This window comes from Lissotriton helveticus, chromosome 6 (genome assembly GCF_964261635.1).
Source record: "Lissotriton helveticus chromosome 6, aLisHel1.1, whole genome shotgun sequence".
NCBI classification, from domain to species: domain Eukaryota; kingdom Metazoa; phylum Chordata; class Amphibia; order Caudata; family Salamandridae; genus Lissotriton; species Lissotriton helveticus.
In genome coordinates this window covers 121,990,483-122,062,571 of record NC_136067.1, presented here as the reverse complement: position 1 = coordinate 122,062,571, position 72,089 = coordinate 121,990,483, and positions in this window count along the sequence as shown.

Sequence of the window (72,089 nt, the reverse complement as noted above, 5' to 3'; positions counted from 1 at the left end):
GGCATAGTTAAAGAAAGCCTTTGCCACTATTCTTAACTTAGGGCTCGTTAGGCCAGGTTTCAGTCTGTGCAATGGGGAAAAAAGGATGGAGTCAGGCTTCACATTAGCGAGCCGCAATTCAGCATCCGCCAGGCAGGCAGTGGACAGGGTGTCTTCTGGTCACCAACATTGCTGGACGCAGCGTCAGCTGGAATGGAGGAGTGCCGCTAATAAGAGGAATTGTTTGCTGCATGCACTGTACTTACCAAATTCAACAGGACAACTACAACAACATACAGATACAGTATCCATTGTTTTTTTCTCTGAGTGTGACTGCATTTCTTGGATCTCTCTCTGCTTCTAAATTGATCCCTACAGCCATTCTATAGGTTTTACTTCGGCTAATTTTTAAACCTCATTTAATGCAAGAAGTGTTTCTCTGAGTGCAGAGATAGGCAAGTAAAAACGCTGCAGCCCTGTACTGTCGCATTCTAATACTACTTACTTTTCAGTAACAATGCATGCAGTAGGGCATGCACTTCATTTATGTCACTTAAAAGATTTATAGTTAGCTTTGTACCCAAAGATTTCTTTATCTTCAATTCTTGTTTGTCAATGCTGTGCTTTTTTTTCTCTCAACAAAACCTACCCAAAAAGAAACCCCCATTCCCATCCATTTTCCAAACCCTAACCGTCTCCCCCCGGGCTGTGTGGTTTTGCTTGATGTGTGACTAAATGACATCAATAATTCTACACACTTGCTGGGGAGGATACGGTCATAGCAACAGGCTGGTGAAGGAATCCGAGGATATATTCTAGACTTACTCAGCTAGCTTCAGTACTATTTCTTGTAGTAATAGCCAATGTCAAAGAAATTCAACACAAGTACTAGTTATACTTTCTACTTTACCATTTGTTAGGCTCTGTGTGGCACTGTTCTAGTGAACTGTCACCTCCTATATTCTCTATCGTACCGTTGTAATGCTATAGTAAGGACAAACCAGGTTTCATTTTCTTTTTTTCCATATGCATGCAACTGCCACTGTGTCACACCACTAGTACCACCGCAATGAGGACATTTCATCCGCCCAGGATTGCCAACCTTAATCGCCATTTCCTGTGGAGCCAGCCCTGGGACTAGCCCTACTTTCAAACACAAATTACAGGTAAGATAAGCGTTTTGTGGGAGGTAGTATAATGGAGTATTAGGAATAGACGAGAGATTGACGGTAGTACTACTAAAGTCCTAGGACTCCTCAGGAAAACAAACTTACTGTTAAACCCCCACCCACTAGACTCAAAAGCAGTAAAAAACAGGTATGGTCAGATAAAGTTTCAAAAAGTATATTTTAGTAGCCCTAACAAAATAATCTCCCGCAAGACCCTCCCTAACCCCAACGATTGTCCTTCAAAAGTCCCACAACCCAACTCCCAATTCCCACCCCCCAAAAGTCTCTAAAAAAGGGGCAAGGGACACTACACTACGGGAGGGTGCTGTTGACTTTAGCGGCCAGGGCATCATACTCCTTGCGGAGGGTGGCATGGTCGAAGCGGAGGCCCTCCACCAAGTTCTTGTAGGTATGGACCTCCTGCTCCAGGTAGGACACTCTTAGGGATAAGCGGCGCTGGCGTGCCTTGCAACTCCTGTGGGGGGCAGCTGGTGTCTTTGCTGCTCGGCAGTGGCGGTTGGCTTTGGTAGCCCGGCTCCGTACCGCTGGAGCACTGCGCTGGCTGGCAGCCCGTGGGGGCACGGAGGAGGATACAGCTGTCCCAGTAGATGTTGTTGTTGTCGTACCGGTTGACTGCGTGTCCTCCTCCTCCAGGGCCACCAGCCGCCAATATTCGGCGACAATGGCATCCAGCCTCCGTTGCCGGGCCATTCGAGCCTGCTCCCTCCGTGATGGTCTAGTTGATTTGGAAGGAGCAACTATATGAAGAAAGAAAGACATAGTCTGTAACCAATGCTCCTTAAGATTAATAACACAAAGTGATTGAGCACAAAGTTGTGTCACAGTACAAGTAGCAAATTGAAAGCACAGTACATAACTATTGAGGACAGTATCTATCTAACCTCCCACTTCTTTATCCTTGCTCTAACATTAGTGGGAGTTTAAGGAACTAATTCTACGAGCACTATGGACTTCCATTACAGTCGACTATGACAGTCCACCAGTCTTATTCTTCTTCTTCTCTCTTGTTTAGGAAAATTGGTACATTATCTTATGCAAGCCTGCATAATGCCAGCGCAGTGAACTTGCACCCGAGAAAAACAGACGCACACCATGATGAGTGAGACAGACTTGCGTTACTGTACCGGTCCAGTACATGCAGGTGGTGAAGCTCTTCCTTTTCTATTACGGGTGGCACTGAGAATACTCTGTTACAAGGGCTACTGCTTAATTAATTTAGCTTTCACCCTACAGTGCAAATGAGTACTAGAAAAGGAAAATGAAGAAGCTAAATAATTTGATTATCTATCACTTCACATGGGATGTATTTGATGACATATGGGATGACTTTAGGTGCTTTGCTTATTATTGAGTGAACAGTGATACACCCACACATGAATGACGTACTACTACTAAACTAAAGTTATTAAGAGAGGTAGGGAGTGTCCACCGTAAGAACCGGATATATGCTGTGCTTGCAGTTGCAATACAAACTACTGCTACTATTCATGGTAGTATTTGGACAAAATTACAACTTCTTTTCCTTGCCTTTCCTACACTGGAACGGACGTCCGGGTGCGGTGTTACATGCTCTTCAAGGTAACACTTAGTTCATCCAGTGACCGTCTACTCTCTCTAGATACACATATGCTATCTAAGAGTCAGATAATACCATGATCCAGGCATCCATCCATTCAAAGTATATGCACACATACAGTTTCTGTTTCATCCACCCAGGCTGTTCTCCTTCCACCCATCCTTGCTTCATCATTCACCCAGCCATGCACCATACCATTTTCTTTCCTTCCCAGCCACCTCGGGGACCAAGCAAACACATATCATTCTTCTTTGCCAGCCATCATTAAATTTCTCGTCCTTCCACACTTACTTACACCCTTCTTTCGCTTTTCGTTCATCCCATCCATCAAGTTCATCTCAGATCTTATTGGGATTCTTCTCACCAAAAACTTCACAGCTAAGTCGAAGTACATTTAGAGGAGGCTACTACCTGGTTGATTTATAATACACCCGTGCAGAAAGCACACTATGCAGTCTTCAATCTCAATAAGTAAGGAATATATAGCTTACCTCTTCCCGCCACCACCGTGTGAACCCTCACAGGAACGTCCGGCACTTGCACCGCCTCCTCCCCAGAGTCCTCGTCCAACACCACCACCTCCGCGCTGGCCCCGCCACCAGATGTTCCACCTACAAAGTACATTTAAGAATGTTAGAATACACCACTCACTACTATATAATATTTGGTCTAGGAGGAATAAAGAAATGTGAAAAAAACTAAATACAATGTAATAATGTATTGCATTATTTCGTGTCCATAGTTCTGTTTGTGCAGATTTGTCCCTGCAACAGTAGTAGAATGGATTGTCCTAGTATCCAAACCAAAAGTAAAGTAGTATCTTATTCTTTCTTGGTGGTCATTCACCTTTTTATTGTTGGCAATTGTCAAAGCATAAACATTTCGAAGACTTGAAAAGACATTATGGACAATCCCAGAGGACTGCACTCAGTGCATAGAGCTATTGCTGACTAGAATGGGAGGCCAATGGAATTGCCAAATGTGCAATCTTAGTTAGCTACACAGACAGACTAATAAGAATAATCTAGTAATACCACAGGGAGTCATAGTCGAGGCAGGATAATAATTTAGATCCAGTCTACAAGAAGATCAAAGACGATTTAGAAAAAATCGAATGAGGAACGCTAGGAAAAAATAGGTACTCTATATTAAAATTAAAACTTACTGGGCCAGCAAAGGAGCCCTCGCCTGCCCGATCCTGGCCTGCATCCTGAACAGCACCCTCCTCCTCCTCCTGTGTCCTCTTGCCCCTGGGGGGAGCTGATGTACAGCATGAAAGAAAGAAAGACCAGAAAACATGGATGATATTTGTCAACCAAATCAAACATTTCAAAATAACAATACAAAATATTTTGGCGAAATAGCAAATAGATAGACAACTATTCCACTGGATATATTGACCGATCTCATGTGGTATACTACGTTATTAGTATTGCTTGATTTGCGGACCGTTGACTTTGAAAGTTCCTATGTAACTCACTAAACAGACTACTAAAAAGGTTTACCTTGGCCTGGCAGGCAGCAGTCCGCAGCACGCGAAGTGACAGACAAAGTCCATCGTGCTTGCAGATCAGTGAATACTCCAACTATAAATCCACCGACCACCGCCACTATTTCTTCTTATAGCCATGTGTCTAAAGGAAGGACTGGACTTGAGTCTGTAGGGGCTGATTTTGAAGCCCCTTGCGGCTCTTTTGCTCCATTGTTGCGTGACTTTTGTGACGCAGCGGCAGAACAAAAGAGGCGCCATGGTGCAGCGTATATTAACAAAGTGATGCATATGGGAGATGCATCACGTTGTAAAGCCCTGCGCCATCAGGGGGCGTTCTGGCGCAAGGGAGGGCGTTCCTGCGCAGGAACGAATCCTAAAAGTGGCTGAGGGAAATCTACAAGATGTCAATCAGTCACTTTTAGGACAATGATGCGTGACTCAAACCCTGCGCCTGCTTGAAGCCGACGTACGGCTTGATGCAGCATTGGGGAGATAGGGCACCCCAGAGCATTGCTGGAGCTGCGCCATCGTTGGCACGCAACTCCAGCAATGCGCCGCCTTTACGGCACAGATGCGTAAGGCTTCTGTGACGTTTTGGGCCCATGGGTGGTGGTGGCATGGCGCACAATTACTGGCGCATCCCGGCTACTTTGCAGGGATGCGCTGGTAATTGAAAATATGACCCTTAGTGTCTAGCATTACGCAGTTCTTTACACTACACTCATACATAATTTCTCAGGCCAATGAAATGAACACAAAATACAAAACAAATAAGCATAGTAGCAAGGCTACTGAGAAGGAGAGCAGTGCACCTGAAATGCATAGAAGATTTTGAAATATAATTTACCTACAATGCAATCGGCAGCATTATTGCTCTTGGTAAAAAACAAACATTTGCAAATAACAGAGCCGGATAAAACAGAGTAGTGATGAAATAGCTAGAAATAGCTACTACTACTCACCAAGCCCGGGGATCTCTACGCCAAGCACGTCCAGCAAGTCGCGTTCCCGGTCCATGACATCCGTCCAGCGGTGGGTGGCCTGGTTATAAGTGCGCCGGACCCCAGAGAGTTTAAACATGGCCCGGCACACCTTCTCCCACCGCTTCCGGCGCTCCGGGATGCCGTAGCCGGTTGCGATCTTGCCGCCTCCCATGATGGTCTTGGGGAGGCGGCGCTGGACGTGAAATATTAGTGCGGCCACCTCCTCCGCACTAAAAATCTCCTGAGCTATCACTGTCTCCCCCCTCAAACGCCCGCACGGGAGCCGGGCACGGGGTGCGGGACCCTTCCCCTTTGCGGGCTTCTTCCCTTTGCCATGGTCTGGGCAGAAAGGAAGCAAAATAAGAAAGAAGAAATAGAACAGGGAAGAAGAAAAGAAAAGCGTTTAAAAAAGTAGTTCAAAATTAACAAAAAGTAGCAGAAAACACAAAAATATAGAGCTAGAAAAATAGAGGGATAGATAATAAGTAAAATAGATCAAAAAAACTTCAAAAAAGCAAAGGATGGCAGAGATTAAGAAAGGATACAGAGAGCATGCCCAGAACCATAGCAATGAATGAGAAACAAGATGGCCGCGCCCGTTCACGACCGCGTGGGTAAGTTCGCGCGAGATTTTCCTCGCGATCACGCGCGAAATTGTACTAGCGAGCCGCACACTTTGCGAGATTACACATAGCGGCCGGAAACGGAATTACGTCACGCAAACAAGATGGCCGCGCCCATGTACGACCGCTAGGGTAACTTCGCAAATGTAGTGCTACAAGCGCCTTGCGAACACGCACAAAATCACGCGAACATACACGCCGCAAAAAAACAAAAAGTGTATTCGCACAAATTCGCGCCTTCCGAAATCGATCTCGCACGGATTCGCGCCCCGCAAATCGCGTGAAATTGCAGAAAAACGATTTTTGCAGAACTGAAAGCAATCAGCAGGTGCAAAAGTTCAATCTTAACATTAGTAACCATTCACTCTAGTGCTTCCTGAGGGGCCCCTCCAGAGTTCAGTTGCCTATTTGCAACTATTCTATGACCCTGCTCTGACCCAAACAGCAGGCTCATAGAATAGCTACAAGTAGGCCATAAAGGTCCTGTGAAAAAAAAAATTGCACTGCAACAGAAAGCAAATTACAGATAAGGAAGGAAGCAGGTGCCAGCCAGACTGGAAGTTTCAAAATCACCGACACATTAATCAACCCCAAATTAATTCATGGCAGTTGAAGCAGGGCAGGTGTGCTTGCTTTTTTTCACCCCCATAATTTACAGTGATAAACCAACCAGAGGGTGGCAGTGAGGATGTACCAGAGGGTGGCATGGGTGTACCAGAGGGTGGCAGTGGTGAAACAGAGGGTGCTGTGAACCTGTGATGATGAACCAGACGTAGAAACAACATAGTCGCGGCCGTTGCGAGCCAACAAGTAAGTTCGCAATTGCGAACTGGTACACAAATCCTCGCGAACCCTTGCGAACACAAAAAACACAAAAATCCGCGAATTCGCGCGAGTTCGTGGATTTTGCGGATTGCGAATCCGTAAATCCGCAAGTTCGCGTACGCCAGATTCGCTAAATCCGCCCATGCTTAGATGATATCATCAGTGATGTCATTTGAGATGTCATCAGTGATGTCACTGACTATGTCATGAGTGATGTAATGTGTGAGGTCATAAGCAGTATATTGGGGGCATATATTACAGTTAGCTCAGATAAATATACCTGCTGAATTTCTGTGGTTCTGTGCATGTATGATCTGAGCCTATTTATAACGGGCCTGATTCACAGATCTAACTTAAGACAAAATCCTAAATTACTACCATTTTGGTATTCACAGAAGGCACTTACTCATTTCGGTATTCACAGAAATTAGGAGTCCTAACTTTAGGACTCCTAAATGCTTTCTGTGAATACCGAAAGTCTAAACGTTAGGATTTTTCTCAGTTTAGGAGTAGTAAAGTTAGGACTCCTATATGCCTTCTGTGAATACCGAAAGTATTAAAGTTAGGATTTTTCTCAGTTTAGGAGTAGTAAAGTTAGGACTCCTAAATGCCTTCTGTGAATACCGAAAGTCTTAAAGTTAGGATTTTTCTCAGTTTAGGAGTAGTAAAGTTAGGACTCCTAGGGTCTGTAGGTGTGAGTGTCACAGTGGCTCTGTGAGTGGGTATCTGAGTATTTGTGTGGTTCTGTGAATGGGTCTGTGAGTGGGTATGTATATCTGTGTATGTCTTTGACTGGGTGTGTGAGGGCCTTTGTGAGTTTTTGAGTGGCTGTGTGAGTGCCTATGCGGATCTATGAGTGGGAGTGGGAGTAGGATTGTCTGTGTGAGTCTGTGAGTGGGTCTGTGTATAGGTCTGTAAATGTGTGTGTGTGTTCCTGTGTGGGTCTGTCACTGCATCTGTGAGTGTCTGAGTGCGTCTGTGAGTGGGTGTTTGAGTGCTGGCATTGGTAGGTGAATGAGTGTGTGAGTGTCTGAGTTGATCTGTGAGTGGATGTAAGTGTCAGAATAGATTTCAGAGGGGGTGTGAGAGACTTTGAGTGGGCCTGTGAGTTGGTGTGTGCATGTCTGAATGAGTCTGTGAGTGAGTGTCTGAATGTTTGTTGTTCTGTGAGTGGGTTTGTGAGTGCCTGCATGTGTATGTGAATGGGTGTATGAGTGTCTGAGCGGATCTATGAGTGGTTGTGAGTGTCTCAGTGGGTCTGTGAGTGGGTGTGTGCATGTCTGAATGAGTCTGTGAGTGAGTGTCTGAATGTTTGTGGTTCTGTGAGTGGGTTTGTGAGTGCCTGCATGTGTATGTGAATGGGTGTATGAGTGTCTGAGCGGATCTATGAGTGTCTCAGTGGGTCTGTGAGTGGGTGTCTGAGTGTGTGTGGTTGTGTGAGTGTGAGTGTGTGTGTGGGTCTGTGAGTGGGTGCATTTGCTGTGTAGGTCTGTGACTGGGTATGTGAGTGACTGTGGGATTACTTGAGTGGCTGTGTGAGTGCCTGTGTGGATCTGAGTAGGAGTGGAAATGTTTGAGTGAGTCTGTTAGTGGGTCTGAGTATAGGTCTGTGAGTGTGTATGTGTGCTCCTGTGTGAGTCTGTCACTGTATGTGTGAATATCTGAGTGGGTCTGTGAGTGGGAGTGTGAGTGCCTGCTTGGATATGTGAATGGGTGTAAAAGTGTCTAAGTGGAGCAGTGAGTGGTTGTGAGAGTCTGAGTGGGTCTGTGAGTAGCTGTATGACTGCCTGAGTAGATCTGTGAATGGGTGTAAGAGTGAGTGGGTCTGTGGGTATTAGTGTGAGTGTCTCAATGCATCTGTGAGTGGATGTCTGAGTGTGTGTGTGGTTCTGTGAGTGGGTCTGTTTGGATATGTGAGTGGGTAGGTATGTCTGTGTAGTTATTTGGCTGGATGTGTGAGTGCCTGTGTGAGTATTTGAGTGGCTGTGTGAGTGCCTGTGTGAAGCACTGAGTGAGAGTGTCTGTGTGAGTCTGTGAGTGGGTCTGTGAGTAGGTCTGTGAGTGGGTGCTCCTGTGTGGGTCTGTCACTGCATGTGTATGAGTGTCTCAGTTGGTCAGTTACTACATGTGTGAGTGTTTGATTGGGTCTGTGAGTGGGTGTGTGAGTTCCTGCATGAGTCTGTGAGTGGGTGTGTGAAGTGCATTCATGGGTATGTGAATGAGTGTATGAGTATCTGAGTTAATCTGTGAGTGGGTGTGAGTGTATGAGTAGATCTAATAGTGGGTGTGAGAGACTTTGAGTGGGCCTGCGAGTAGGTGTGGGTGCATGTCTGAGTGAGTTTGGGAGTGTCTCAATGTTCATAGTTCTGTGAATGGGTTTGTGAGTGCATGTGTGGGTCTGTTAGTGGGTGTGTGAGTTGCTGTGTGAGTCTGTGAATGTGTATGTGAGTGCCTGCATGGGTATGTGAAAGGGTGTATGAGTATCTTTGTGGATCTGTGAGTGGTTGTGAGTGAGTAAGTAGAACTGTGAAGGGGTGTGTGAGTGTCTGACTGTATCTGCGACAGGGTGTGAGAGTCTGAGTGGGTCTGTGCGTAGATATATGACTGTCTAAGTAGGTTTGTGAGTGGGTCTAAGAGTGAGTGGGTCTATGAGTGAGAGTGATGGTATCTCAGTGGGTCTCTGAGTGTTTATGTGGTTCTGTAAGTTGGTCTGTGTGGGTCTGTGAGTGGGTGTGTATGTCTGTGTCAGTCTTTGACTGGGTGTGTGAGTGCCTGTGTGAGTAGTTGAATGACTGTGTGAGTGCCTGTATGGATGTCTGAGTGGGAGTGTCTGTGTGAGTCTTTGAGTGGGTCTGTGAGTAGGTTTGTGAGTGGGTATGTGTGATCTTGTGTGGGTCTGACACTGTATGTGTGAGTATCTGAGCGGGTCTGTGAGTGGGTGAGTGAGTGCCTGAGTAAGTCTGTGAGTGGGTGTGTGAGTGGCTGCATGGATTTGTGAATGGGTGCATGAGTGTCTGTGTAGATCTGTGAGTGGGTGTGAGTGCCTAAGTGGGTTTGTGGGTGGGTGCATGAGTGTCTGAATAGATCTATATATGGGTATATCTGAGTGGGCCTGTGAGCTGGTGTATGATTATCTGAGTGAGTGAGTGTAAGAGTATCTGAGTAGGTATGTGGATGGGTGAGTAAGTATCTCAGTGGGCCTGTGAGTGGGTGTCTGGGGGTTTGTATGGATCTGTGAGTGGATGTGTGAGTGTCTGTGTGGTTCTGTCAGTGGGTATATGAGTACCTGTGTGGGTCTGTGAGTGAGTGTGTGAGTGTCTGTGTAGACCTGTGACCTGGTGTGTAGGTACCTGTGTGAGTATTTGTGTGACTGTGTGTGGATGTATGAATGACTGGGCACTTGAGTGGGTATATGAGTGTCTGAGTATATCTGTGAGTAGGTGTGGGAGTATTTGAGTGGGCCTGTGAGTGGGTGTGAGACTGTTTGAGAGGGTATATGAATGGTTGTGGGAATGTCTGAGTAGGTATGTGAGTGGGTGTGTGAGTGTGAGTGAGTGTGTGAATTTATGTTGTTCTGTGTCTGAAACAGCACGCATGATGTCTACCAGATTATCCGAACATAGGTCGGCCATCCGTACACAAAAAACCCAAGCTCCCTTAGTGAAACATTATATGGAGGCTAAGCATACTGCGGAAGATATACGCTGGTTGATTCTAGAAAAAAAATCGTATTACCTCAGGCACTACTAGTACAAATGTACGTAAGTGCAGAGAAGTATACTGGATCTTTGTATTGAATAATTACTAGGACGGGATGAACAATGAAATCCTGTGGGAACAGGTACTAAAATATAATTGTGGATGAACATTGAATAATTGAGGACACAGACCAGCCAACAAGGCTTTGTTGGCATTTAAATATAACTTTTGTGATGGTTTGCCTCACATTCAATAATCGCTATAGACCTACTTAGCTGTGTGATAATTATGTTGTAATCAACAAGGCTTTGTTTATTATCTCGGTCTATTTATTATTATTTTGTTGAAATGTGCAGCATGTATAGGTATAGAGAAGGATTCGATCCTCAGCAATTTAATGAAGGATGCAAGATGAGTAGAGATTCATCTGTTATGTAAACATGATGTTAAGTATTAAATGTTTATTAAATTTAGATGTATTAAACACAGATATCAATGGCACGATTCACGTTAAGTTTTAATTTTTTCCCCTGTAAGTATCTTTTTTAAGATGGCTGCCACAGTTGTGAGCAACCTTGGGCTTTGTTTTCAATAATTTCCTGTTTCCGGGTCACCCAGGGAACATTTCCGTTTACGGGGCGCGTCCTCTCTCATGACCAGGATTTAAAAAGGCTGGCTTGTATTCTCAGTTTCTTCTGAGAAAAACGGACGCATACCAGGGGTCACATCATGATTCCCGCGACGCTGTGACGGAAAATAAGCAGAACCCCAGTATTTATGCCGACACTGACTTGTGTCAGACGGTAAGCTGCCGGTAGACAAATATTGCCCATTCCCCCGTGCTTTACGCTAATTACATAATCCCCCCTGACTTTCGTTTTTTTTTGCATCTAAACAGGACCTTAATCGTTATTCGTTTCATCTTTCAGGTCCTCACCAATACGGATGTTCAGTTTCATTACCGGCTCTAGTGTCCCTGACCAGTCTTTTCTGATTAACTTTAGAACCATTCATTGTTTGCTTGACGGATAGGTGGCTATTAACATTTTGAATTTCATGGAGGGTGCGACTTGGCTACCGACTCTATGTGATAATAGGGACCCTGTTTTGATTTGCAGGGTATTTGATCGACACGTTACCTGCACTCTAGAAATTGAACTCGAGGCACGCCTATGCCGGAGATTCGATTTATATCAGGTAACCTTTGTGAACTATTGGTCCAGTTAGCCTGCCTTTTTTAGACTTGCCTATATAAATAATACATTGCTACCCAGCCTTCCAGGTCTTCATGATTCAATAGGATTACCATAAGTGCATTTTTTAATTAAGAATGGGATTTGGATTCTAATTTGAGGCTTACAGAAAGTAGGCTATGTAGACATCCCTAAAGTAACATAACTCCATAATATTGCTAGTTTTACCATCTAATTCATTGGCAGGTTAAAATAAACAATTCAGTTTAAGTGTTGAACCTTAGGAGTCCCCACAATACACTGCTCCATCTTTAAATATTGCCTCTCCATCTTGTTGCAGAGTTTTAACACGCTAATTTGTGCTGATATATCAGGCATCTTCTGGTGGATAATTCCCTGTCCTTACATATTATCAACTTTGACCATCTTTAAAGCTCAGAATTGGACTATAAAAGGTAAATATGTCTCCGTGAGGTCTATATTTTGAATATTCTTTGGACGAGTTAGAACATCAATTTTTGTTTCTTTCCCCTCTCTCTGCAGTTTTGATTATTAATAGACTGACAGTGAGGCTATGGTCGGTTATTTTATCAGATGTCAGAGTGCTTCATATTCATAACAAGGTATTATTAATTGGCTAGGTGGCCACTCCCTTTTTGGGTTATTTGATAACAACTATAACTGTGGCGATACTATTCGTCACTTTTTCTTTTTCCTGATCCTTGCTTATCTTTCTTCTTCTTTTTAATATTTCTTTATTAAATAAATGTTTGAATGGAAGTTAGATATATGTTTTAGAGGCTTCATGCATTGAATTTGTAATTGAATGTTCACTTGGTGATGGATATTGGGTGACATAGATTAATTGTCACAAACCCATTTGGGTTATTTGGCTAGGCTTTTTTATGATGAATGTATGTAATACATAATGACTAGTAGTTTTTAATGGTTATGTGATCTTACTAAAAGTATTGTTATTTACCTCATGTTGTAAAGAGGCTATTTTATGTATATAGGACCGTTGTACAGTACTGATATGTATTTTAGTTATTTGCACCCTGTTTAGGTTCTTCTGATTGAACTATATTCATGGCTTCCTGATGAAGGCTGACAGCCGAAACATGCGTAGGACTTAACAGAATCTAAAGCCATGTTATCATTGAATGTTGTTCTCATATTGTAAATGTGTTATGAATTCAGAAAGTTAGTCTTGATCTTTAAAACTGTGACAATAAGTAATAAAATTAAAGTACATAAATAAGATTCGTATTGGGCAACAAAATTCTAAAAGTGTAATTGCCAGACAATTTCTTAATTCTTTATTTGTATTAAAAAGAAAATTAAAACAAAAGAATCATTTATTGTCCATTTTGGATTAAACAGGTTGCATTTATATTGCACTAGACTGTGTTATATCGTGCTGGTTGTATAGGTTCAGAAATATCATTTTAATTTTCCTAAATGTGGTCTTTTCACACTTGTTCTGTGAATAAGTGTCTGAATGTTGGTGGTTCTATGAATGGTTGTGGTAGTGTCTGAGTAGGTTTGCGAGTGCCTGTGCCACTGTGTGAGTGGGTGTGTGAGTTGGTCTGTGAGTAGGTGTATGAGTGTATGACTGGATCTCTGAGTGGGTTTGAGAGTTTTCTGAGCCACTCCATGAGTGGGTGTGTGAGTGTCTGGGTGGGTCTGTGAGTGGGTGTGTGAGTGTTAGAGTAAGTCTGTGAGTGAGTGTTTGAATGTATGTTGTTCTGTGAGAGAGCGTCTGAATGTTGGTAGTTCTATGAATGGTTGTGGGATTGTCTGAGTAGGTTTGTGAGTGCCTGTGCCACTGTGTGAGTGGGTGTGTGAGTATCTGAGTTGGTCTGTGAATAGGTGTGTGAGTGTATGACTGGATCTCTGAGTGGGTATGAGAGTTTTCTGAGCCACTCCATGGGTGGGTGTGTGAGTGTCTGGGTGGGTCTGTGAGTGTTAGAGTAAGTCTGTGAGTGAGTGTGTGAATGTATGTTGTTCTGTGAGTGAATGTCTGAATGTTGGTGGTTCTATGAATGGTTGTGGGAGTGTCTGAGTAGGTTTGTGAGTGCCTGTGCCACTGTGTGAGTGGGTGTGTGAGTGTCTGAGTTGGTCTGTGAGTAGGTGTGTGAGTGTATGACTGGATCTCTGAGTGGGTTTGAGAGTTTTCTTAGCCACTCCATGTGTGGGTGTGTGAGCATCTGGGTGGGTCTGTGAGTGTTAGAGTAAGTCTGTGAGTGAGTGTGTGAATTTATGTTGTTCTGTGAGTGAGTGTCTGAATGTTGGTGGTTCTATGAATGGTTGTTCGAGTGTCTGAGTAGGTTTGTGAGTGCCTGTTCCACTGTGTGAGTGGGTGTGTGAGTGTCTGAGTTGGTCTGTGAGTAGGTGTGTGAGTGTATGACTGGATCTCTGAGTGGGTTTGAGAGTTTTCTGAGCCACTCCTTGAGTGGGTGTGTGAGTGTCTGGGTGGGTCTATGAGTGGGTGTCTTAGTGTCCATGTGGGTATGTGAGTGTCTATTTGGGTGTATGAATAGGGGTATGAGTACCTGAGTGGCATGATAAGTGTCTGTGTAGATCTCTGAGTAGCTCTGTGAGTCTTTGTGTGAGTCTGTGAGAGGGTCTGTGAGTGTATGTATGAGTTCCTGTGTGGATCTGTCACTGGGTATATGAGCATCTGGGTGGGTCTTGGTGTGGAAGTAAGAGTGTTTGTGTGGGTGTGTGAGTGGGTATATGAGTGCCTGTTTGGGTCTGTGAGTGGATGTGTGAGTATGTGAGTGGCTTTGTAAGTGTCTATATAGATCTCTGAGTAGGTGAGTGAGTCTGTGTGTGGGTTTGTGAGTAGGCCTGTGAGTGTGTGGGTTCCCTGTGTGGGTCTGTCACTGGGTGTGTGAGTATCTGAGTGGGTCTGTGAGTGGATGTGTGACTGTATGAGTGGTTCTGTGAGTGGATGTGTGTCTGGGTGGATCTGTGAGTGTGTGTGTGAGTGCCTGTGTGGGTCTGTGAGTATCTACATGGATATATGAGTGGGTGTGTGAGTGTCTGAGTGGATCTATAAGTGGGTGTGAGTGTGTTTGAATGGGTCTGTGAGTGCATGTGTGACTGAATGAGTTGTTGTTAGTGTCTTTTTTGGTCTGTGAGTGGGTGTTTGAGTATCTGTGTAGGTATGTGAGTGGGTGTGTCAATGCCTTCATACACCTGTGAGTGAGTCTTTGAGTGGATGCATGAGTACCTGTGTGGGTCTGTGAGTGGGTGTGTGAGTATGTAAGTGGCTGTATAAGTACCTATATAGATCTCTGAATAGGTGTGTGAGTCTTTGTGCGAGTCTGGGGTGGGCCTGTGAGTGTGTGTGTGAGTTCATGTGTGGGTCTGTCACTGGGTGTGTGAGTGTCTCAGTGGGTCTTTGAGTAGGATTGTGACTGTCTGAGTGGGTCTGCTAGTGGGTGTATGAGTGTATGGGTGGGTCTCTGAGTAAGTGTGTGCCTGTGTGGGTCTGTGATTGTCTGTGTGGGTCTGTGAGTACCTACATGGATATGTGAGTGGGTGCGTGAGTGTCTAAGGAGATCTGTGAGTGGGTGTGAGAGTATCTGAGTAAGTCTGTGCGTGAAGGTGTGACCTACTGGGTCTGTGAATAGATGTTAGTATCTTTGTGGGTCTGTGAGAGGGTGTGTAACTGTGTCAGTCTGTGAGTGGGTGTGTGACTGCCTGTGTGAGTATGTGATTGGCTGTGTGGGAGCCTGTGTGGATCTCTGAGTTGGTGTGTGAGTGGATCTGTGAGTGTATGAGTGGGTCTGTGAGTGGGTATGTGAGTTGCTGTGTTTGTGTCTGTCATTGGGTGTGTCAGTGTCTGAGTGACCATCGGTGTAAAAACAAGATAACATTTGTGTTCTTAAAATTTACAATTCCTAAAAGAAGATCACGCGAGTTTAATCTGTTTTGCTTTTCGAGAGTAAAGTCTCTACCAGAGTCATGAATTTTACTCCACGGCATATAAAGATGTTCGATGATGCACCCAACCAGCTAGTGACCGCCTGCCTGCAGGTGCGAATTCTTAAAACGTTTAGAACTGATTTCAACAAATATCTTCTTTCGTTTTTTACTGTCTCGCACGTGCACATTAAATGGGACAAACTTTCTGTGTGGTACCCACAAATGCGGCATGTCTTTTCTTGCTGCTTACTTTTCCAAGTTGGAATTAGGTCTTTTGAGCAATGATCACCCAGTCTATATGCCATGAATTTTATTTTTAGTGATAGCCGAAAGTGAGCTTCAAGGTAAAATTGTGGTTTTAATCTTTTGTATGAATTGATTACGGACCAAGCATGATGGCGTTTGGCCAAATTCCTTTTGTCTTCTACCAAGGATAGTGACTTTGCGTTTAGTTTGCAAACTTTATTGAAAGATGTTCTTTCCAACTGGCTGTTCCAAACCTCCTCGATTTTTAGTGACTCCTGGGCGGTTCCCAAATAAGTGCCCCAAGTGTTTGGTTCTTTTTCATCATATTGTTTCTTGATTTCCAGCCAACATAGGTTGTTTAGTGATCCTATTTCTGATGCTCTAAGTTTCCAGCACCATTTTGCAAAGATAGCTTTCCTCTGGTAGACTTAATTTTGTAATCCAAATTCCAAGCGTATTTGTGCTGGGGACGATCCTGTAAAAAGATTAAACACGGATTTATATACTCTGATCTGTAATTTATTTAGGATGTCGATTTCTTTCCCGTGCCATATTTCCAACCCGTAAGAAAAGGTAGGTAACAGTTGAGCTGCCATGACCTTTAGAAGATGGCCGTATGAGGGGCATTGAAGTTTCTTTTGGAGCAGTTTATAGGCGAAGGTCAGCGATTGTGCTTTGGCTGTGATATCCCGTTTTTGTTCCACCATGGACATGTTTCTGCATAGTTTAATACCCAAATATTTATATGTGGTTGTCTCCTCAATTTGGATATTCTTTGCATACCATCTAAAAGTTCCTTTGCTCGGGCCCGCTAGTCTCACGACCTTTGTTTTTTTATTGTTAAGTTCCAAACCTACTAGGTCGAAGTACTCTGTTAATTTGTTTATGACCCTTTGTAGCCCTATCGGTGTGTGGCTTAAAACCACAATATCATCTGCGTATTGCAGAAACTGAATTGATTCGTTTGCCAGTTTCGGGGGGTGACCATTTGCCTGTAGCAGGTAACTGTTTAGGTCTGCTAAATACACATTAAATAGACTTGGAGAGAGCACACAGCCCTGTTTAAGGCCATTTCTTATGTTTGTTTGTTGTGATATATTCTCCCATCTCCAAGTTTTACTTTGGCCCATGTTTCGCTGTATAAGGCGGTTATTATGTCTATTAGTTTCTGTTGGAGGCCCAAGATTCTAGCTTTTTCCACAACCGGTCTCTTGGCACTCTGTCGAACACAGATTTTAGATTGATGTAGCATGCCAGTAGTCCTGCCTTCTTTTTTCTGCTCTTCGACAGAACGGAGAGGTTTGTGGTGCATCCCATGCCTTCTCTAAAACCCGTTTGGAACTTCGGGATTAATTTGTATTTATTTATCCATTCCTGTAGAGGACGTAATATACACGATGAAAAAAGTTTTGCCTCTAAGTCGATGAGGGCTATCAGCCTGTAGTTCCCAGGTTCCATTCTGCTTCCGTTTTTATAAATAGGGTGGAAGATGTTACCATACCAGGACCGTGGTATCTTTTTATCAATGAACAGTTGGTTAAAAAGTGGGGTGAGATAGTTTGCCCAGAAGTCAGGGTCTTGTTTAAATAGGGCATTTGGTAGCCTTCGGCTTTCAATTTTTTTTATCAACAGAGTTGTTTGTTTCACTGTTGTCAATGGGGATGGATCCATAGGTGCCCCGCTTGGTGTTTCTTTTTCCTATTTGTCTTTTCCGTGTGTTGTTACTACATTTTCCGCATCCTTTCCCTTGTTTGTTTCCTTCCTTAATTCTGTGCACGGGAGTTGCAACGTATGGGTGTTGTATAGGGTGTCTATGTATTTTAGCCATGAGGTTTCACTTATTCCTATATTTTGCTGCACACCAGTTCCTTTTGATAATCTGTTGATTAAGCCCCAAAATTCACTGCTATTTGGGAGTTTACTTGTCCTTAGCAGGTCTACCCATATTTTCCCAGTAAGTAGCCTTTTTGCCTTTCCGCAATCTTCTTTATATTCTTTTCGCATTTTCTTTAACTCGCTATTGTCTATAACCACTCCCTGTCTGTTTATTGCAGCCTTTTGTCTTAATTTTTAGGCAATTTCCCTTTTTTTGTCTCTTAGCTTTGTGGTATACCATGGCAGTTTGTAGGCGTCATATGCATGTTTCGCTGTTGGCTTTGCGGAAATTTTTCTAGCAGAAGTGTATGTAGATTCTCCCAATATTTTGCAAGCGAGTGGGGTTCCGGTGTCACTGTATTTTCTACTTGCGTATACACTGTTTCCATTATCGCGTTTGTTATGGCGCCTCTCCATTTGAGTTTCCTTAAATTGTAAACTTCCGGGATTTTAGCTAGCGACGCAGTACTTGCTTTTTGTTGGGTGTTTAAGCTCAGTATAGTTTCTTGCGGGATATGGTCGCTTTCTGGTCGAATTATGATGCCAAAATGATTAACCAGCTGTATGAGCTCTTGGCTGATTAATGTGTAGTCTATTATGGATTTTTCCGCACATGTAAGTAATTTTTGCAGGTTGGTCGCCCTTTGTGTTTCCATTTAGCGTCATTAGGCCCAATGATTCCAGATCGTTCCTTATTATTTGGATTTTGCATTTGTTTCTCTTGACTCTTGTCAAGTTACTGTTAAAATCACCTGTGATCAGCATCCCGTAGAATTGATGAATTATTTGTAATGTTTTTATTAAATTTAATAGTTCTAACAGTTTATTGATTTTTGTGGACTTCTCAGGGTGAATGTAGACATTTAAGATCAGTAACTTCCACCCAAATTCTTTTGTGGATTGTTTGTTTTCTAGCTTTGTGATTTGTATCCAATTTACCCCTGAATCCATTATCTCTGACTTCCAACTGAACTTGTTTGTTATAAATGTGGACAGACCCCCCTTGGGTGACCATATTTAGCAATTTTTTCTGCCATCACATGGTGTTCTTCATATCCGGCAATTTGTCTGGGGGTAACATTCCATGTTTCTTGCAAGAGAATTATGTCGAAAGTACCCAGGAAAGCAATTGTCTCACGATCTTGTTCCATGTCTTTAAAACCGTGGACATTCCAGGAGCAGATTCTTATTTTCCTTTCCACTTTCTTTCGTTCCACGATGTTTCTTACTTGCTTTTTTCCGTCTGAACTGCTTCCATCAGGATCGATGCAAATTCAATACTTGTGGGATCCAAGACCAATCCTGGTCTACATCTGGTCGATGGTTTAGTTGTCCTGGTTTTGTACTGGTAGGCACGGGTTCCCTCCTTATTTGTTGGGTGATTGTCTCATTTCTTGCTCCTCTTAAAATGGAAGATGTTTTTACTTTTATGTTTGTTGCTAGGGGGGCCATGCTGTTTAATAGTGGGTATGGATACTTTATTGGCGTGGGATATTCCAGTGTTATGCCCCATGCCGCAAAGTCAGTTCTTGTGGAGAAGATGAGGTCCGTTGTCTCCTTTGATGCCCATGTGGTGCTACTCATTTCACAGTCTGGGTCCTTATTCGTTTGAACAAACTCTACTGCTATGAGGTCTTTAGATGTTATTTCCCTTAGTTTCGGAATCTCTTTGAATAGCCTCAGTATATTCCCCCGATTCAGCGTGTCCATTTTTCCTTTTGTCGGGTATTCTGGCCTGAACAGTAATTTACGACCTGTCTCTATGAGAACCGTTTGGGGTTTCTGAGTCTGAATGAGTTCACTTCTTTCCTCTGTTTGGACTCGGTGGATGTCTTGCCCTAGGAGTTTAACAGTGGATACTTCTAATGGATTAGATCTTAATGATGACGCCGCTTCTTTGTGGTACCATGGTGCTGGTTCAACTGGCCTATGAGTTGTAGTCGGCCTCTCAAAATACCTTTGTGTTGCCCCCTGGGGGGCATTATATCTCCCTCCGTAGTTTCCAACCGTGATTGTTAATTTGGTATTCATGCTCATTGATTGCTCTGATTGCTCTGTTTGGGTTTTGTGGCTAATTTCTTTTTCGAATTGATTTGATTTGATTCCATCGCATTCCCCTATGGTCAACTTTAAATAGTCTTGCGTCTTAGGTTGCTGAGGATTTTCTTGTATTTGCACTTTTACCTGTGGTATTTGCTGTTTATTTCCTGATCCTCCTTGTGATTTTGCTGGATCGTCCGCTATTCTTTTTATTTTGTTTGCTGAATTTATTTTTGTGATTGCATCATCTTTTAAAATTCGTTGGGTGTTTGACATTGTCTTTGCATGCTTTGGATTTTTTGGCTGTTCAGTGTTTTCTTCTGTGTCAGCCTCTTGGTTTATTGCTTCTATTATGTCTGATTCTTCTCTCTGATCTATTTAACTCTTATTCCTTCTTTGTGCAAATATAGGGTAATTTTGACTTTCATGTTTGGTTTTGGAGGCATTCTTCCTGGCTTTCCGTGCTCGTTTACGTTGTCTTTTGGATTGGGTTTCAATTATGACCGCTGATGCCTGTGTTTTACTTTCGCCTTGACCTTTTTCGTTTGTTTCCCTTTCTTCAGATAAGTTTATGAGCGTTTCTTTCTCAATGAATGAGCTTTTACCTTTTTGCTTTTCGATCTTTAAAACGTCGCTCTTTATTTCTTGGTATGAGGTTTCTCCAAATGTCCTTGTTGTGCGTGTCACGCGTAAGATTTCTGACAGGATTGCTGGTAAAGTAGCCAGTTTATCTATTATTTTCCCACAGTCGCAGTTTGGTACCATTGATTTACCCTTTGTTTGAATTTCCTTTATTGTTTCTCTTGCGATGTGATCTGAAATTGTTTCCAATTTGGTGTTTATTCCCACTATATGCGTTGCAATTATATTAATTAAATCCACCTGAACATCCAGCTTGTCAGATTGGAAATTTAGGACATCGATTGCTTGCTGTAAACTTTTTAGTAGGACTCGAAACCACTGGCGGAGGAAATAGTTATGGGTGAGTGTTTTTTTGCATTTCCATGTTGAAGGCCACTTTTCTCAGGTTTACGATCCTTCCTACTGGTTGGGCTAGATATAGATTTTTGGGGGGTTGAGGTGATTTCCCGTTTTTCTCCCTTTTCTATTATTATCGATCGCTCTATATCATTGTTTTCCTCTTGCTTTTCCCCCCTGATTCCTCTGCTTTTTGTGTATTTACCTCTAGCATCTTCAGCAGTTCTTCTTCCTCGAAAATTGAGAAAGATCTTGTCCAGTTTATCTTGTGTGTATCCCCTTGAGGATTAGCTTGACATCCAATTTGGCTTTGGTAATTTTTTAAAGTTAGGCTTTTTCCATTGTCTTCTTTGTTTATCTTGTCCGGTGCGGACATAAGTTGGCAGATCGGTGCATGAATCTGAGCTGTTGTTTTTAACAACCAGTTTTTAATCGTTGATTTTTCTCAGGGCAGTGTACCCATGCTGCCTTCCAATTCATTGCTTTGTTTGTATATTGACTGATTTTCTCGCTGTACCTGACCTTTTCCTTCCCCTTTACTTGGTGTGATTAAGTTTATTGGTTTTAATGGGCTTTGTAAGCCTTTTTCTTCTTCTGTTCTTGCGTAGATTGCCGCCATTTGATCTTTTAGGAAATGAAATTTGTGCCTTAAGTTTTTCTCCCCAGACTTAAAAGGTTCTGGACTGGGGACAGTAATCAGGCTCTTTGGCTACTTCCCGGCATTCTCCTTTGTTTTATTTTTGTTTACTTGCTTGCTTTGGTCTTTTGTAGCAGCTCTTTTCTTATGTTTGTGTGTTGGTGCCTGTCAAATTTTTCCTGACCTCATGGTCTTAATACAGTTACTCGAAATGATTTCCTACTAGTGCGCTGACTTAGGTTCCTAATTTCGAAACTTATGCGTGTTATGGGTTTTCCTTCCTGTGTAAGAGATATTTTGGCTGACTCTAGCGTTTAGGCAGTCTGGCAGTCTGGCTAGAAAATGCCGATTTTCTTAAGTGTCTCTCTAATGATGACTTTTTCTGATACCTCCTGATATTAAGGTGATTTAAAACCCTGTTGTTGACTTGCTCTGACCCACTGGCGCTAAGGCGGAATCACACTGCCCCTACTCTCGCTTCCACTCCACTCCTTCTGCCAGTACTGCAGTGGCTCCTTTACCTCCCAAAAAACGTTTTTCCCTTGTCTCATATCCCTACGCCCTATTCCCTGTGTTCTTCTCAAGGAGACCTTTTCCCCCTTCTCCCCCTAGCCAACAAACACACCGGACCAAACACCTCGGCTTACCTCCAAGCCTGTCTGCTCTTCAGGATACCAGCCCACCGCCTGTCGCAGGCTAGCTGTTCAGTATGGCATCGGATGCGTGGCAATGTGACGGTGACCTATTTGAGCAGCAGCCATCAGGAAAGGCAGCCGTTTAGGTGATGGTGGTGGACGTGGCTGAGGTGAAGGCGAAAGGTCAACCTCAGTGGCCAGCCTCAGTGGTCGGGCGAATTTGGTAGGCAGGGATGGCGTGGGAGGCGAAGTAGCCAGCTCCAGATGTGCGCCTCAACAATAAATAGGTGATCCTTCCCAATGGGGATACTCCTTGTGTTTGTTTTGTTTTTGGCTGGAGCTTGACAATGTCTCGTGGGGTTTCGCTCTATGCTCCTAAACTCCTGCATCCCGAGGGCTTCTCTGCCCTCTTTTGTTTTCGTTTGCCTCCTCTTGGTGCCCTCCCGCCTCTCAGCAGGAGAGGGCAGTCGCAGCTGGGGTAGGACCGGGTCGGCTCAGCTGACTGCTCTGAGCTGTGTCCGTGGTTCCGTGGGCTCCGTCTCTACTCTGCTCTGTTCCACGGGGGCGCTGCCCCGGCCACTTGCTCACTGGAGCTCAAAGCCTGCTGCCCTCTTGCCCTCTTGCCGCCGCGGACCGCCGCTCCGCTGCAACTCCTCCCGCGGGCGAGCTCCCAGCCGCTAGGCTCCCCCCACAAGCTCCCAGCCTAGCCTAGCTCCCAGCTCCACAGTCCAGCAGCTCCGCTCAGCCCAGTTGAGCACAGCACGGCACACCACAGATGGAGAACACGGCCAGACGTGCGGGCAGGCAAGCGATGGCAAGCGAGGGACCAGGCGAGGGACCAGGCGGGGGGTGAGCTTCCGCGGGCTTCTGTGGGCTTCCGCGGGCTTACCGTCAAGGGCAGACATGGATTTTGGCAGACAGTGGGCCGGTAGCCCGTTTCTGCAGCAGCTCGACCCGCTCACCGCTCGGCGTTCTGGCGACTGGCGATTTGCAGCTCTCTAGCTCCCTCTAGCGGTTCGTACAACAATCGGCGAGTGATGCATTGGTCATCAGATGCCCACTTCTAGTGTCTGAGTGGGTCTGTGAGTGGATGTCTGAGCGTGTCTCTGAGTGGGTATGTGAGTATCTGTGTGGGTCTGTGAGAGGGTGTATTAAGGCATGCATACATCAGTGAGTGGGTATGGGAGTACCTGTGTGGGTGTCAGAGTGGGTCTGAAAGTGTTTTTGTTTCAAAGTGTGTCAAGATCCTCAGATCTATTGTATTTACAGGGGGCACACTGCACCTCGTGGGGTATCTGCAGATTCCCAAAATAATAAAAAAAATGATGTAACTCAATTTTGTACCCAACATAGGTCCCTCTCACACTACCCTAACACACCCATGGGGTCAGGGTACCTCTACCTTGATTCCTTTCATTATTTGCAAAACCATTTTGAGGCCCCGGGACTATTCCCCAATATTTAAAATAGTGGCCACAGTCAGTCAGTTTAAGTAATTAAAGGGGTCAAGGTAGAGGTACCCTGACCCCATGGGTGTGTTCGGCTATATCTTTGCCACCATTTGACGAATCTTCACAAAATGTTCCCAAATAGGTGTCATGTTGGGTCTTGTTGTGCAGGGAAAGTTAGGGGTGATCTGTAAAGTTGGGGCCGAGAAAATGGGGGGTTTAAAAAATTGTGTTTCCCATGTTAATCTATTGAGATTTTAGACACAGCTACAGCCTAAACCGCTGGATGGAAATACACCAAATTTGGCAAAAAGGTAGCTTTTGGTCCAGAAAGCACACATGTTGTTATTTGGTTTAAATTCTTTCAGTAGTTTTTGGGATAATAAAGGAAATCCAAATTTGTAGATCTAGGGCTGCCATGCCTTGGTGAATAATGACGAGCTTGTGCACCGATCTGCAGAGCTCTGACTGGCTGCCAACACTTTAACCAGGAAGTGTTGGCAGCCATCTTGTGACTCAGCTTCAGCCGAGTCTCAAACGAAATCCAATAAAAGAAGAAAAGGTGTACAAATACCCTAACCCCCTAGCCTTTGTCCTCTGTACAAAGACGTTAGAGTGAGGCTGACATTTGGCTCGTACAAAATCAGAGAAATTCAGCATTTATAGTTAGCTGAGCTAACTATAATTTACGCGCCCTAATACTCAGGTTCAGGGCCTTTAACAACCAGTATAGCCCTCGGCAGTGAGCTATAAGGCTATTTTATATAGGACCTGCGCCCTGTGCAGCATGTCATTCAGATGTTTGCTGCTAGGTAGGGAACCTGAACAACTGAACCTGAACAACTGAAGAGCATCTTAGCCAAACATGCTTTTAATACGATTAACTGATAAAGCTGCCCCTTCATTTTAATACTTTATGTAGTTTTGCTGTCCTACAACATTTCTGTTATACAATTTCTTGTTTTATATTCTTCAGTTGCCTTTCAGGAATAATTTTATCTGTATTGTTTATCATAGAAAGCTCACTAGCAGCCTGTGGATCCCACAATTTCATCTGCTTCTTTCAAAATCATATCTTGTTTTCTTTTTTAGGTCTGGCGTTAGCCAAGACATTTTGCTTTTAATAAAATCATATGTAATACATACTTACTTAAAGGATCTTCCTCCATTCATTGGTCTGTTGTTGTGTCATTCACATGTTGCTGTTGCCCACTACAGCATACACCATGGGGCTATGGATCAGCATACTGAAGCCACTGGCCAACTTTACCTTGAGTGACTGCATTATGTTCTTTTATAAGGAGTGCCACCACAAACAAGGTAGTTTACTTCAATGCCAGTGTTTTTATTTTTATTATATGATCACTTTAGTGTTGCCTTTGAGTTTAAAGCCTGCTGTGATAGAAGGACACTTTTTACCAGCTCTTAATATTGCTTTTTTGATGTGAGCACAGGGCAAATTCCAACTTTATTAGTTCCTGTCTCCTGCTAATGATGTTGTAATTGCTTTTGGAGTTGCCTTTATCTGACTACGGCTAATTCACAGCATACCAGCTTGTGTCTATTTGACACTGTTCTTAATAATGTTATACTCTTTTTACTGTGCACACATTGACATGCTTTTATTACTGTATCCCTATATGTCATTCTGGTATGTATAGTAATTGAGAACTACAATTATAGTTGTAAACTAATTTATTCTGTATGCCTTGCTTTTACGCCTTTCTAGTTTGCTTCCAGTGCCCTTGTATGTCATTCTTATAAAGACATTTAACTATCATATTTTTAATTGGAGCTTTGTTGTTTATTCTAATTTCCTGTTCATTCCGTCTGTCTGTCTGTCTATCTATCTATCTATCTATCTATCTATCTATCTATCTATCTATCTATCTATCTATCTATCTATCTATCTATCTATCTATCTATCTATCTATCTATCTATCTATCTATCTATCTATCTATCTATCTATCTATCTATCTATCTATCTATCTATCCAACCCTCTCTATCGGTCATTGAAAGCCTTTCTATTCATCTACATAGTCAACACAATCTATTTATAATAACGTTCAAAAACACATTAACATAAAAGAATTAGCAAAGTCAAGAGGCTGTCAGCCAACCCCAGACCAATTAGCTTGTTTAGGTCTGGTGTTAACCAAGACCTTTTGATTTGATTAAAATTATATTTATACCATAGTTACAGGGATTTTCAGCCAGGTGGCAGCCATTGGCTGATTTATTTATTTATTTATTTATTTTGAAGCTTATAAAGCGCACGGCTACCCCCGACGGGGGTGTTCCGGCGCTGCAGACAGCAGGCTAAAGAGGGAAGATAGCAACTAGAGACAGGAAAACAGCCAGGTTTTTAATTTACTCCAGAACAGCGCTTCTGATGGAGAAAGCCTAAGATCTAATGGGAGGCTGTTCCAGAGTTTAGCGGTCCCTACAGCAAATGCTATGCCCCCCATTCTGGACCGGCGAAAGCGCGGAGTGGCAAGGAGGCAGAGATTGTTGGATCTGAGAGCTCTGGTCGAGTGGACAGGTTTAAGCCTTTTTCTCAGGTAAACTGGACCAAGGCCCTTAAGGGCCCTAAAAGCAAGAGCCAGTGCTTTAAATTGAATACGCCGGGTCACTGGCAGCCAGTGCAGCTTCCTCAGGTATGGAGTGATCGAATGGCAGTAAGGGATGTTACCAATCAGCCGCGTTCTGCACGATCTGCAACCAATAGATCAGGTAGGCAGGGGCACCAGCATACAAACTATTTGAGTAGTCAAGATGAGAGGTAATTAAGGCATGTATGACGGTCCTGCGGGAATCAAGAGGAAGATAAGGAAAGATTTTCCTTATCATACGAAGTTTGCCGAGGCAGGCTGCAGTAACTTTGTTAATATGGGTTTTACTCGATAAAGTATTGTCAAATTGAAAACCCAAGTTGCGAGCAGCTTGAACTGGAACCGCAGGAGGATTTAACTGCGAAGGCCACCACAATGTGGTGGAAAGTGGGGACTTCCGTCTTGTCCGTATTGAGCTTGAGATTATTAGAAGTCATCCAAGAGGAGATGTTGATAAGGCAGTGACGAAAATTGGTCAAACTGCCGTCAGAGTGATCTCTGAAGGAAAAGACAAGCTGAGTATCATCAGCGTAGGAGATCACTCTGACCCCCCAGGATTAAACCACATTTGCCAGAGGAGTGAGGTAGATATTGAAAAACAAAGGGCTGAGTGCGGAGCCCTGCGGGACACCGCAGAGCAAAGGTTTATCTTCAGATACAAAAGGTCGAAGAAAGACCTGCTGGGACCTACCCGTGAGAAAGGATCTGACCCAGGCCAATGCAGTTCCCCCAATTCAAATGTTACGCAGGCGGTCCAATAGTATGTCATGCGATACAGTATCGAAAGCCACGGATAGGTCGAGGAGAACCAACATGGCCTCCTCGCCCGCATCCACGTACTCTCGGATGGACTCAGACACCTCAAGGAGAGCCGTCTCAGTACTGAAGCCTGGTCTAAAACCTGACTGAGAATCGTGCAATAATTGTTTGGATTCTAAATAGTCGGTCAGTTGCTCCTGTACCACTTTCTCGAGAATTTTTGCTGGCTTGGGGAGAAGGGAAATAGGTTGATAATTGCTGAACAATGATGGGTCAGCATCAGTCTTCTTAATAATTGGGATCAGCATATAGCCTGCTTCCATAAAGAGGGGAATTGGCCTGTGAGTAGAGAGGTGTTCCAGATAGCAAGAAGTGGGCTGATCACCAGAGAGGCAAGGCTACTTAGAACCTGTGCTGGGGCCGGGTCAAGAGGCGATCTAGATTTACACCTGTCTAATAAAGTCAAGGCAGACTTCATGGTTAGCTTTTTTAACGCAATGAAAGTCTCCTCCTGCGTGACTTTAGAGTCCTGCAGGAGCAACGCCCCGTCATGCTTAAAGGTGGATGAAATATTAATGATTTTATCATGAAAAAAGTCAGAGAGACCGTCGCAAAGAGTTTGACTTGGGGCAATCGAAGTGGCCAAGGCAGGAGGGTTAGAAAATTCCTTAATGATGTTAAATAAGGTTTTAGCTGAATTTTCGGCAGTCTTAATTCTACAAAGATTCCCTGTAAATTAAGGCATACTGTCCTTTCACAAGGAGCACATCAACACACAAAGTGGTTTCCTTTTAGTGAAAGCAAATACTATGGTAATGTGCGCCTTTTTAAGCCCCAAAAATATTTTTGCCTTTAGCTACTGTTTTTTAAGATTGACGAGGGCCTGGCAGCTTAGCTTATAATAACGTTTTGCAAATACCATGAAAAAACAAAACAAGAATTGCCAAAAGGCTGACAGCTAATGCCAGGCCCATTGGCTTTGCCAATGCTTGTTCATTATCTATCAGTTAGAAAACATTAGTCTGGAATGAATCTGATTAAGGCAGTATTTCCCAAGACGGGTTTGGATTGAATTGAATGGCATTGGCAGGCTGGCATTTGCACATTTCATGGGATTTATAAAAGTGGTGGGCAGGCTCCTCATCACACTGCAGCAAGGCATTGCCACAGAAGCCCTTACAATATTAGTTCTCTTTATAATTCACAAACCACAGATACCTGATCATGATGTGCAGCACTGAGTGAAAACAACATTATAAATGAAAAATATGAATAGGTTTTTATCAGAAAATAAACACAGTTTCCTGTCAAGACAGTCCTTTCATGATATCAATGTTAAGGGGTCAAATCTTCCAGACTGTAATATATTCCAATTTAAAAGTCAAAGTCATTTGCTTTATAATAAGCAACAATGGAAGAAATTTTGTTTTGTTTGCTAAATATCTACACCTGCTGGACAGGCGCTTCTTGCAATTAACTTTAGCGATTGTATTCGTTTAAGTAGCGCAGTTCAACACCTCTGAGCACCCCATTCTTCCTTTCAATAATAAAGCACTGATAATGTTTGAAAAAAGCTGCTGCATTGGAAAGCAAGAGGTTAATGACTTAAATAATTACTTTTTTAACTACGAGTTCTGAGATGGCGCGGGAAGCCCAGGAGGTTAATGAGAACCTGGGAATACGAGTCCTCAGACACCTGTTCCTTGCAATCAGAATTTTATATAGATGAGACATCCGGCTCCTCTTTGTTGTTCTCAGCTTGAGCCCCCTTGACTTAGCTCCACTGCATAACAGGCCTCTCACTGTGGAAAGGCAGATAATATGAAAATGCGCTTGGTTTAGGGTACTGTCTCTCTTGGAGAATGTGCTCTCGCTCACTGAGTTTATTGGCAGCCATTTTGAAAAAGCACGACCATTTTAGAGCGAAGCTAGGTGCCTTTTGCAGGTTAGCTTCTGCAAAGACAGGCGGAATGTCTGAAAAATCGAGAATATGATGAAATGAAGAGTCAACCGTTCGTTATATAATGCAGATTCTGTGACACTTGTGCAACTATACGCATGATCGCCCAGCCGCAACTTCTGGACACAGGATATGAAGAAGTTTATCCATCTCCACTTGGCCTGTCTGCGTTACTTTATACACATCACATGGTTATTTTTTTTGCACTAATTTTTTGGGGACACAATTTCTATTTAAAGCAAGATGGTCGCCAATGATGAGACAAGTGGGCATAGCTGGCGGGTACTAATCAGCAAGGCCTATTGGTGGTGCGCACGTGAGGTGCCATCGTGTCCTTTTCACATTTTTTGAGGGTTGCACATAGATTGAAACAACCTTTCTTGACACATTATCAAGGTTACTTCCCTATAATAGGGCGTACATAGATATAGTGACTGTCATATGAAAAAGTTTTATGTATATGAAAATAAAACAAGAAAGTTTAGGCAGTAAAGTGGGAGGACACTACCTCTGGTGAAAGTGAGGAGTGTTAATGGGAAAAGAGTGATGGAACCCCCCCTGCCTCTCCACTTATACAACAATCCTCTAGATGAAGAGCCTTTAATGAACAGGTCTTTGTATTTGTACTGTCTACCGGTCAACCTTTCGGTGAAAATCATAATGCTTGGCACAGTGGATGCAGTGGGCTCAGCCTCTAAGGTGTTTGGGGTGTTCTAAGGTACTGCACACTGTATTAGTCATTAGGAGACCCCCCCCACCCCCAGCGTACCTTTATAAAGGTAGCCAGAATAAAAATAGCAAAGGACTAGCCTTTCTGGACATTGTACCACCTTCCACACCATGATTATAATATAAAAAAGCAGGACAACATTGACCGTGGATGGGGGCAGACCACAAGCGGCATTTCCTGTTTTTGCAACAGTACCTACACTACACCAGCAAAAGACTGACCCTATTGTGAGCAGCCCTGCACCTTCAGTTGCCAGTAATGGGCCATGCCCCTGCAGCTGGAAACCATGGACGTCAATTGGTGGTAGTCAAGGGTAGCAACTACCTCCTCTGGTGATTCCTTTGTTGCCCTTGGCAAAACTGGTGTGTCGGGAGGGTCAGAAAAGCAGCTCTAGGATTAGAAGGTAAACATAAACAAGAGACATCTTTACTTCCTGTTACTGCCATTCCTTGATCATCTTAACACTCGTCAGCAACAAATATGAAGTAGCAAAAAGGATAGGTGTGAGACCAGGGGTAAGAGCAATGATATAATTTATAGATAAAGAGGGAGTGATATCACTTCTAATACACAGAGTATTAGGCAAAGTGACGTCCATGACTTATCCTCGCCGGACTCCATTGTCAATGGGGGACAAGGAGGATCGCTGCACATCGCCTGCAAGCGGACCGCTGCCCGCCTGAACCTTTGCTGCCTCGGACCGCTGCTACTGGCAGCGCCCAGAGCTTTTGGGAACACGAGCAGCTAGCCACTGCTAGATCTGGGGAAAACACAGCGGAATCACCGGGGGACAGGGATCTCGAGCGGAGGTCTCGGCGGAATTTAACTGCCCACACGCTGCCTCGACCTGCTACTTCACCCCCCTGCTGGTGAGTGAATAGTCAGATAAGACAACAGCTCTGCAATGACACTGTGGGGATAATTTAGTAAAGAAGCAAACAGGGAAGGCATGATCCGCCCCGCCTGACTATAAAATGGCGGTCGCCGTGGACGAATGATGCTGGAATAATAACTATTTTTTAATCGAGAGTCTGATGCTGACCTTCTCCCCTCCCATGCTGCTGGGGAAATCAATACATCGGGACAGGGCATATTTGTTAACTGAAAAAGGGGGCTACAATAGAACTGATGAAAGCAGCAAACTGGGACGGCAGGACCCGCACCGTCAGACTCTAAAATGGCGGCCACCCCGAACAAATGATTGTGGAATAATAACAAGTTTCTAATTGAGGTCTGTGGTGACCTCTCCCCTCCCCTGCTGCTGAGAAAAATCACTACCTAGGGAAAGGAGCATAAGTGAAAAAAAGGGATCTACAATTGAACTGAACACAGCATGCTGATAGCAGGACCTGCCCCGCCTGACCCTAAAATGGCGGCCACCGCAGACGTCCTGACTGGGAAATGAATACAAATAAGCACAACAAGCTGGGAAAACAGGTCCCACCCCACCTGAACCCAATAAGACACAAAAAAAAGAAAATCAACAGCGGAACATCATCTAAGAGAGCGCACTCTACTTATGAGAGACCTTAACACCATTGTAAGTGACATCAACTAGCAAAGATGGCCGATAACAACTTAGAATTGGTAGGCATAAATGCACATATCATAAAATATCCAACCTACCTATCCAAGACCGCAGTTAAAAAATACAAACACAATCTAATGAGGAAAAACCCGAACACATTGATCTCTGACCCCTCCTTTAACCCAGACATGATATTTTTCATCAGAAGAACGGCTAAATGGCGCACTGTCATTACAGAGATGCTCAACATAAAAGCTGTTAGCAATAACCCACATGGAACAAAACTATTGATCATACTGTCACCAAGACTCAGAGCAGACCTTTGCATAACTTTGTACAAGAATGGAATAGTGCTTATACAAGCAGCCAATAACAATTTAGAAAAAATTGACAACATATTTTTAACCTTAAAAGAATGTGTAGAGAATCCAAAGGATCAACTACATCGGAATGCACAAGTGAACAACCTAGACATCACCTACTTTACCACCACAGGCATCATATCACCTAGAGAACCGCAGGATCAACAGCACGAAACACCACTAGGAGACACAGACATCTTACTGCCGAGAGAACCTCAGCATCCTCAACAATCTACGCTACTAGGAGACTTAACGGAAACTGAAGACAGCCTGGATGGAGAGGATACAGAGAGCATAGAAACATCTATAATATGTGATTGTACCGCCCCAGCACAAATACAGAGGGAAGAATCAACGTTGCTAGACCAGGAGGCGGATCCACAATGATCATCGACACTAGAAGACATAACGGAGAGTGAGGACAGTTTGGATGAAGAGGTTACAGAGAAAACAGAAACACCCATATTTTTTGTTAATACTGCCCCGGAGCAAGCACAGAGGGAAGAATCAATGCTGCTCTCACATGAGGTGACTTCTCCTACTAGTAGACCACCCAGTAAGAATCTAGGAATAAGTGACATGGAAGATGCCACCCCTCCTTTAAACTCCCAAGATATGGAAGATCCCACCCCTCCATCAACCTCCCCTTGTACAACACAAATGTCAGATAGGACCTCACGAAACACCAGTCACCCAAAAGTGGCAGAAAGATCACACGACACAGATGGCGCATCACACGTCGCACATAATGAAGGCACCATCAACAGAACTAAGGACACAAAGAAAAGGAACTCGGGAAAAGGAACAGACCCTAAACACTGGATAACAAACAGTGAATACAGAAATGAGAGGATGAACACCTCTAATACATCGCCTCAGACCCAGAGAGATATCAAAGGACTACAGGCACAAATTGACAATATGTCACAGGACATCCTAAGCACAATGAAAACAATGGAAAAGATTCTGGAAATCACTGTAAGCACGCACTCCAAAGTCGAACACATCCAAGAAGTAATGCATAATTCTCAAGAAAAGAGGAGGGAGATAGCCATGCCATCACTTAATAGGCACAATCGACCAGATAGGATTCCTAGGGGCATATTATCAAGGGGGTTTATCTCCGCTTTTTTGGCTTTAAAAGCCAAGAAAGCGGAGATAAAATTATCTCCCTATTACCTAGCTGTCGCTAACACCAGTTAGCGACAGCTTGTAGGAGATAGCGACCATCTTGGGCCCCGCTTTGCATGTCAGTGATATTTATCACTAATGACATGCAAATTGGGCGTGCCAAGATGTTACATCGCTATCTCCTATTACCAACTTTTGCAGATATTCGCGCTAAGCGCGAATATCTCCAAAAGCTAACACCTGCCCCTGAGCAGTTATTAGCCATGTTATCCAATTGTAGGTGGATAACATGGCTAAGAGCATTAGCTCGGTAATGCATGAATATCGCTGACTTTTCAGTGATATTCATGCATTTCGGCCGATTTTTATCGCTTAGGAGATAAACCTTGATAATAGCAAGGTTCCTAAGTGATAAAAATCGCCGCAGCTCGGCGATAAAAATATCGCCGCTAAACCAACATAGCGATAATTATCGCTAGTTGTTGGTAATATGCCCCCTAGTTATTTAACAGAAGACGAAACCCTATCCCTACTTTGAGCATATGAGCCTCCAGAACATAGTAGAGGGGAGGAAATTAGAACAGTTCCGATTGATGCTAATAGAACATCCAGACATGAAGAAAGGAAACCCAACCTTAACAACTTACAACAAGTCCAATTATCCACCAACTTGTCTGAGCTGGACTCTAGAGACACAAGAAAACCTCTGAAATGCCTACTGCTCAACTGTAGGTCCGCAGTAAAACATGCGTCAGACATTGCTGCCCTTATTATTAGCCAGGAAATTGACCTTGCAATCCTTTTTTTTTTTTTTTTTTTTTTGCCTTTTTTTTTTGTCCTCATATTTGCCACCAGATAGAATGACTCCAGATGGAAACTCTCAACTCTGCCGACACAGAAAAACACCTTACTGTGCGCCCTGGAATAATTGGTTATGTGTGTGGCCTTCGAGAAGTCTCCCAGAGGTGGGTTTTTTACTAGTCCAACTCCCCTGTTCGATGTTCCTGTACCTTGTCCCGGGGAGGACCAGACCACAAACCCCTGGCTTAATCATTGGACATTTGGTGTCTAACTGTCCGACCATTTAAGCAACGGTGCCCAAATCTTTTCCGCCTCCTCTCCACCACATTTGAGGTCTGTTTTACTAATAGCCATAATGTTCCTTAAGCATTCTGCAAACCTAGGAGGGGTTGGGGATTTCCATTGTTTGCATACCTCTCTTCTAGCGATAACAATCACATAAAATATAAACTGGGTAATATTATCTGTCAAATCATATTTTTCCAACAAACCCATCAAAATCAACCTAGGGCTACCTGTGATTGTTCTAACCAGTGCCTCCCCCAAGAAGGTACAGACTGCTAACCAGTAGTTTTTAATCTCACTACATTCTACAAAAATATGTATATCATCTGCCTCTGTATATTTACATCTAGGGCATACATGTAGTGTTCCAGAAATTTTTGAAAGCTTGGAGGGGGTCCAGTATACCCTGTATGCAGTAAACAGATGATTTCGCCTAAGATTAGCGGGTTATATTGTTTTCTGAGAGATTGCAAAAGAATCTAACCATACCTCTAGTTGTTTCTCAGGATCTTCTCCTATTATGTTTCCCCAGAGTTTCGAGATCTCTGCCCCTTGACTATCATTTGCCCTAATTAATGCGTTATACCACGCTGAGACCTCACCCTTCCAACCTACTGGTCTGTTTGCCAGGTCTAAAAACTCACAATCTTCAGTTTCTGACATCCAATTTTGGCTCCCCCACCATGATGATAGCTGATAATATTTAAACCTGGCTAGAGCTCCTCCTGTTATATTAGATAAGGATACCCAGTCCATTAGTTTTTGATTCATCTGGAGATCTCCCCATCTATTTAAACCTGCCTCCCTCAGGGGGAATGAGAGTCTATCTAATAGACATTCTGGTGTTCCGGGGGAGTCCCAAATTGGTGCTGAAGAGTTATAATATGGAATTTTCCATATTTTACATGCTATTTGCCAAACTTTTAGGGCAGTTAGTAAAATTTTGAGGCGGACTTTTTTGTAGAATTTTTGGGCACCGAATTTAAACAAGAAAAATTCAAGACCCTGAGGTAGGTCAGATAGAAGAGCTTGAAACAAACGACCATGTGACGATGCATCTAATTTATTGGCCAGGAGTCTAAAATTTTTTAAGTGAAATGCATAGCAGTAGTTAAACAAATCCGGGAGAGCCAGTCCTCCTATTTTTAGCCCTCTCCTTAGCTTCTTCCAGGCAATTCTTGGGGACTTAGATGCCCAAATAAATGAACTTATTTTCCCCTGAAGATTTAAGATATCTTTATTGTGGAATGTTAGCGGAATACTGTTGAATAGAAAGGTCACCTTTGGTAATACTACCATTTTAATTAAATTAACTCTTCCATAAATACTAAGAGGAAGATTAGACCATCTTTGAAGAAGTTTGGTAATGTCTTTCACCACGACCTGCCAAGACACTTTAGGTAGGTCTAATAGATCTTTAGTAATATGTATGCCCAAGTATCTAATCTTAATCTTTACATCAGGAATGGGGATAGGGCTATTCCAGCTCATTATATCTGTTTTATTTTTGTTGATGCCATACCCAGAAACTGCTCCGTATTCTTCTGCAAGAGTGAATAACTTTGGGATCGCCTCTAATGGGTTTGTGGTATATAGTAGCAGATCATCAGCATATAGTGCAGTTTTAAGTTCCAACCCACCCATGTTGAAAGAAGAAATTGTTGGGTCAGATCTAATCACCGTAACAAAGGGCTCAATATATAAATCAAAAAGGAGAGGAGACAGGGGACAGCCCTGCCTCGTCCCTCTCGATATCTCGAACCAGTCTGACAAGGCTCCGTTAACTAAAACCTTAGCTCGTGGATGACCGTATAGGTTTTTAACAGCCTGTATAAAAGGTGATGGAAAACCAAACCTTATTAGAGTGTCCCACAGAAATACCCAGTTGACTTGGTCGAAAGCTTTCGCGGCATCAATTGCCACGATGGTAAGTGGCAATCCCTTATATAGAGCATAATCTATTGCGCCTATAACCTGGAAGGTCAGCTCGTTAAGTTGTCGTCCTGGAATGAAGCCCCTTTGGTCAGGGTGAATAACAGTTTTAATAACTTTAGATAGTCTTTCGGCCAATATTCCAGAAAATATTTTAAGGTCTGAGTTTAAAAGAGATATGGGTCTGTATGATTCTATATTCTTTGGATCTTTGTTTGGCTTTACGATTAGGGTAATAGTGGCCTCGAACCAAGATGGTGGGATACCCCCTTTTTGCTGATAGATGTTATTAAAAAGAGTCAGTAGATGTGGAGTGATCTCGTTCTCATAATCTTTATAGATCTCTGTCGGCAGACCATCAGGGCCCGGGGCTTTATTCCTACTCATTTTCCTTAGTTGAGCTCTTATTTCCCCCTCTGTAATGTCTCTTGACAGGGTCTTCTTATCCTCATCATTCAATTGTGGTAGTGCCCTTTGGTTCCACCACTTCTCTAGGTCTTCTGTGCCAATCTTAATTGGTCAAGGAACATGGCGGCGGCAGGCTAGCGGCTGTCGCTGAGCTCTCCACCCGAGCAAATGAATAGAGAGGGCTCGACGGGTGGAGAGCTCCACAAGGGCAGGACAAACGCCCAAGTTGAAGGGGGGGTTCCTTGGGGAGGGGGATGTGGGGGGGTTAGGGGGGGAGGGTGGAAAAAAAAAAGAAAAAAGTCCTCATTTAAATATAGAAACTCTGAAACAACTATTCACATACACAGACAAACACAGAATTATAAACATACAATTAGCTATTTTAGGTAACATAATTGAGCCGAACAGGGAGAGTAAAACATGGTTATGGCTACTAACCCCTATATAAACAGTAAAATCATATCTTGGAATCTTAACGGAATAGGAAACCGAAGGAAACAGCAGAGGGTTTGTGATTTCTTAAAGAAGCTTGAAGCTAGTATATACCTACTCCAGGAGACCCACATAGAGGAAAATGAGTGTAAGAAGGTCTTTGAGAAAAGGCATTGGGTACAGGACATTTTATGCTCCAGGCAAAAGGGAACAAATAAAGGAGTAGCAATAATCATCAGAGCAAACAGGAATATTAGAGTTCAGAGGTGGGACACAGACCAGACAGGGAGATGGTTGGCGGCTGAGCTCTTAGTAGCAGGTACACCGTACAATGTTGCAGTCTACTATGGCCCCAATGAGGACAATGAATCTTTTTTGGTTAAACTCGAGAGGGTTTTAATCTCCAGTAGGGCACCTCTGATCCTAGGGGGAGACTTCAATCTTGTCTTTGACACTCAATTAGATCGTACTTCAAGAGCAAAATATACCTTGCCGAAGAAATCCCTCACTGTTTTGAAAAATATAATGAAAGAACATAATCTGTTGGATGCATGGAGAACAAAAAATGGTGATCTCAGAGAATACTCTTTTTATAGTAAAAAATACAAGCAATTCTCGAGAATTGACTTATTCTTGGTAGATCACCTTTTGGAACCAGCCCTGACCTCGGCTACTCACATTCCTGTAGGCCTTTCGGACCACTCAGTAGTACAGCTTAACATCAACCTTTCAAATGCTACCAGCGAACGCAGATGGACCCTTGACAGAACAATCCTCTTAGATGATAATATGAAAGTTAAAACCTGCAATAGCATAAGGGAGTATTTCTCATTTAATGCGGGCTCTGCATTAGAACAGATAGTGTGGGAGTCATTTAAGGCTTTCCTCAGAGGTGTATTGGGATCCCAAATGAGATTAAAAAGAAAAGAGATTAAAGACATAGAAATCAAAGACCTTGATTCTATTAAAAAGAAAGAGCTGGAGCTTCAACACGCAGTTCTGGAGGAAAGGGAAAGGATCCCAGAACTAGAAAAAGAACTCTTTGAGCTGCAGCTGAGTCTTAAAGCCAGTACTGATAAACAGATTCACGACAGATGGGAAGTCAGCAAACTAAAAAACTTCGAATACGGAGAAAAATGTGGGGCACTTCTGGCGTGGAAAGCAAGAGCAGACAGGACTAGAAATAACATTGACACCCTGACCCAAAGGGCCTCTGGAAATCAGTTATTTAAGGAAGAAGAAATTAGGGAGGAAGCCAGAGGATTTATGGAGGAGCTATATCAAGAAAACATTAAGACCTTGCAATCCTAACAGAGACATGGCTGTCGGAATCATCGTTTCCAGTCATGGATCTGTTAGTGCCCCCTCAATATAACATAGTGAGACTAGACAGACCAAAAAAGATAGGAGGTGGTATAGCCTGCATACACCGATCGGACATAGAAATCAACCAAAATCAATGCAACTCTCTCGAATCCTGTGAATACCTAGGTCTAAATATACGATCAGCAGAATATCAAAGGTGCAACCTACATGCCCTATACCATCCTCCTGGAAATATTGCTACTTTTATAGACCAGTTAATGGAGATCATCACAGAAAAATCTAACACTCACTCTAACAACATATTCCTGGGTGATTTTAACTTACACTGGGACGACAAGAAGGACAAACAGATCAGCGTTCTTAAAGACTTTTTGATTGAGCTAAATCTTACCCAAGCCTGCACACAGCCAACACACGTAAAAGGAGAAACACTGGACTGGATAATATAAAAAAACAAAAACATAGTGATCCACTCAGTTGTGCCGTGTGACTGGTCCGATCACCATGCCATAACCTTCCTAATACCCACCTTGAAAAGGAATACGACCACGCAGTCTATTAAACTCAAAAAGTGGACCCGGGACCATAAGGATGCGAAAATTGAATGGCTAGTAGAAAGCTATGAGAAAGGTCTGAATCCGCCTAACAACGTGCAGAATGTGAATGACCTAACAGATCGCTACACTACGACAATAACAAACATAGTTAACACTACCATGCCACTAAAACTGAAAAGGATCACAGAAAAGGACAAAAACCCTAGGTTCAATGGGACACTGAATGATCATAGGCAGAAACTAGGACTTGCTGAAAGAAAGTGGAGACAACACCTTGCAACACCTGAACTGAAATCAGAAATGAGTACAACAAAAAGATTCTCAATTCTAAAAAAGAATATATTAGATCAGAACTAGATAACGCCGAAAACAGGCCAAGGAAGCTATTCGAGATTTTAAAGCAGCAGTCCAACAAATTGGACAAATCATACCAAGAAACCACTAAAACTCAGCTGAACTGTAAAGAATTTTCAACCTTCTTCACCGACAAGGCTAACACTTTGGAAATAGAGCTTAAGATGGCAGCGGACAACCTGCCCAACAAACCACACAGACTGAACAACTCCACCCTGACAATCAACCATGATGAAGCAAAAAACAAAGCGCATTGGGATGCCTTCAAGCTATATGATCAGAATACTATTGCCAAAACATTATCGGATATAAAAACGAATAACCACTATAATGACCCACTACCTGCCAAATGTCTACAAAAAATAAACCACATCGTCATCCCAATATGGACCAAAATAATAAATGCCTCGCTCTCACAAGGGATCCTTCCAGAATGCTTAAAACAGGCCACATTGTCCGCATCATCAGAAAACCAACAGCGGACCCAGCAGATCCTAATAACTTTCGCCCAGTAACCAATATTCCAGTACTTGCCAAATTAATCGAGAAATGTGTACAACAACTGAGTCACCACATCGCTAATTTCACACTATTAGACGACTGCCAATCTGGGTTTAGAACAGGCCACAGCACAGAAACAGCAATCCTACATATCGTCGACGATGCGTTACAGGACCTAGATCAGAATAGAACATGTCTACTAGTCCTTCTTGACCTGTCCTCTGCATTCGACACTGTAAATCATGAAAACTTACTAAGCAGGCTGCATAACAGGATGGGAATGTCGGGAAATGTGCTGAAATGTTTGAATCCTTCCTTCAGAACAGAACTCAAAGGTTTTTAGTCAGCCAGACACTATCCCCATCATGACCTAATTTGATCGGAGTCCCTCAAGGATCTACATTATCTCCTTCACCTCTGACAGAAATTCTCAGAGACGCAAACATATCTTATCATATGTACGCAGACGACACGCAGATGTACATCAAGATCGCATCTCAGGAAGATATCATGTTAATTAATGAGGCCTTAAAAATGTCATTAAACTGGTTGGCCAGCAATCATCTGAAGCTAAATGCACAATAAACGGAGTTCCTATTAATCTTTCCACCAAAGAACCACACTGAAGTGAAAGAATGGACCAAATTGATCACAGCACTAAACTGCACTCCTACTCTAATGGACTCAGCAAAATCGTTAGGAATCACATTAGATAAGAACCTTGACATGAAAGCCCATATCAAATCAATGGCAAAAAATGCACGCTTTCACTTGAACTATTAGGAAAGTGAAACCATTCATCTCTACGGCAGATCTCAAAATGGCAGTACAATCCTTAGTTATCTCAAGGATTGAATATGGACGTACAACTTCAGCAGGTCTGCCAAAAATTTCCACGGCACCACTAAAAGAATGTCTCAATGCAGCTGCAAGCCTCATCACCGGATCGAGTAAATTCGATCATATCACGCCACACCTGAAATCGTTAAACTGGCTACCATACGAAGCTAGAATCCAACTTAAAATGGCATGTATCACCCACAAAGCGCTCCACTACAAAACACCAAGATACCTGGCTCAGAAGATAGAGCTATCTGGAGGAGCCAGACCAGCCAGGAGTGCCAAGGAGCTTCTGCTGAGACCACTCATCTTCCGGAAGAAGAAAACATACCACAGAGCTTTCTCAGGGGCAGCCCCCAGAATCTGGAATGCACTCCCTCCAAATATTAGGAAAATTACAAACACGGCTACATTGAAGAGGGAAGCTAAGATTTTCCTAATGAGTAAGTTCCTCACTTAGGCAAGGAGAGACATCACCGCCACCACGACATAGTTGTGCCAAAGCAGAACAACAAATGGAAGTAAATAGAAAGCTACTATTTGTACTGGGGATAACTTGGAGGCACTATACTTACCCAGAATCTGAAGGAAAAATGCACAGATAAAGACAATTTGGATCTATTGTAATTGTATTACAATTTACAGTACAGTAGGCAAATAGAATAACATGTACGATAACCTTGAAGACAGACATAGACTGAAATTATATTGGAAAATGCACATGCCGATGTCAAGTACTAGCCTTATATACCTCGCCATTGTACATTTTTATGCTATACTGCTTTATAATGGTATACCTAACCTACCTCATATCAGTGTGGAACGGTTACTACATAACTTTATACCTACCTACCTCATTCTCTGAATGGTTATGCTATGCAAGATGTATCTCTAACCCACCTAATGTATTTGTATCTGTGAAGCGCTCTGATACCCAAGGGCCACGTTCGCGCTATACAAAACTATCTAAATAAAATAAAATAAAATAAAATAAAATAAATTTACCCCTCATAATGGAAGGTCGACAGAGTGCCCCATGATATTTTACTACTCATGATGGAAGAGCAGCAGAGTGTACATCAAGCATATTTTTTCCACCTGCAAAGCAGTCTGCCTGGTATAAAACTAATCTAACAATAATTATTATAATTCAGAACAAACAAAATCCAATCAATTGGAAAGATGTATACTGTTGAAGTATTATTCACTGTGGAGTTGAGGAATTAACCCACGCTCAACCCTCCGTCAGCTTGGCACATAGCAGTCAGGCTTAACTCAGAAGCAATGTGTAAAGTAATTGTGCAATACTTCAAACAGTGACACAGTTAATACACACCTCAAAAGGAGCCACAGCAGATTTAGAAAAATAAAGTAATTTTTATTCAATCAAACAAGAACAAAACAACAAAAATCCAATTGGTAGAATCAGAGGTAGTCAATATTAAAGAATTTAGTAAAATATCTCCAAAAGGCATAAAGTGCCAACTGTGGGTATCTGATTGAAGCAAAGTCACAATATCAGGCTGACCACAGTGGAGTGTGGGCCAGCTACAGGGACTCAGTTAGGCCTGCTGAATCGAGTACCTAAAATCCTTGTTTACAGTGCGTTGTAAGGATCCGTGTCAAAAATGTGTTGTGCAGCCGAAGCGATGCATCGGTTCGAGATGTGGCAAGACTGCGGTGAGAAGTCATGCAGCGCCATTCACAATCTCGTCGATGAAGGCTTGCAATGTAAAGCCCGGTGTGGAGGATGCACCTCGAAGTCGGGCGATGGTTTGTTTCGGAGGAGCGGTGACTCTGTGATGTGGAGCCTGGCATTGTCATCAAGGCTGCCGTTGCTGAGGAATGCAATTAATCAATCAATCAGTACACTTATAAAGCGCACTACATACAGAGGGAGGGTCTCAAGGCACTGGGTGGGGGGGAGGGTGCTGCTAGTGATTGAAGAGCCAGGTTTTGAGGAGTCTTCTAAAGGCCAGTAGGCATTGGGTCTGCCGTAGGTTGGTGGGGAGGGGGTTCCAGGTCTTGTCGGCCAGGTGAGAGAAGGATCTGCCGCTGGCGGTCATTCTTTGGATGCGGGGGACTGTGGCGAGGGCGAGGCTGGCGGAGCGGAGCTGGCAGGTGGGGGTGTAGAAGTTGAGTCGTCTGTTGAGGGATGCTGGGCCGGTCTTGTGGAGAGCTTTGTGTGCATGAATGAGGAGTTTGAAGGTTGCCCTCTTGTTGACGGGGAGCCAGTGCAGGTCTTTCCGGTGGGGTGTGACGTGGCTGCAGCGGGGGATGTCAAGGGTCAGACGTGCCGAGGCATTCTGGATGCTTTGCAGTCGTCTCAGGAGCTTGGCCGATGTTCCTGCGTAGAGGGTGTTTCCGTAGTCCAGCCTGCTGGTGACGTGGGCCTGTTCTTCTCGTCTTGGTGGGGATCCACTTGAAGATCCTGCGGAGCATTCAGAGGGTGTTGAAGCAGGATGAGGAGACGGCATTGACCTGTTTAGTCACAGAGTGGGTGGAGTCAAGGATGACCCCTAGGTTTCGTGCGTGGTCGGTTTGTGTCGGGGCTGTTCCTAGTGTTGTAGGCCACCAGGAGCCATCCCAGGCTGAAGGGGTGGAGCCGAGGATGAGGACCTCTGTCTTGTCCAAGTTGAGCTTCAGTCAGCTGTTCCTCATCCATTCGGCGATGGCCTTCATTCCTTTGTGGAGGTTGGTTTTGAGGGTGTGAGGGTCTTTGGTGAGGGAGATGATCAGCTGGGTGTCGTCGGCGTAGGAGATGATGTTGAGGTTGTGCTGTCGGGCAGCGCGGGCAAGGGGTGCCATGTAGAAGCTGAACAGTGTCGGGCTGAGGGAAGAGCCCTGGGGTACGCTGCAGATGATTTTGGTGGCAATGGAGCGGAAGGGGGGAGGCGGACGCTCTGAGTTCTGCCAGAGAGGAAGGATGTGGTCCAGTCCAGGGCCTTCTCTTGGATCCCAGCGTCATGTAGGCGTGCTTGTAGAGTGTAGTGGAAGACCGTGTCGAAGGCGGCTTACTGGTCCAGGAGGAAGAGGGCTGCTGTTTCTCCGTTGTCAAGCAGGGTCCTGATGTCATCGGTGGCAGCAATGAGGGCGGTTTTGGTGCGGTGGTTGCTGCGGAACCCAGACGGGGACGGGTCCAGGATGCTGTTCTCCTCGAGGAAGTGGGTCAGTTGTTTGTTGACAAATTTCTTGGTGACCTTCGCCGGGAACGGGAGCAAGGAGATGGGATGGAAGTTCTTGAGGTCCGTAGGGTCCGCCTTGGGTTTCTTGAGTAAGGTGTTGATCTTGGCGTGCTTCCAGATTTCCGGGAAGGTTGCAGTCTCGAAGGAGATGTTGATTACTTTCCGGAGATGGGATGCGATGGCTGTTCTGGCTCTGTTGAAGATGTGGTGAGGGCATGGGTCTAACGGTGATCTGGAGTGGATGGTGTTCATGATCTCGTTGGTGTCCTCGTCATTGATGCTGGTCCAGGAGAGCAGGCGGTTGGTGCAGGTGGTGGTCGTGGGGGCGGTGGTTGTCGGGGCGGTCGTAGCGTTGAAGCTGTCATGGATGTCGGCAATCTTGCAGTGGAAGAAGGTGGCCAGCGAGTCGCACAGGTTTTGCGAAGACGGGATGTCATTGGTGTTGGAGCTGGAGTTGGAGAGTTCCTTCACGATGTTGAAGAGCTCTTTGCTGTTGTGTGCGTTGTTATCCAGGCCTTCTTTGAATGAGGTCCTCTTGGCCGCTCTGAGTTGATGGTGTCTGTGGGTGGCGTTCTTGTGGGCTGCATAGCTGTCTGGTGTTTGTTCGCGGAGCCAGTTCTTCTCCAGTTTTCAGCATGTTCGTTTGGAGGCTTGGCGGTCTTCTGTGAACCAGGTGGCATTCTTGTGGGTGTGTCTGTTGGAGGGTGTCTTGAGCGGGGCGAGGGTGTTGGCGCAGTCGTTGATCCATTGTCTGAGGTTGTGGGCGGTGATGTCGGGGTCGGTGGAGTCGGTGGGTGGGCTCTGGGCGAGGGTGGCGGTTAGCTGGTCTTCGGTGACTTTGCTCCAGCAGCGGCGAGGCATCTGTTGGGTGCGGTGGTGCATGGTGGGTTTTTTGAAGGTGAAGTGGATGCAGCGATGGTCGGTCCAGTGGAGTTCGGTGGTGTGGTTGACGGAGATGTGGCGGATTGCGGAGAAGATGGGTCAAGCATGTGACCGGTGGCATGGGTTGGTGTTGTCACGAGCTGTCTGAGGTTGGTGAGGTTGTCAATCAGGGTGGTGGAGTTGGTGTCCTTGTTGTTCTCGAGGTGCAAGTTCAGGTCCCCGCGGAGGATGTAGTCAATGGAGGCGAGGGTGTGTTTGCTGACGAAGTTGGCGATGGAGTCGCTGAACTGTGGTCAGGGTCCAGGGGGTTTGTAGACGAGGGTTCCTCTGAGGGTGGTGTTGGGGTCCGTTTGAATCTGGAAGTGCAGGTGTTCGGCGGTGCTGAGGGTGTCATCGGTGTTGGTCAAGACTCTGATGGTGTTCCTGTGGACGAATACCTCCTCCTACGTCATTGGTGCGATCCCTGCGGGTGATCTTGCAGCATTCTGGGATGGCTATGGCGATCTCGGGAGCTGAGGTGGGGTTCAGCCAGGTCTGCGTCAGGAAGGCGACGCCTGGGGAGGTAGAGTCGAGAAGGACCCAGAGTTCGACGGTGTGTTTGCGGGCAGAGCGGATGTTGAGGAGGAAGCATCTGAGGTAGTTGGGTCCTTCAGTTGGTGGTTTTGCGGTCCGTGTGCTGGTGAAGCTGCAGGTCCGGCAGGTGAAGGGACCTTGGGTGTGCTTCGGGGTGGCCTGGTAGCAGGTGTGTTCTCGTCTGGGGGGACGGGCGCAGACGGGCTTGCCTTAGGCGTGCCTTCGGTGTGGCCGCCATATTAAGGGGATTTGGGAGGGAGGAGCAGTTGGGAGGGGAGAGAGCAGACGAATGGGAGCGGGGGGGCGGGCCGCAGGGGACGCAGCTGCGGGAAGCGGGACCGGTGAAGGCAAAGAGGGGGAACCAGTACACAGAAGGGCACAGCGGAAAAAGGGTGGAAACCAGTACAAAACAAGCTGAACAGGCAACAAGCACAGTGAATACAGAAACAGGCGCAATACAAGCAAAAACAGGAGAGAAAGCAACATAGCAAGTGGGCACAATAAAAACAAGCTGAACAGGCAACAAGCACAGTGAATACAGAGACGGGCACAATACAAGCAAAAAACGGCAGAGAAAGCAAACCTAAGGCCTACCACTGCCACCAGGGATGAGGCGCAGGTGGTAACCTGTGGGTAAAGGCGGGCCTTGAACTCACAGCAGCTGTGCTGAGACGTGGGCACAGACAGGAGTAGCTGCATGGCGTGGGGGAGCGACCTGCCTTCCAAACAAGGTCAAGGGTCGCTTCCTTCAGCGCGCAGCAACCGCCATATTAAGGGGAGGTGGGAGGGAGGAGCAGCTGGGAGGGGGGTGGGGCCACAGGGGATGCATCAGCGGGATGCAGGACCAGCGAGGGCAAAGCAGGAAAGAGGGGGGAACCAGTACACAGAAGGGCACAGCGGAAAAAGGGGGGAACTAGTACAAAACAAGCTGAACAAGCACAGTGAATACAGAAACGGGCACAATACAAGCAAAAACGGCAGAGAAAGCAACCTAGCAAACGGGCACAGTAAAAACAAGCTGAACAGGCAACAAGCACAGTGAATACAGAGATGGGCTTAATACAAGCAGAGAAAGCAAACCTAAGGCCTACCACTGCCACCAGCGATGAGGCGCAGGTGGTACCCTGCGGGTGGACGCGTGCCTTGAACTCACAGCAGCTGGGCTGAGATGCGGGCACAGACAGGAGTAGATGTGCGGCGTGGGGGAGTGACCTGCCTGCCACACAGTGCAAGGACCTCCACAGAGGATGTGTTGCACAGCAGCGGTCCGATGCAGTGAAAGGCTGCGATGCGTGTCTGTGCGATGGTCATGATTCTCGCAGTGTCGGTTGTGCTTGGGGTTGTGCCGCGCATGTTATGTTATGTTATGTTATGGGGATTTGTATAGCGCTCAGCTGCCCCAGCCAAGGGGCGTCCCGGCGCTGTATGGATGACTGGAGGCAGAAGGGAAGGACACAGAAGAGGGAGAAGAGAAAGGTCATTGAAAGAGGTGAGTTTTGATGGCTTTCCTGAAGGCCAGAAGGTCCTGCATGCCACGGATGGTTTCCGGAAGGCTGTTCCAGAGTTTGGCGGCCAGCAGGCTGAAGGCTCGGCCGCCCATCCTGGCTAGTTTAGTGCGGGGAATGACCGCAAGATGTTGTCCTTCTGAACGAAGTGACCTCCTGGGAATGTACTCTGTCAGTAGGGGGCATAGCATAGGGGGGGAGGCGGTTTTAAGAAATTTGAAGGCCAGACAGAGTGCCTTGAACTGAATCCTCTTGCCCACCGGGAGCCAATGTAGCTTCTTCAGGACTCCAGCCACTGAGGAGTGGCGGGGAAGGCCAACCAGAGCCCTGGCGGCAGCATTCTGCACTCTCTGAAGTCTAGTAATCTCTGCAAGGTTGGCACCAAGCAAGAGGGAACTCGCGTAATCCAGCCTAGAAAGGATAGTAGCTTGAACAATTAGCTGGTGTGTGTGGCAATCAAAAAACTTCAGGATGGGTCTTAAGTTGCGCAGGATGCCAAAACAGGTGGCTGCCACTATTTTGGTGTGGTGGGTGTATTTCAGTGTCGAGTCCACCCAAACTCCCAGATTTTTGACACATTCTTTGGGCTTAGGGGGTTGGCCCAAGGTTTCTGGCCACCAGCTGTCACCCCAGGATTCTGTGTTTTTACCCAGGAGCAGTATCTCTGTTTTCCCGGCATTGAGTTGGAGGAAGTTGGTCGTCATCCAGTTGGTGATCTCAGTGAAGGTCTGTTTGAAATGATGGGCCTTCAGACCATTGTTGTCATTGAGAGCTACCACCAACTGGGTGTCGTCTGCGTAGGATACTAGTGTCAGCCCATTCTTTTTGGCCACTTCTGCTAGCGGCCGAACATAAACATTGAACCGGGTGGGGCTCAGTGCTGACCCCTGGGGCACCCCCTGTCCAATATTATGTTCTTTAGAGAGGTAAGGAGGGGTGGAGACTTTAAAGGATCTGTTGGAGAGGAAGTCTCTGAACCATCCCAGGGCAGTTCCCGAGATTCCAATTTCCTCCAATCTAGTCAGAAGGACCTCGTGTGACACCGTGTCGAAGGCAGCACTGAGATCCAACAGGATCAGTGCTGCCGTTCCGCCGGTGTCAAGAATAGCACGGAGGTCCTCTGTAACACTGAGCAGAGCTGTCTCGGTGCTGTGTCCAGCTCTAAACCCGTGTTGGGAGTTGTCCAAGATGGTGTTAGTTAAAAGGAAATTGGTAAGTATGGTATTGACATGTGTCTCTATTATTTTGGCTGGCCAGGGAAGAAGTGAAATAGGCCTGAAGTTTTCAGGAAGGGTTGGGTCCAAGGTGGGCTTTTTTAAGATAGGGGATACCCATGCCTGCTTCCACTTGAAGGGTATTTTAGCTGAGGAGAGGGACAGATTGATAATGTTCCGTAGGGGTTCAGTGACCAGGTCGCTAGCGTTGCTAAAAGTTTCAGGTTTAAGGGGATCAGCCGGGGATCCAGATTTGATTTTATTGCCAATTTTTAGGAAGCTCTCACGGTCAAGTGTTGGGAAGGAAGAGAGACAGGGTCTGGTAGGGTCCATTGTAACGGAGATCTGGGGAGAGTTGGGGAATGTATCATAAATTTTCTTTATTTTGTCGGTGAAGAAATTAGCCATGTTATTGCATAGATCAGGGGAGGTGGCAGCGGTGACTGCCGTTTTTTTTGCAGTTAGTTCTTTTAAAATTTTAAAAACTGCTTTAGAGGTATTGGTACTGCTATTGATTTCGGCAGCATAGTACGCTGCCCGGGTTCTGCAGACATGACGATGATAGGTTTTTTGGGATTGGACATATATCTGCTTAAGGTTGGTGACGTAGTTCTTTCTCCAGCCTCTTTCCGCTTTTTTACATTCTTTTTTCAGAGTGGCTAATTCTGAATTGTACCAGGGGCTTGCAGTGTGGGCGCGGGCCTTAGTCCATTTAAGTGGGATCAGGGTGTCCAATGCTTGGGTGATCCAGTGACAGAACTGGTCGTACCCTGAGTCGGGATCACCGCTAGGAGGAGGAGGGTTAGATACCAGAAGATTGTAGAGGTCTTCTAGGCGGAGTTTCCTCCACGGACGTTTTTGGACTTGAGGGGTGGGCGCAGGAGTGGGGGTAGGGCTGCAAGGGATAGTCATGATCACCAAATGGTGGTCCGTCCATGCCATGGGGGTGGGAGTTCCTACCACTCCGTTTGTTAGGTTCGAGAAAATGGGATCTAAAAGGTGTCCCGCTCTATGGGTGGGGCCACTCACGAGTTGATTAAGCTGGAGAGCAGCGAGATCTGCTAAGAAGGCAGATATTTTAGGCTCCGTGTCCCGGTCGAGGTGTATATTTAGGTCACCTATGATCATAAAGTTGGAGGTTTTGGTTATGTTGGTGCCCAGGTACTGTAGGAGTGAATTAATAAATGGAGTGTCGGCGCCGGGGGGGTCTATAGATTAAGAGGCCCGTCACACAAAATTGGGAATTGGCTTTAATAGAGAATCATGCGCTTTCGCTGCCCTTAATATCAACTTTAGTTAACTGGCAGGCGAGGTGTGCTTTGGCTAGAAGTGCTAGTCCGCCTCCTCTGGAATTTCTGTTCAGGGTGTGTATAGTAAATCCCATAAGGGTGGCCAGATTGATAACCGATTCCATGTCCTCGTGGAGCCATGTCTCAGACATAAACAGGACGTCAAGAGAGTGATCAGCCAGGAGATCGTGTATGTCTAGGTGATGCTTCTGCATCGATCTGACATTAAGATGTCCCATCCTGAGGGCAGTCTGCCAGAATTGAGGTGCTATAGGCTTTAAGTTGAAACGGTTGCAGAGTTGGGAAGGGTGAGGCAGTGGATTGGAGATGTGTGCTGGGTTCCTCCTGGCGCATGTACAGTTGTGTTGTCGAAGCCTCAGCAATTCTGGCTTCGAGTAGGATATCTTACCGCTCATAGTGTGGCCACGTGTCGGCAGCGGTTCTGGCACCTGCGGGCGCAGACGGGCTTCTCTTAGGCGCGTCTTCGGTGCGCCCGCTGCGCTCGTCCGCTGCGCTCCCTCTCCCCTGCCGGTAAATATACTTCCGGCTGTCTAGGTTGGGGTGGAGCAGCTAGACCGCTCACCCAACCAAGATGGCGGTTCAGATCGGGGCAGTCAGGAAGTGAGTGAGAGGCTCAGTAAAAACGGGCTGTCCCCGGAGTCTCCCTCCACTTCGAACAGTCAGCTGACTGGCGGTGGAACGAGGAGTCTGCGGGTGCCGAGACACTCAGGGTAAGGTGTGCACAGTTTTAAAATCACTGCAGAACACAAACACAAGTATACTCAAATCTATACAAATGTTTTTTTAAAAAGTATTCACCGAGTCAGTTCATCCCCTGGGATGGATTAAAGTGCAAAGTGCAGATTAAAAGGTTAAAATACAAGGCAGCAAGTCGGGCCGGAGAGCGAGAGAGTATGTCCCACTCCCCCGCCTAGTCATCCATCAATGCGCTCCCTCTCCCCTGCCGGTAAATATACTTCCGGCTGTCTAGGTTGGGGCGGAGCAGCTAGACCGCTCACCCAACCAAGATGGCGGTTCAGATCGGGGCAGTCAGGAAGTGAGTGAGAGGCTCTGTAAAAACGGGCTGTCCCCGGAGTCTCCCTCCACTTCGAACCGTCAGCTGACTGGCGGTGGAACGAGGAGTCTGCGGGTGCCGAGACACTCAGGGTAAGGTGTGCACAGTTTTAAAATCACTGCAGAACACAAACACAAGTATACTCAAATCTATACAAATGTTTTTAAAAAAAGTATTCACCGAGTCAGTTCATCCCCTGGGATGGATTAAAGTGCAAAGTGCAGATTAAAAGGTTAAAATACACAGCAGCAAGTCGGGCCGGAGAGCGAGAGAGTATGTCCCACTCCTCCGCCTAGTCATCCATCAATCAGGTGAGGTGCTTCGGTTCAAAGGGATCTACAGCAGCGGGCAGAGCACCTTATGTCCACTTTCAAGGGTTCAGGTCTGGGGTGGCACCACTTGTCAGGGTATACGTTCAGATGGCAGAGTCCAGGTGCAAGGTTGTTGGAAGCCTGTTGTGTCCCTGAGATTTAAGATCAGGAGGCCAGCCAACTAACCCTTGGACTTACTCTTGGGGATAGGGTTTGCAAGATGCAGGTCCTGTTTTTTAAGATTGACGAGGGCCTGGCAGCTTAGCTAATAATGTTTTGCAAATATCATGAAAAAACAAAACAAGAATTGCCAAAAGGCTGACAGCTAATGCCAGGCCCATTGGCTTTGCCAATGCTTGTTCATTATCTATCAGTTAGAAAACATTTGTCTGGAATTAACATGATCCTTCTCACCAAGGCAAAAGGTCAGCGGGTAGCGGGTCCACACAGCAAGGCAGCAGTCCAGCAAGGCAGTAGTTCAGTAGGGCAGCCGTCCATCTTCCTGGCAGAGTATTCACAGGTCAAGAAGTGTACTGAAGAGTTGAAGCCTGAGGTCCAGCATTTATACACAGTTGTGCCTTTGAAGTTGGGGAGATGCATTTAAAGGTTTCCCTTTGAAGTCCTCAGGCATCCTGCCTTCCCTGTCATGCCTCCAGACTAACTACAGGGGACATGCAACCCTTTGTGTGAGGGCAGGACACAGCCTATTCAAGTGTAAGTAGGGCTGTACTCAACCCCATGCTCCCATCCTACTAGCAATGGCCCATCCAGGCACAGCTAATGTCTCTATTGTGTGTGGCTAATTAGGAGGAATACACAAAGACCAACTGTCAGCTACACGCAGTCATGTGACCCAGAGACAGGCTACAGACACTAGAGGGCTAAGGCAGGAAAATGTCCACTTTCTAAAAGTGACATTTTCATAATTGTAAATTAAAATCCAAGTTCACCATAAGTTACGAATTTTCTTTACAATTCCAAACACACCAAACACAAATTGGTTACCTGCTCTCCTTTGAAAATGACGGCTTAATAAAAGTAATAAGGTTACTCCAACGTTATCCTATAGGAGATTTAAGCCTTGCAGTAATGAAAAACTAATTTAAGAGTTTTTCGATATCAGGGCATGTAAAGCTTAAAAGTACAAGTACAACTTTATGAATACACTGCGCCCTCCCCTATGCAGTGTCGAGGTCTTATTCTAGGGGTGACTTACATGTATTAAAAAGGAAGGGTTCGGCCTGGTTAAAGGTTCATTTTGTCACTACACACAGAGACTGCTATGGCAGGCCTGAGATATGTTTAGTGGGTCAATTAAGTGGGTGGCACAATCAGTGCTGCAGGCCCACTAGTAGTATTTACTTTAGAGGCCCTGAGTACATGTAGTACCAATTTACTAGGGACTTGTAAGTAAATGTGTAATGCGATTAGTAATGCACGCACCTACCCCAGGGGGTTTCCCAGCGATTAAAATGCCATTTGGGGATAAGCCAATGTTGCCAATGTTACCTTGTTTTAAGGAGGGACCACATGCACTTTAGCACTGGTTAGCAGTGGTCCTAAGGCCAGCAAAAACGAGATCTGCAAAAAATAGAGGTGGAAGGCAAAATCATTGGGGATAACCACCCTAGGGCTGACAGGTCTAACACAAGGAAATGCACATTTAGAAGGCAGCCATTCAGGGTACCTAGCAGCCTTCATTTTCACCATAAAATAACTTTTTATGTAGGCTAGAGATGGCTGCTGAGGAGGAAGATCTATGCAAGAATATAGTCGATTGCTTGGGGATGTAAGGCAATGAAGATGTGGCTTGTACAGTCACAGGACACAGCATGAGGTATAGCACAGTGTAGTGTAGTGTAGTTCCTATATCCCTGATAGGCTCTGCGCCTTGGAATAATATACACTATAGATTTGACATAGGACTGAGGTCAGTATGTTTCTCGAGTACATTAAACTTAATTACTTGTGTGTGCCAGCTAACTCAGAGGTCACTAGAAACTTCTCGAATAAACAAGAATGGATTAGTTTCTGACAACCGCATAAACATGACAACTTTAGTTCCCTTAGAATCGGAACAATCTCAGAATCGTGGAAACAATATAAAACCATTTCACTCAGTAGACTGACTGAGTGAAATGGTTTTCTATTGTTTCCACGATTCTGTGATTGTTTTGATTCTAAGGGAACTAAAGTTGTCATGTTTATGCGGTTGTCAGAAACTAATCCATTCTTGTTTATTCGAGCATGCTTCGTTTCTACAGAGTTAACACAGAAATAGATAGACGGGCGTTACAATAAAAAGGGTTGATTGAACAGTCTTATTTCTCATGCAAGAGATATGAACTGCTACAATCATAAGACAGAATGCGAAGTATAATATGTACAGCGTTAACAGTAAGATGAAATAATACTGCAATAGCATGGCTTGTAGCTATGACATATATTCATAGAAATACATACATAAATAACACAGGTTAAAATACTCATCTGGTGCTGCTAAAATAATCCTACCCGAGTGTACCTTACCTAAGTGTAGTATGAGGGAAGAAGTAGGTGCTATTTAGCTAGAGTCTAGTTTAGCTATAGATGCCAAGATTTGCCAAAAGTCCCTCTAGGTTCTAGTCCGCTCCATACCTTAGAATTAGTGAGGTTGGAATCTCATTCTGGGTCTCGATCTCTAACACCCCGCAAGGCAAGTCAGAAACACTGGAGCTGGATTCTCTGTGAGGAGGATGGTAGCATCTGGTCAGTGCGTCAGTTGAGGACTTGACTTCCTTCTGAACTTGCCGTGGCGAGCCGCGTCGTGCAAGTAGGCAGCTGAACCGTGGACAGTGATTTGCCATGGCAAGTGAAGGTTTATTTATACCTCGAAGGTGTTTAGGGATGCCAGTATTGGCGTAAAAGTCTGGCATAAGAAAGTCATGAATGAACCCCTAAGGAATAGATGTTCATGCATAATAAATGTGTTCTTGGAGAAATCAATATCCAAGCAAGGGGAAGTCTTAAAGTCTTAAGAGTCTGGTTTTCCAAAAACTCGTTGTGACGTTGATGAACGGATGTAGGTGGCCATGCCTGTATTTGGTTAGCATGGAGAAAGCCGAAATAAAGGCTGGATTTCTATGTCTAAATGTGAATTGTACCTATAAAAGGGCATAAATCGGGAAATCTATGTACTGAACTAAATCGACACACAACACCCACTCCACTTTTGTATGAACGAAGTTACTAACTTCTACACACGTTAAACATATCTAAAAATAGAGTATCGCATGATTTGCTAAAAACATGTCCAAAAACATATTTCAAAAAAATGCATTAAAAAGTGTTGCTGTACGCATTAAAGCAATGTTTCATTCTAAGCATAAGTTGGCATTGAATGCTGAATGAATGAATCATAAACATATATTCATTATGAAATGGCTCGTAAATACAGAAGAAAAAAGGGCCGAAACCATTTCATGTCAGGTTACATAATACAATTTGTTGTTTTGACAAGGTGACATATTGTTTCTGAAAGTGTTTCAACAAATACAATTCTCTATGAATTGTTCTACTATAAGCAGATTACTTTGCCAAAATTGAAAAATACAATTTTGAAAAAAAATTAATCATAGGAAAAAGTTCCAAGTTTAGTCTTTGTTTTGGAAAAAATGAAGGCCAAATTCAGAGTCTCTCCGCAACACTGTGTGCCTGAATCAAAAGTCAGTGTTAGGGCTTGGAGAAAACATAAAATCTTCTAATCCTGTAGACAAAAAGTTGTCTATCGTTGTAGGTGAAAGTTGGATTACCTTGTTTAGAAGACTAACAGCACATAGATGAGAAGCATCGCCTTCAGCATTGGTAGCATCAGCAATGTTCGTATCGATGTTACCTGTGTGCCTGTTGTTCCCTCTTGTACCTCAGCAGTAGCAATTTGCGTCTGTGAGATCTCAATGAATGCCGTCATCAGGATTGGTAGCCACTGGGGACAACAGAGCATGGGCCGTTACCGGGTCGAGCAGAGTATCGAAATCCGTAGGCATGACTGATGGAATTGTTAGACAGATGTGTAGCACGCATTCTTCACTGCAAAACAGGCAGCATAGAACAGGTAAGATGCCAACTTGCCAGATTGGTCTGAATTACAGAAACCATGTGGTATCGAATTCTCGTAGACGAGGTAAGCCTAAAATTTGGATTATGCGCTCACAACACTTTATCTCCAATAGAGCTCTCTCTATGGTGCCTGGAGTGAAGCTGGTGATTTGGCTTGCCATATCGCAGCAGTAGGAGCAAAAATAGGATCCCTGCAAAGAGTCCAAAAAGTAGTGGCAGTCCGCCAAACACAGAGTGCACGAAGTTGGGCAGTATTCCGAGGACTGCTTGAAAAGGTGCCAACAGTCCTGAACACACGTTCTTAAATACATGTACAATACCGCTCGTATTAGACATGTTTAGGATACGTTCCAACTACTCTGAGAAATGTATAGGGCAGTTTGTATTCAAAAGGGCTTGTATATCGGCTGAAGTCCTTGTGACTTGTAGATCATAGGTTTCTTTGGCCGAGGTCAATGGCGCAGTTTGTTGTAAAAGAATGGCTTTCATTTTGCTTAAAGTATTAATTCGTATAGAAGAGATGTTCAGTGAAGGCCATAAAGGCGACTCTCTGGCTGTCTTGGTTTGTGGAAACAATACTTGCATACAGCAAGTGACCCTGAATGAAACAGTCACTAGATATGCTATGCCTGGCAACATGCCACAGCAGCTGTGATCATTCAACATGATGTAACTTCCATTAGAAAGTAGTCCAAAAATTAGATTAATCACTGCAGTTGGTGAGCCTTGCAGGTGACAGGATAAGTTTGTAGTGGAACCATCGCAGGCCCTGTGTAAATTAATACCCTGACAAAGGAGAGAACCACTCAGTGCGTTTTCACAGTGTGTACCGCTAAGAAACACTTCACGCCCCCCACTCCAACATCTGTGTGTGTAAGGTAAATCCCAGGATGTCTTGATGTTTTCTTTACCCAACCTTTCATATTTGCCTTCTGGTATATGTTTTAGGCAATACTGAAAATGGAAAATTGTAACAGGCAGAGTAATTTTACCACGTATGATCCACTCATTAGCTGGTTTTTCTGCCACTGTGAATGGTCATTTTTCCAGTTTTTCAATGCTCAGCACCATATAGTCTGCTCCCCTTTGTGCTAGTTTGATCTGTTTATCAGTGAGATTGAATTCTGAAAACAGGGACGTAGTGTTGATTAAACACCAAGGCACATAGCCCGCATGCAAGTTTTGTAGCGTCCAGCCTAATAGCATGATAGAACGTAGTTGAGACTGACCATGTTGCAGCATGGCCAATTCTTGTTCCATGATGTCTATGGCAAAGGATACTATGCTGTCCAATGAATATATCCTCCATGACAGAGTCGTTAATCCATTGTCTACTACAGAGAGAGATTTTTCTAAATTAATACAATCAATTTCTCATATTCGTTCTGCAGTCTCTGCTTGGGTAATCTTCCATATTTAATTATAAGCAGCGTAAATACCGGCATATATGAAACTGTTTTTATGCGGTTTTCTTGGTCCTAGCAAGAATTCCCAAAGGTCTGCGCCATCTTTAAGTAAACATAAGTGTTGTTTTACATCCTCAAGTGTAGATTTCTGTAGCCAATCAAGGCAAAGTTTCACTGCAAAGTTTGTTTTTACTACCCCTGGATGCTGTCTTTGAAAATATCTTGGGTCTGGCCTATTGATAGTGAAACCCTGTGTTTTGTTCAGGAATCGAGTTGTATGTGTCTGTGGGCCAGAGCAACTATTTGTTCCAATCTGGATTAGGTCTGTTTGATGCAAAATAGTATTTACGTCGACATCCCCCCGTGTAGTGCTATTACTTGTAGATATAGGTATGGTCGGTGTGTTCAAGTCTTTGATCTTGGATAACCAAGGCATGACGTTTGTTGGACAGTGTCATTCAAAAACAAAATTTGCTCAGGGATGAGACAGGCTCTAAACAAAGCTTCTACCCCCTGCAGTTGCCAATCTTTTGTACGCCAGACAGTTTTTGTCTTAATGTTGTCTTTCCAAAAGTCGAGACCTTGTCTAGACAGTTGAGCAATAAAGGTTGCAGAATAAATCTGTTTTGTATTGGGTAACACATTTTTAATTCCTGTCTTGTTCACATTTTTAAAGAAAAACGTTTCATGATTTGACAAGTTAAACCCTGAAAAATATGGAAATTTAATTGCAAAAGTTTTTGAGCTACCCTTTGAAGGTGTAGGACAATGTTCCAGTTGGTTATACATATATATATTTCTTGACATTGCAGATTTGTGCAAAAAATGATGACCAAAATAGTTATAACAAAACATTTGTTCATAGTCTGATGAACCCTCTAAATATTCATGATTTGTGAATACTGCGGACATTTCTAGAACAGACATCATGTTATTAACAGTCTCGATGTCCCAATCATCAGAAAAGGTACTAGAGGTAATAAAGTCACTCAAGGAAATCTTGAATAAGTTTGGAATCTTAAAAATCTTCGACGGGCTAAAAATGTCATAATCAGTTTTGTCCCAAACTATACCATCTGGTATAGGAACGGCTGTGATGCTCACTGATGACAAGTCTCTTTGTTCATGATGGGACGATTTGTGTGGCTGGAGAAAAAAGTTCACTCTTTTACTTGCTGTGTCTATTTGAATATATCTTCCATTTATCAGCATACCCAGAGTTATTACCAGAGCTAACCAAAGTAGAAAGAAGAATATTCCCAAAACAATCCATAGTTCAATCCATGCTGAAACCAGATAAATCTTTTTTATGAGATGAAAAAAGTCTGTAGCTTGTTCTTTGAAAGTCCTTTGTGCTGGCGTCGTTTCAGGTTCGCTGGGGTCCTCAGAAAATGTATCAAACTTAATGAAATAGTCAGAGGCAGTTCTGTCAATGGTTGGAATTGCATTCGGATTTGCTGATATCACTGGAACCACATGGTCACTTGTTACTTAGTTGTAAACAGGTGTATCAGGACAAACTGTTATTTGGGCTTCAATAGGAACAAGTTCCATAGCTTTGTTGCTTACTCCTTCTTTTCTCACTGTAGAATTTTCAAAGGTCTAGTTTAGCTATAGTTGCCAAGATTTGCCAAAAGTCCCTCTAGGTTCTAGGCCACTCCATACCTTACAAAGAGTGAGGTTGGAATCTCTTTCCTGGTCTCGATCCCTAACACCTCGCAAGGGGAGTCAGAAACACTGAAGGTGGATTCTCTGCGAGGAGGATGGCAGGGTCTGGTCAGTGCGTCAGTTGGGGACTTGACTTCCTTCCGAACTTGCTGTGGCGAGCCGCGTCGTGCAAGTTGGCAGCCGAATGGACCATGATGAGCCATGGCAAGTGAAGGTATATTTATACCTCGAAGGTGTGTAGGAATGCCAGTATTGACTTAAAAGTCGGGCATAAGAACGTCATGAATAAACCCCTAAGGAATAGATGTTCATGCATAATAAATGAGTTCTTGGAGAAATCAATAACCAAGCAAGGGGAAGTCTTAAAGGCTTAAGAGTCTGGTTTTCCAAGAACTCGTTGTGACATTGATGAACGGATGTAGGTGGCCATGCCTGTATTTGGTTAGCATGGAGAATACATAAATAATGACTGGATTTCTATGCCTAAATAAGGGCAATGTGAATTATACCTATATAAGGGCATAAATCAGGAAATCTATATACGGAATCTAAATCGACACACAACAACAGCAGGGCTGTTTCCCTCTACTTTTGTTCCATTCATTTGAAAACCTATGTTATGAAGGCAATAGCAATTGTATAACTAGGAGGAGCAGGTTGGTGGTTGGTGACTCGTAGCTGGAACAAGCCCCATCTGCAAATGGCGCATCGGAAGTCCCTGGCATAACATTCCTCCCCGTCTTAGGATAATAACATTGGATCCCAATGTTTCAGTTCGCACAGAGTCACACTCATGAATCCAGTTGCCACCTTAAACTACAGGGTCTCTGAATCTGTTGAATGCTTAGTGAGTTGCAAATGGTACCTTAACTAGGCTTGGGTGGAGTTTGCGGAGTTCCTCATAGCGGAACTCTGTGAAGTGACAAAAAATCTCCACCCCGCCTCTTGAGGTCCGCAAGCAGTGGAGTACATTACAACATGCCATTCGCACTGATTTTGAGCACCGGGTGTTTGTCCCGCACTGTACAATCAGCACGAATGCCAACAAGCGCAGCACAAGAGAACGCTGCTTCTTTCTGGTGCTTGAGTAGAAGTTCTACTCAAGCGGCAGCTTCCTCAATGTGAGCAGAAGGTTTCTCATTGTGAGCGGTAGAGATCATCCGCAACCGCCCGCATTGAGAAATTTCACTGGGAGATGGTCTAACGTTGGATTTTCCTACCTCAGCAACTCAACATTTATGACCGCGAACAAGGAAAAAACTTTTCACCAGTTTTTCAGAACTCTCCATGCTGTGCAGAGTGTGAAAAACTCAGCAAACTCAATGCACAGAGCAGAGTTCACCACCCAGGTCCTAACTGTGAACTGGATGCTCAGGTTTCAAGTGTTTGAGCGGACCAGCAAGGAATGGTGTGTTTCATCTGTAGCCATCGACCCAGTGAGACTGTTAGGTCTTGCTCGATGGATAGTCCCTGTCTAAACAAATGAGCATGCTCTAAATTGTGCCAATGGTATATCTGAGCAAGCTGGGTAGAAAAAAAGAAGTGCCATAAGTGCAACAAAAAGCACACAATTCTTTAATTGGGAAAAAGTGCCCATCAGTTCCCAAACGGTTCCGCCCTAGTCATCACCTGGGCTCTCCTTACCCAGGAGAAAAGTTGTTGTGTATGTATTTGTCACTGGATGTTAACGTGACAGATAAACTCAGTATAATAGTAATGAGTTATGTAATGGGTGGGACCAAGAAATTATTATAATGAATTTGGGTAACTGTCTTCCAGTGCTTAAATGTGAGTAAACTTGAAGTGTATTAAAATTAGGTAGAAATTGAGTAGAGTAAAATTATTTAATGGTTTCTCTCAATTCTCTTAACCTTAAAAACATAGATGTGTGAAACAACTGGTAGATTTAACAAAATATCTACCTGCAAGTAGGGTCAACATGTTTCAGCATCGGTAACTAGGAGTACGTCACTTCTTTCATCAGGACCAAGATATTAATAGCTACTGCAATAGAAATAAAGGAAGTCGAATACCTGTATAGTTTTTAGATATTCCTTGTTCTTCTCCAACCTGTTGAATAAAATTGTACCAAAACACAAACAACACATCAGTGCCACACTGGAATGAACATTAATAATATGTCCAAATCATAAGTGCCAGTCACGTGCAAACTTTTTTTAGTGAATATGGTAAAGTTTCCATTATCCCAGTTTCTACTCGCTTACCTATTTGGTAGGAGGAAATATCATCACCCCACCTGGCAGCAGCTCAGGTTTGTGGTGCACCGCTCTAATAACAAGACAAAAACTAAAAACAACACTCACATGGACATTTCACAGGAAAAGACCTAAAAAGGTCTTGTTAGCTCTCATAATATTTTGGTATGTATTGTCATGTCTGATAATAACTACAGACCTGGTCAAAAGGAAGTGCATTTATGGTTGTTTGTGCACTCCACTATTCTATATCAGAACACCAAATGGCTATCATGTGTATTTGCACAATGTACATTCTCGCCATGTCTGAATATTATTAACTGTTGTTTTAACCGAATATTGCCAAAAACCCGTAGACCATATTATGCCAGGGGGAGAATGGGACCTTTTTTTAGTCTGCGGTGCCCTGATATAAATTATTGTAGTCAAGCATTAACGCATGTCTTAAAAGTAACAAAGTTTACACTTCCAACTGGCTATCTTATGTGTTACTGCGGTATACTCGGTGGCCAGTTTCGAAAGTTATTTTAGCCGAAACTGACCACAAGCGGCAGATAATGTTAAGCCAGGTGAAGAAAAGATCCTTTTGAGTATGCGTTGCCGCATATCTTAGAAGTTTCATGGTACGCACTTCCGTTTATCGGTAAATAAAATTTACTAAGGACCTTACCCCAATCATGGTTTTCATGCGATCATTTTCTAGGAGGAACTAACCTGTCCGTCGATACACCGGGCGTCCCTTTGCGCTTGCTGGGGGGGGCGCCGGTGTATACATGTCGTCCATCTTTATTGTTGATGGAATTACGACGATGTCACGTGATTTACGACATCACCTGACTGAAGAACTACAAACTCCCAAGAATCATGGGAATTGTAGTGTTCTTTGTGGTATTAATCGTGATTCGTAAGACTGTTAGTGAATATATAGTCAAATCTAAATCAAATTTCTCTTATGTTGGATCTGGAAGGGACACAATTTATGAATCTAGTCCATTTTAAGATTACACCCAACCTTAATAAAATAGTGTTTATAATACAATCGTGTTTTTATATACAAAAACGATTGTTTTTTTGTTTTTTTACTAGTACTTGTCTCTCCAGTGGTACACTGCTTGGTGCATATCATCTATGTTTGTCAATAGAAGAAATGACAATTTTCTCAAAGAACCACCTGACTCAGGGACTACAAAAACCCAGAAGAACTGGGAATTGTAGTCTATTTTAGGAATTATCTTTTCTTTTGAATTTTTATTTTGGAGGCATTACTAGATATGAGATCTGTTGCCTTGACAACATGTATGAAAAATTTACAAAACCGCCAGAATCTCATAAATGATGGCATGTTTCTTAATGTGTTCGAATTTGATGAGATGTAATATCAAGTACCATCACCACATGAAAACCCCATAAAGTTGATAATCTCTGCTCGTTTTCTGTATATCAACCTATAGATTCAGTATGCACAATCTTACTAGCTCTGTGTGCTCACTACCATTTTCATGAAAGTGTCTCTTGATATTTATAAACTCGATGGAAAAATTAATGTACACCAAATTATATTATATCAGAGGGACAATTAAAGAGACATCCATGGAATGTCTTCATTTAGTCCTGCTTTATCACTATTCATTTTGTAGATCCATTTTTGCTCTTTCTTGAATAGGTATCTTGTGATATCAGCTACATGTTCGGGAATATTGGGTTGCTCGAGCACTGTCCATTTGAAATCATTGGGACCATGGCCAACCTCTAGAAAATGCGCTGTTAATCGGGTTGCTTGCTTGCGGCAACGTATAGTGCTTTTATGCTCAGATATTCATAATTTTATTTCGAGTGGTCATGCCAACATAGTGTAACTGACAAGGACACGTGATTAGATAGATGAGGTTGTGGCTGTTGCAGTTTGTAAATTTTCACTGCTGCCAAGCTCTATTGGTACCAATGTTCACAGAAAAAGATTTTGAAGTCTGTGGACAGGCTGCACATGTCCCACACTGATGATGGCCTTCCACTGCAGGTAAGTCCTATAAGGTCCCGATCTGTCGGAGAGGCTTGTTTCTGGGTCGCGTGTGTACTAACTTGTCTCTCAAATTCGAACCTCTTTTGAAGGCAAATAGAGGACGCTGTATCTGGTCACCTCCGGTGTTAAGGATTGACCAGTGTTTCAGTACAATCTTCTGTACTGAGTTGGATTTTGTGTTAAAAGTATTTACACAAGTAATGCGGTCCAGTTTCTCTTTTTCTGTTCGTAGTTCCAAGAGTGCCACGCGGTTGTTATTCGAGGCGCGTTTTTTTGCATGCCGAATAAACTTTTTGGGGTATCCTCTATTATGCAGTTGTTTTTTAAGATTAAGGGGATGTTTTTCAAAAGTTGTTTTACTCGAACAGTTTCGTTGTATCCTGAGAAACTGGCCAAAAGGTAAATTATCCGCGGATGGCAACTCTCGTAACTGAGAAGCGAGTTTCGGGCCATCGGCTTCTTTTACAGTTCTGACTAAAGTCCTGTTGGTGTTATAAGGATCAGGAGGTCCAGAAAAGGCAATTCGGTCTTACTGTGTTCAATAGTAAACCGCAAGAATGGATTTTGTCTATTGAGCCATTGATGAAAAAGAATGAGGTCCTCAACGGTACACCCCAGCAAGCGCGAAGGGACGCCCGGTGTATCGACGGACAGGTTAGTTCCTCCTAGAAAATGATCGCATGAATACCATGATTGGGGTAAGGTCCTTATTAAATTTTATTTACCGAAAAACGGAAGTGCGTACCATGAAACTTCTAAGATATGCGGCAACGCATACTCAAAAAGATCTTTTCTTCACCTGGCTTAACATTATCTGCGGCTTGTGGTCAGTTTCGGCTAAAATAACTTTCGAAACTGGCCACCGAGTATACCGCAGTAACACATAAGATAGCCAGTTGGAAGTGTAAACTTTGTTACTTTTAAGACATGCGTTAATGCTCGACTACAATAATTTATATCAGGGCACCGCAGACTAAAAAAAGGTCCCATTCTCCCCCTGGCGTAATATGGTCTACGGGTTTTTGGCAATATTCGGTTAAAACAACAGTTAATAATATTCAGACATGGCGAGAATGTGCATTGCACAAATACACATGATAGCCATTTGGTGTTCTGATATAGAATAGTGGAGTGCACAAACAACCATAAATGCACTTCCTTTTGACCAGGTCTGTAGTTATTATCAGACATGACAATACATACCAAAATATTATGAGAGCTAACAAGACCTTTTTAGGTCTTTTCCTGTGAAATGTCCATGTGAGTGTTGTTTTTTGTTTTTGTCTTGTTATTAGAGCGGTGCACCACACACCTGAGCTGCTGCCAGATGGGGTGATGATATTTCCTCCTACCAAATAGGTAATCGAGTAGAAACTGGGATAATGGAAACTTTACCATATTCACTAAAAAAAGTTTGCACATGGCACTTATGATTTGGACATATTATTAATGTTCATTCCAGTGTGGCACTGATGTGTTGTTTGTGTTTTGGTACAATTTTATTCAACAGGTTGGAGAAGAACAAGGAATACCTAAAAACGATACAGGTATTCCTTTATTTCTATTGCAGTAGCTATTAATATCTTGGTCCTGATGAAAGCAGTGACGTACTCATAGTCACCGATGCTGAAACATGTTGACCCTACTTGCAGGTAGATATTTTGTTAAATCTACCAGTTGTTTCACACATCTATGTTTTTAAGGTTAGGAGAATTGAGAGAAACCATTAAATAATTTTACTCTACTCAATTTCTACCTAATTTTAATACACTTCACGTTTACTCAAATTTAAGCACTGCAAGACAGTTACCCAAATTCATTAGAATAATTTCTTGTTCCCACCCATTACATAACTCATTACTATTATACTGAGTTTATCTGTCACGTTAACATCCAGTGACAAATACATACACAAAAACTTTTCTCCTGGGTAAGGAGAGCCCAGATAATGACTAGGGCGGAACCGTTTGGGAACTGATGGGCACTTTTTCCCAATTAAAGAATTGTGTGCTTTTTGTTGCCTTTATGGCACTTCTTTTTTTCAACCCAGCTTTATTGTACCTTTCATAACACACACCTGTATTCCACCTTCCTGACCCACAGACATCCTTTCTTGTTGTGAATACGTAGTACTAGGGCATGTGTCTGTTTAGGGTCGCTAATCTAGCCCTCGGACCCTCCTTCTAATTATTTGTGTTTTGGTATATCTGAGCAAGCTCCAAATTAGAATATACTTGTATTGTTAGCACCATGAAAACTCTGAGAATGCTTCATTATTTGCAATCAGTGCAGGGTGCGAGTAAAAAAGAGCGAATATTATAGATCTATTCAAATGGTGCACTGAGAAAGCACTTTGTAACATATGGCTGATGATGTACTCTAACATTGTTTTAAATCACATTTTTCTCTGCTTAAAACTCATTTAAACTACATAATGACAACAAAACAGTTAGAGAAGCCCAAATTGTCATTTTAAAACAAATAGTAGACAGTCTGAGCCCAATAAATGCGCCAATGCGACAATGAATGTGCTTATTTCTCATATCCCTGCTTTACGTACATAAATCTTTCCCCATTCAAACACTGACACCCTCCCCAGCCACATTATCGTTTTAGATGGTTACATTCATCATGTATGGAAATCTCACATCCTTCAGGCTAAGATATGTCCCTGCTTTCCAATTGCAAACGTAGCCTCCCAAAGCCAGAAACACCCAGGCTGATCACCTCACTCCAGATCACTTGGGCCACTGTGTCCTGGCCTGAACCTTTCACCCACAATTCATTGATTTCAGGTGTCTTCTTAATTTAGTAGAAGCCTCACAATACTATGAATGCATTTGCCTATCAGAAAAAAGGTTCTGCAGTAGACACTGCCTGTAATGACATGGAGGGAGTTGGCCACTGTAGTGTCACACAGCCATTGACTGTCCATTTCAGCTCCACAATACACAGGTATCGCCATCATTCCCTGAAGCCCTTTCCCAACCCCTTTGTACCTTTGAAGAGCCACCCTGGGCTGCAGTAGCAACACCGCCCGATTACTGCTGGTCCGATGAGGGTGCAGGTAGCAAGAAGAAGAGCTGAGAAGCTCAGCACAGACTGGGCTTATGTATAGAGGAATGGTGAGCGATCATATGGAAAAATGACCCCATGTGCACAAACTAATATGAGCAAAAGCGTGTGTCCCATTTGCAAAATATGCAATTGTGGGAAGTGCCCGTTATGTGATAAGGGCAAAACTGTGTGCATCTATCATTAATAAAGCATTGGTGCCCTGCTTGATATGATAATTTAGTAACGTCTTTCCAGTTCTTGGTTATTTGCTGAAATGCAACTGCTAACAATAAATTGTTTATCTTTACATTGGAATCACAATTCTCCCAAATATGGGATAAACTTCCCAGAAAAATATGTGACACAGAAAGAGGATGATCGGAGCCAAAAATCAAATTAATTTGAAATCATACCTTTTCCCAAAAACCATGAACAGATTTGCATGCAAAGAGCAGATGATGTAAATCAGCATGTGGTGAGGAACAAGCATGGTGATATGCTGTCTGCTACAACCACAGATTAGACACAAGATTTGTATGCCCGATGCATATGGCACCAAGATGTCTCATTCTATGGAAGCCTGTTACGTTATTTATTGATGCTAGTGCCCGAAGCTCTTTGTCTCTCACTCCCCTCCAACAAGAAGTGACTAAACCTCCATGACTTCCTCCATGTTGATGTTATATAGCTTAATTGTGTTTCACTTTATAGTATATATATTAACATAGACTGTAGTTCCTTACTCTTCATTGATTCTTTATGACATTGTTATTTCTCTTGCATATGAAATGTTTAACAGACTTACATTTATATCATCTATGTTTATCAAAACTGAATTGCTTTATTGTATGTCATTTTTTCTTTTTATTGTTATTGTAATTTATGCACTAATATATTCCTTTAAATCCTTTACCTCAATAAACTTACTTTGAACTTAAAGAATTTATACCCTGCACATGTCCTGACAGACTGCAGGACACAAGATGAGGGAAGCACATCAACATGGACAGGTTCTGGCCTGCCCTCCGAATGGCTCATGGGAGAGTACTACATTGCAGGGGTTCTATCTCTGCGTTAATGCTCACATTAGCCCTGCCCAGAAGCTGAAGCACAGACTCAGGATTCTGGTACGGCCTTTCTCTCTACTGCAGCTTCTATGTGAAATCCAGGCTCGCAACAATCATTGTGCTAAACGGACTTCAAGCCCCCATCGTCGTCGTCTTAAGCCCAGGCTGCTGATTTACATGCACTACAATACCAAAAGTATGCAAACTGTTCTTCCCCAGTTTAATTTGTATTACGGCTGCACATCGGTAGCCTTTTTATTATCTTTTGATTTTAATTACCTCTTCTGAGAGGCCCAGAATTAGCCTGAGCCAGCCAGCTTCTACAAAGTTTCAGCAACCCTCCCTGGCCCCTACTTTGTTTTCTTTGAGACGGGCTGCCACCGAGGTGATTCCCTTGACTGAAGGCAGGGATTTCACCTAAGCACTTTTGGTGTGCCGTGCAGCATGGGGCGGGAGTGGGAAGATGTGCACAGCAGGGGGATATTGATGGAGCAAGGATTCGCACGTAACGCAAATTGCTTGAATTCAGACCTCTCAACATAACGTTAATGCGCTAACCAACATATTTGTTCTATTAATATTGCATTTCACAATACATTGGGTATCTAGAAGAAGTTTGCATATGTGCTTTTACTAATGTTAATCAACTTGCAATAAAATGGCCGCTGCTAAGTGGGATTTCTTACTGCGCATGCGTCTGTCACACTCATGTGACATGACCCACTCTCTGCTTTGGAGGGAATCTTTTGCTTCTGCGCATTAAAACTAAGATGGCTGCTCTGTGTTATAGTATGCATGAAGCTTGCACTGCTGCTTTAGCTAAGCTGTTCGTTCTACCTAATTTCTAATGCAATCGTTAGAATAAAGTAATGGGAGTAGAGTAGAGATAAGTGGTATACAGTGCATTCATTTATTCTGTGTTCTTTAACTGTTTCTTTTCTACTTTTCATGTATCATAATCTTTGGGCTTGGGAGGTGCTATTACTCCATCTTGAAAAATCACACCACGCATGTCAAACTCCAGAAGGAGCTATGTCATTCGTCATTGAAACCCGGCCAAGGCATGACTTGCTAGAAGATGTTCCTCAGAAAGTCAACTTCTGACCCCTGTGAAGGAAGCAAAAAAACTAAAATATGGACTACATTGTAATCATTATTGATACATTCACTGCCAGGTGGAATAAAACATATGGGGGAAAATAAAAATTGATGGGCGGGAACGTTAATAGAATATTCAAATATAAAAGTGTCATTTTGGTATAGTGTGACGACCTCTCCTCATTCTTTGTCCAATCAAAATTGGGGATCCTTACACTTGCAACATTGGGGGGTGGTACACTGACCTGGAAAATAGTATACCTAGGGTAGGCTAGTTAATTTGTCCGACTTGTCCGAATAGCTGTCCTGTCACTGACCCAACGCACTCAATAGGGATCGAGAGCAGAGGTGCTGGCAGAGCCCTCTGTCAGAAGGTTCGAAACCCAGATCAGGGTTTGCGAGCTGAAATACTGGCAAAGCACTTTGTCGGAGAAATAGATAACTTTTACCGAGTTCTGGCCGTTAGCTGCAGAGAGGAAGTAACGCAGGTGTTGCATTTTAACTGCGGGTGCTGGTCTTAGCCCTTGGTGGTCTTGTCCTGATCCAATTTGACTTTACCTATCCTGATTCTGATCTGCACCTGACTGCCTTTATGGTGCCTGCACTTTCGGGGTTCTGTCCTTTAAACTGACCCGTGGCCAGGGTTAGTTCTTCACACCATTCTAGGTAAATATTCTATGTGGGTATGTCGATGTTCTGATTCCTTCTCTCTTCCCACCCTAATGTTAAATGATAAAGGTTTTGCATATTGTCGTATGTCATTGTTCTGATTCCTTTTCTCTTCCCAGCCTTTTGTCAAATGCGTAAATACTGCTTTCTACGAACTCTGCATATTTTCATTCTAATCATTATTTTCCTAATTGAGAACTTTCTATTATTCAATGCTTGGATTATGACATTTTAAAGAAATTTAGATAAAGAGTTTAAACCGTTCCTGAGTTGTGGTTATTTTATGAGTGGAAATGTTCTATTTCTACTAATTATGCCAACACCCTGATTCATTAGGTTTTCAGGTACCGGTGACTAAGATTGGTAAGTCCAAAGGTATAGGTCCTGAATGGTTAAACAAAATTTGATATGAGTGTAGGTTTTACCTGTTCAATTATATATATGTTTTTATGGGCCCAGGTGAGTATGGTAAATAACAGGCAGGTGAACCTGCGCTGTATCAGTTTAATTTGGTAGCAGAGGTGAGGTTAGGGTTTAGTTAAGATAGGTAGGTAGTTATAGTTAACTGCATATTTTAAATCTTATTATTGATTGTATGGATTTATGTATTAACCAAAATTGTTCGTACCTGTTATATGTTTTGTCTGGAATCCCCGGGGGCAGAATGACGGGTGGTAAATGGAAGCCACACTGCAATGAGGTCACTTACCTGTAGGAAATAAGTGCATGGTTAGGAAAACCAGGAGCACTATTTAGGGATTTTCTGTATAAATGTGTGAATAAATGATAGCAAAGAATTCGCTAGCAAAACTTTTTGTGTGATATCAGCTAGAAAGGGTCACACGGAAGGAGTAGCAGGTTCTTATGAGCTTGATTGATGGCAAAGGAGTTCGCAGGTGAAACTTTGGCCTTAGTATATCCCAGAAGGGATAAGTCTGAAGGAATAGCAGGTTCTCTAATGCTTGCGTGAAGGGTAGACAGAAGGGATCTACTCGTAGTATATGAAGAGTAATTGGAAGGGATTTACTCATAGTGAGTGAAATATATCTTTCTTTTGATTTAGTCACTCTGGTACAGTGGTGAATGTTTTTACATTGTAGAATAAAAAAATCTGTATTAAAAGTGAAGGAAATTAAGTTTTGTATTACCTTGCAAAGGAGGGAGTCAGTTGCAGAGCTGCGCTGACGTCACTCAGAGCCGCGCTGGTATTGGTTGAGATAGTGGGTGTGTAGCTGAGATAGTAATTGTAAAGGAGGGGTGAGTACAGGAGCGTGAGAACTAGTCTCACGAGAAAAGCAGCGCAATTATTGGTTGGATTAATTTGAATTCTAAAATTTGATTGAAAAATAAAAGGCGCGCTGGTATTGGAAGTAATTTGTAAACAAATTCAGAATTTCCAGAAGATTTGCGTTTAAAATATATGTGGCATATAGGTCCGATAGGAGAAATTTAGGGTTTGCACAAGAACAGCATATCAGAGGAAGTCCTTTTATCATGTACGGATGAAAGAGAAAAATGTCATTCATTAAAAGAATTAAGAATTATTTCAAGAAAGATAAAGCAATTAAAACAAGGGAAGGGATTATTATTCCACCACCAAATACGCCTGCATCATATATGATGGTAGAAAGGGGCTATCACATTTGTGTGTGGGTAGAAAATTAGATGGATTACACAAAAGATGATGGTGTGTTAGCTTTTCCAGAAAATGGTACGTTTAATGGCAGAATTTTGTACAATTTGAGTACTCTCATTAATGAATTAGATCCCAGACCTAGATTAACGCAGTATGAGGCATTGGAGGAATGGGAAACTGAGGCTTTTGAGTGAGATAGACCCTGAAGTAATGGTAATTGGAGTAAGTTTTATCCTCGATTTCCAAAAGAGACAAGAGATAAATTAATGAAACAATGGAGAAAGTATATGTTAGTGGAAGGATTGTATCCTGTATTAACTTTAGAAGAACCCACTGGAAGTAAAAAGAATGAGAAAACGAAACATTTAATGACTAGTGATGAGTCAGATGATGATTATTTGGAGGATTTATTGATGAAAAATCCACCACCTTATAATGAGGAACCAAGCACAGTTAATCCAAATGCTCCGTTTCTGAAACCACCTCTGATTCCACAAGTGGTACATGAGACTTCGTTAGAAAAAGTACTACAAGACAGGGAAAGAGAAGCATTAAATAAACAAAAAAGTGTGTTGATTCAGAAAATTTCCCAATTAAATACAAGTCCTGAAGCCCTAACAATTCCGGTAACTATTGGCCCAGTTGTTCCTTTGTACGGAGATAAGCAGGCTAGTCCCGTGTTGACTACACCCGTAGTTCAGCCAAGAAAAGAACCCTTAATAGTTCATGATCAGGAAAATTAATGTGAATCAGTGATAGAGAACCAGTGAGTGACTCGGTCAGAAAAAACACTCCTATAAATTCTACAGAAGTACAAATGGAGACATCCTCATGTACAAGAAATGCCACAGTAGTAACTTCAGAAGAAATAGAGAGATGAACACGAGAAATAGAGAAGCCCAAGTCACAACCAAAGGTATTGGATATATTTAAATTAAGAGTCGAATTAGAAGAAATGATGGCTGGAAATGTGGGAATGGACAGATTAAATACATTCAGTGAAGATGAATTGTTGTTCATATGCAAAAGTATTACTAGAAATACAAGTGTTTCATGAAAAATTAATGGATATGGCAGCTAACATGGGAATTGACATTGGCAAATCTAAAGTGTTACAGAAACCATATAGAGCTGAATTTTCTGACAAAGATTTGGAAAATATGTATGTGTCAGGTAGAAAAGTACAAATTAGGGAGCTTATGACATTATTGCAGAAATGGGGTGACATAGAAGAATAGACAACTAGGTGGGCAAAGAAAAAAGAAGAGGCCCGATCAAAACAAACTGCATCCGAATATGTGTTAAAAGAAGAAGACAAGGTGGAAAGGTTATGTCCCATGAGAGAAGTACCAGGTGGAGGTTATGTACATGTCCCATGGTCCCTACAGGATATTTTGTCATTTACAAATGATTTTCCCAAACTTCCCGAGAAACCTGTAGAGTGCTGCAGACAAGTTGAGAGATTTGTGAAGGTTTCGAAATGTCTTTTGAAAGATTTAGATGGACTATTTGACATTGTTGTTCCTGTAGATTTATAGACAGAATGTAAAATTGCTATTGATTGGCCTAATGATGAGTATCCTATAGATCCGAAGGCAGGGGCACCTTCTGAGGAGGATATGAAAAAGTACAACCAGGTAATACTCTACCTCAAAGGGAAGGTGCCTGCAAAAGAGACAGATTGAACTAGGATATTTAGAACCACTCAGAATAAAAATGAATCTGTGCATGCATATTATGAACGTCTGTTGCAAGTATTCAAACAGATAATATTGATATGAAAGACATGACGCATTTCCTCTATCGGTTTGTGTCAGGATTAAGGCCAGAAATTTCAAAATGGATTAAAGACCATAAAAGTTGCTGGCAGGCCAAGCCGATTGATGAAATCCTTAAATATGCAAAATATTGTGAAAATGAACTCGACAATAAACGAAAAGAATTAAAGGAAAAAGTAAAGTGGGCACCAGTGAAATTAGCAGAGCAACAGGAACTCCAGTTAAGCCAAATGAACAATATCCAGACTCAGGGTGATGGAAATGGGGGTAAGCCAAGGGGTAAATTCAATAGAGAAGAAGCCAAAAAGAAGTTTCCCTGTCACGGGTGTGGCAAGTTGGGGCACTGGAAGAACGAGTGTAAGGCTGTGCAAAACGGTAACATGCAAAATAATTATTTAAATCCACAGAGGCAGAATGAAGTGCCACGGAAACAATAGCAGTAGGTAATACAAAACCAGTTACCCCTTACACCTATGCCAAATTTTAGGAGCAAAGCACATCAGAGTGTGGATACCACATATTGGGAGGAAAGTGAGAGGAGAGACACAGAGACATCACAATTTCTTTTGAGTGATACATTTTTCAGTGAGGACACATACTGACGGTGCCTGCGAGGGGAGGACGAGGAGTGCGTACTTGGCACCTCCTTGCCGGTAGATCAGTCAGGTCCATACATTGAAGGAAAGATTGAAGGAAATGATGTCACCTCTCTATTGGACACTGGTGCTACCCGTTCTACTGTAAGAACAGCAGACGTTCCAAACCTACTCCTCTCGGGAGAAGTGATCCAAGTAGTGGGCGTTTCTAATAAACAAATTAGTACCCCAGTTTTAGAACCAATGGAAGTTAGAAAATGCAATTTTAAAGAAATTCACAGATTTGTTGTGTGTGATTCAAGTCCAGTAAACCTATTAGGCAGAGATGTGTTGTGCAAAATGAATTGCACCATTTTTTGCACCCCAAGTGGTGTTGAAATTCAAACCCCAGACGAAGACGGAGTTTATAAACTAATGTTAGTAAAACAAGAAACAGAGAATAAAAAGTTAACTATAGAAGACCTACCAGAAGAATTGCAACAGACTGTAAATCCTAATGTGTGGGATTTTACAGGAAAAGATGTAGGGTTAATAGCAAATGTCGATCCAATAAAAGTGACAGTAAAAGAAGGTGCAGTTTACCCAAATACTCGACAGTACAAAATGAGCCCAGAAATAAAAGTAGGTGTTGCAGCAGAAATAAAGCGTTTGGTTGAAGCAGGCATTTTACAAGAAATAATGAGTAGTCCATGTAATTCGCCCATAATTGGCATAAAGAAGCCAAGTCTCAATTCCATTGCACCCAGATAGCAAATTTATTTTTTCTTTTGAATTTCGACAGTCATGTGTACGTCTGGAACTGCGTTCCTTAGGGGTATACAGAGAGTCCATCGATTTTTTAATCAGATTTTGAAAAAGTGCCTTGAGTCTT